Here is a 71,285-nt window from a genome sequence, read left to right as displayed (position 1 = left end):
CCGAGACGGGACCCTCGGCTCAGAAAGGAAGGAGGGAAAGGAAGAGATCAGTAGTGATATCCATTCGATAGTTAGGGGGACAGATAGGAGGTTCTGTGGGAGAGATTGAGAATCCCGGATGGTCTGTTGCCTCCCTGGTGCCGGGGTCTGTGATATCTCGGATCGAATTCTCGATATTCTCAGGAGGGAGGGTGAGCAGCCAGATGTCGTGGTCCACGTAGGGACCAATGACGTGGATAGGAAAGAGAAGGAGGTCCTGCAAAAAGAGTTTAGAGAATTAGTTGCAAAGTTGAAGGACAGGACCTCCAAGGTTGCAATCTCAGGATTGCTACCCGTGCCACGAGCTAGTGAGGCTAGAAATAGGAGGATCATGCAGCTAAACACGTGGCTAAGGAAATGGTGCAGGAGGGAGGGCTTCATGTTTCTGGACAATTGGGCTTTGTTCCAGGGAAGGTGGGACCTGTTCCAACGGGATGGTTTGCACCTGAACTGGAGGGGGTCTAACATACTTGCGGGTAGGTTTGCTAGTGCTGCTCCAGGGGGTTTAAACTAGATTTGCAGGGGGAGGGGAACCAGAGTGTTAGAGCAGATAGTGAGATGGAGGAGGAAAAAGGTCATGCGAGGACTGCAGGTATAGACAGAAATCAAAGGTTTGTACGTGATAGAAATGTTCTCAGGTGCATCTATTTCAATGCAAGGAGTATTGCAGGTAAGGCAGATGAGTTTAGGGCGTGGATTGGCATATGGGATTACGACATTATTGCTATTAGTGAGACTTGGTTGCAGGAGGGACAGGACTGGCAGCTTAATGTTCCGGGCTTCCGTTGTTTCAGATGTGATAGAGGGGGAGGGATGAAAGGGGGAGGAGTGGCATTACTGGTCAGGGAAAATATCACAGCTGTGCGTGGACAGGACAGCCCGGACGGCTCGTCTACAGAGGCCATATGGGTGGAGCTGAGGAATAGGAAAGGTGTGGCCACACTAATAGGGTTGTATTATAGACCGCCCAATAGTCAGAGAGAATTGGAGGAGCAAATCTGAAGAGAGATAGCAGACCGATGTAAGAAACAGAAAGTTGTAATAGTTGGGGATTTTAACTTCCCACATATTGACTGGGACTCCCACACTGTGAAAGGGCTGGATGGCTTGGAATTTGTCAAATGTGTTCAGGAAAGTTTTCTAAATCAATATATAGAGGTACCAATGAGAGAGAATGCAATAGTTGGTCTCCTATTAGGGAACCAGACAGGTCAGGTGACAGAAGTATGTGTAGGTGAGCATTTTGGGTCCAGTGACCATAATGTCATTAGTTTCAAGATAATTATGGATAAGGACAGGTCTGGTCCTCGGGTTGAGGTTCTGAATTGGAGAAAGGCCAATTTTGTGGAAATGAGAAAGGATCTAGGAAGAGTGTAGCGGTTAACGCGACGCTATTACAGCGTCAGCGATCGGGGTTCGATTCCCGTCGCTGTCTGTAAGGAGTTTGTACGTTCTCCCGTGTCTGTGTGGGTTTCCTCCGGGAGCTCCGGTTTCCTCCCACATTCCGAAGACGTACGGGTAGGTTAATTTGGGTTTAAAAAATGGGCAGCGCGGACTCGTTGGGCCGGAAGGGCCTGTTACCACGCTGTAAATAAAATATAATTTAAAATTTAAAAAAGTAAGTTGTTTTCTGGCAAGGATGTGCTCAGTAAGTGGAAGGCCTTCAAAGGCGAAATTTTGAGAGTGCAGAGTTTGCATGTTCCTGCCAGGATTAAAGGCAAAGTTAACAAGCATAAGGAACCTTGGTTTCCAAGGGATATTGGCGATCTGCTTAAGAAAAAGAGAGAGGTGTATAGCAGGTATAGGCAACTAGGAACAAATGAGGTACTTGAAGAGTATAGAAAAAGTAAGAAAATACTAAAAAAGGAAATCAGGAAGGCAAAAAGAAGACATGAGGTGGCTCTGGCAGATAATGTGAAGGTAAACCTGAAGGGTTTCTACAAGTACATGAAGAGTAAAAGGATAGTAAGGGACAAAATTGGTCCCCTAGAAGATCAGAGCGGTCGTCTATGTGTGGAGCCTCAGGAGATGGGGGAGATCTTAAACAGTTTTTTTGCATCAGTATTTACTCAGGAAACTGGCATCGTGGATATGGAAGGAAGGGGAACGAGCAGTAGTGTCATGGAACATATAGAGATTAAAGAGGAGGAGGTACTTGCTGCTTCACAGCGAATAAAGGTAGATAAATTCCCCGGGCATGACAAGATATTTCCTCGGACTTTGAGAGAGACTAGTGTAGAAATTGCAGGGGCCCTGGCAGATATATTTAAAATGTCCTTAGCCACGGGTGCGGTGCCAGAGGACTGGAGGGTCGCTCATGTTGTTCTGTTGTTTAAAAAAGGATCTAAAAGTAAACCAGCTAATTACAAGCCGGTGAGCCTGACATCAGTAGTGGGTAAATTATTGGAAGGTGTTCTGAGAGATCGGTTATACAAGTATTTGGACAGCCAAGGGCTGATTAAGGATAGTCAGCATGGCTTTGTGCGTGGTAGATCGTGTTTAACGAATCTTGTAGAGTTTTTCGAGGAGGTTACCAAGAAAGTAGATGAAGGAAAGGCTGTGGATGTTGTCTACATGGACTTTAGTAAGGCCTTTGACAAGGTCCCACATGGGAGGTTAGTTCAGAAGGTTCAGACACTAGGTATCCATGGAGAGGTTGTAAACTGGATTCGAAATTGGCTGTGTGGGAGAAGACAGAGAGTGGTTGTGGATGATTGTTTCTCAGACTGGAGGCCTGTGACTAGTGGTGTGCCTCAGGGATCTGTGCTGGGTCCATTGTTGTTTGTTGTCTATATCAATGATCTAGATGATAATGTGGTAAATTGGATCAGCAAGTTTGCTGATGACACTAAGATTGGAGGCGCAGTGGACAGCGAGGAAGGCTTTCAAAGCTTGCAGAGGGATCTGGACCAACTGGAAGAATGGGCCAGAAAATGACAGATGGAATTTAATGCAGACAAGTGTGAGGTGTTACCTTTTGGAAGGACATATCAAGGTAGGACATACACAGTAAACGGTCGGGCACTGAGGAGTGCGGAGGAACAAAGGGATCTGGGAGTTCAGATACATAATTCCCTGAAAGTGGCGTCACAGGTAGACAGGGTTGTAAAGAAGGCTTTTGGCATCCTGGCATTCAGTATAGGAGTTGGGATGTTATGGTGAGGTTGTATAAAGCATTGGTGAGGCCAGATTTGGAGTATTGTGTGCAGTTCTGGTCACCTAACTATAGGAAGGATATCAGTAAGATTGAAAGAGTGCAGAGGAGATTTACTAGAATGTTGCCGGGTCTTCAGGAGTTGAGTTACAGGGAGAGATTGAACAGGTTAGGACTTTATTCCTTGGAGTGTAGAAGAATGAGGAGAGATTTGACAGAGGTTTACAAAATGATGAGGGGTATAGGCAGAGATAATGCAAGTAGACTCTTTCCACCTAGATTAAGAGAGATAAGTACGAGAGGACATGGCTTTAGGGTGAAAGGGGAAAGGTTTGGGGGAACATTAGGGGGAACTTCTTCACTCAGAGAGTGGTGGGAGTATGGAACGGGCTGTCACCTGACGTGGTAAATGCGGGCTCACTCTTGAGTTTTAAGAATAAATTGGATAGACACATGGACGGGAGAGGTCTGGAGGGTTATGGACTGGGTGCAGGTAAATGGGACTAGTGGAATACCGTTTCGGCACAGACTAGAAGGGCTGAATGGCCTGTTTTCTGTGCTGTAGTGTTCTGTGGTTCTAAAAGGTAATGTCCTGGCACAGAACATAGAACATTACAGCACAGTAACAGCCCTTTCAGCTCACAATGTTGTGCCAAAATAATTAAACTAGTAATTAAATGCCTAATGAATCCCTCTGCCTGGACGTGGTCCATATCCCTCCACCACCACCCCTGGCAGTGCATTCCAGGCACCTACCACTCTGTGTAAAAAAAAGTGCCCCACACATTTCCTTTGAACTTATCCCCTCTCACTTTAAATGCACGCCCTCTAGTATTAGACATGTTGACCCTGGGGAAAAGATACCGGCTGTCTACTCTATCTGTGCCTCTCCTAATCTTTTAAACCTCTATCAGGTCTCCCCTCGGCCGCCACTGCTCCAGAGAGAACAACCCAAGTTTGTCCAACCTCTCCTTATAGCACACGCCCTCCAATACGGGGAGCATCCTGGTAAACCTCTTCTGCACCCTCTCCAAAGCCTCCAATCCTTCCTATAATGGGGAGACCAGAACTGAATGCAATACTCCAGATGCAGCCTAACCAGAGTTTTATAAAGCTGCAACATAACTTCCTGACTCTTGAACTCAAATGGCTTGACTAATGAAGGCAAGCACAACCTGTGTAGCCACTTTCAGGGAGCTATGAACTTGGACCCCCAGATCCCTCTGCTCATCAACACTGTTAAGGGTCTTGCCATTAACAATGTACTGTCTCTTTACATTTGATCTCCCAAAGTGCAACACTTCACACTTGGCCGGGTTAAACTCCATCTGCCATTTCTCTGCCCATATCTGCAGCTGATCTATATCCCGCTGTATGCTTTGGCAGTCTTCTATACTATCCACAACACCACCAATCTTTGTATCATCTGCGAACTTCCTACCCAGCCAGGCAGAGATTGGTTAATGGGCAGAGGATGGAGAGGAGGAATAAATGGGTGATCTTTGGGTTGGGAGACAGACCAGTGGGTTACCACAAGGTGCTGCTCAGGTCACAGCTTTTCACAACTTGTGTCAATGGATAAATACACACAAAATGTTGGAGGAACTCAGCAGGTCAGGACTGACGAAGGGTCTCGACCTGAAACGTCAACAGTTTATTTCCCTCCATAGATGCTGCCTGACCTGCTGAGTTCCTCCAGCATTGTGTGTGTGCTGCTCCAGATTCCAGCATGTGCAGAATCCCTTGTGCCAATGATTTGGATGAGGGGATTCGGTAATATATCTAAATTTGCCAATGTTACAAAGCTGGGTGGCAGTTTTGCCTGAGGACCTTGCGGACGTGCTCCAGGTTAAATGAATGGGCAAGGACATGGCAGATGTAACGAGTGAGGTCATCCACATTGAATGGTTAGAGATTGAAAGGGGTTGGTGTTAAGGGGAGATGGCTGAACTTCACACAGGTACAGCAAGCAGTTAATTTGCCTTTATTGCTAAATAAAGTACAAGAGGCACCTTGCTTCAATTATATTGAATCCTATGGGTGCATCAGGAACATTGTGTATTGTCCGGTCAAGGAGGGATACAGTTGTGATAGGGAGGTGCCACGAAGGTTCACCAAATGGATAGCTGGGATTTAGGGATTCTTACGGGTTTTGACCGGGCAGCTATAGAGACAGCATTTCCTCTGGCTGGGGTGTCCAAAACTGGGGACCACAGTCCCAAAATCAGGGGCCGAGCATTCAGGAGAGAGATGAGGAGAAATTGCCTCACCCAGAGGGTGTGAATCATTGGGATTCTCCACCCCTGTGTGGAGACTGTGGAGGCTCACGGAGAACACCTAAGTGATCAATAGATTCTTAGATGTTCAGGCTTTGGGGTTAGTGCAGGAAAGTGGCATGAGGTAAGAGATCAGCTGTGATCTCATGGAACGAAGGAGCAGGAACCAGTGGCTTCCTTACAGCATGGAAACTGGCCCTTTGGCCCAACTTGTCCATGCTGACCAAGGTGTCTGCTTGAGCTAGTCCCATTGCATCGTGTTTGACCCATGTCCCTCTAACCATTTCTTATCCAGCTACCTGTCTGGAGTCATAGAGTCACACAGCAGGGAAACAGGTCCTTTGGCCCAACTCATCCATGCCGACCATGTTCCCCAGCGAGCTGGTCCCATCTGCCTGCGTGTGGCCCACAGCCCTCTAAACCTCTCCTATCCATGGATTTATCCAAATGGCTTTTAAACGTTGCTGATGTGCCCGCCTCAACCACTGTTTCTGGCAGCTCATTCCAAATATGCACCACCCTTTGTGTGAAGAAGCTGCCCCTGACGTCCCTTTTAAATCTCTCGCCTCTGATCTTAAACCTATGCCCTCTTGTTTTTAGCACCCCCTCCCTGGGAAAAAGACTCTGTGCTTTCGCCCTGTCGATGCCCCTCCTGATCTCATCCACCTCTGTTAAGCCACCCCTCAACCTCCTACGTTCCAGCCTCTCTACGCAGCCTCTTCTTGTAACCAAGTCCTGGCAAGTCCAAGTCTAATTGTACCCACCTCTACCAATTCCCCGGCAGCCGGTTCCACATACCCACCACCTGTGTATGAAAAAATTGCCCCTAAGATCCTCTTTAAATGTTTCCCCTCTCACCTTAAAGCAATGCCCTCCTCCTCTTCCTTTCACTCTGCCTGTTCCCCTGTTTGGGTCTGAACTCCATGCCGCGCCTCTTTTCCAGGCCTGTCCATTGTGATTGGTGACCTCCTACGGAAGATCCCGCTGGCTGTGCTGTTTGGAATCTTCTTGTACATGGGTGTCACCTCACTGAATGGGATCGAACTGTACGAACGCATCCAGCTGCTGCTCATGCCTTCCAAGCACCACCCGGACCACGTGTACGTGCGGAAGGTGAGTCGGGCGCTGCGGGCGGAAGTGGTGTAGAGTGCGAGGTCGGGGAGGCCGCGGGGTTTGTGTCAGCCGGGTCAGGTGGGCTGGCTGGTGTGTAACGGGCTGTTTCTCTGTCCTAGGTGAAGACTCTGCGGATGCACTTGTTCACCATCATCCAGATCTTCTGCCTGGCCATTCTCTGGGCCGTCATGTCCACTGTGGCCTCGCTCGCATTTCCTTTCGTGCTCATCCTGACCGTTCCCCTGAAGGTTTTTGCACTCACCAGGATTTTCACGGATCGAGAGATGAAATGTGTAAGAGCTCCCCCGGAGAGATCGGGCATCACTAGCCAGGGCTTCAGTGACTCTGTGTGTTTGGGACACCTCTGCCCCGTGAGCTGAGAGTGGTCAGGAGTGCACCAGAGAGGCGAGTGTAGGGGAGACAGTGGAGGGGGGATTCGGAGCTGATCTAGGACAGTCAGTGGGAATAGGTGGAGCCAGGGCATTGGGTCAGAATCTCACCTCCGGTCATTTAGGACTCCCCACTCCTCCGAGGTTACAGAGGGTCAGCGGGAGGGATCTGTCCTCATTGAGAGCTGGGTGCTGAGCAACCAGTCTGGTAAATTAGGGGCGTGGAATAGACGGGGGGTGGTGGGGGGGGGAGGGCCAGGGGAGTAGTGTAGAGTATCAGCATGTGTGGATACCAGTGCTGTAAACCAGCATCCTGTCACTGCAGAGCTGCGTGTCAGACCTTGGAGATGAAAGGGAGGTTTGATAGATTCAGTTGTCTACAAGGACAGAGCGATGCAGCAGAAGGGAGACAGTGGCAGGAGTTGTACCTGGGGAGGGAGAGCGCTGACCAACAGCAGAATGAGACCCTGGAGGGGTGGCTGGGTGATCAGCATTTCACTCATGGGGCTGAGGGAGCTGATGGTATCTGTGGAATCATGGAAACCAGCACAGGTGCTGGTGACACTGGGCCCTTTGGGTGAATCCCACCACCTCTCCTTCCACCAACCTTTGGGCTTTGGTCATTCAGCTGCTCACCCGGGTGGGTGGATGGACCCCCGTCCTGTCCCTTCCAGACCACAGTTCCAGACCCCACTGATGTTCAGTGGAATAACTCTTACCCAACTCTCCTTTAAGTCTTCTATCAATTAACTTGGATCACTGACCCCAGACCTCGCCCCTCTGCTAAGGGGAATTGGTCCTATCTGCTCACCCTGCCTGTGTTTTCTACACCTCCCCTCAGCTGCCTTTGTTGGTGATCTCCCAGTCAGCGTGAGGGGAGATGGAAGATGGTCTGAAGGAGGGTCCAGGGCAGGGGGAACATTAACATTGGCTCAGTAAGTGAGAGGAGGGAGACAACAGAAGCAGCTGATGAGGTGATCTCAGTCACCAACATCTCCATGAGCTTCCCACATTTAAATGCCCTCAGACAGGGTGGTTCGGGGTGGACAGTAAGTGCTGGCCTCACACTGATATCCGGTTCTCAGTAAACGAATGACCCCAGAACTTTTGTTGGGACTGAGAGTGGTTCAAGAGACAGTTTACAGGAAAGAATAGGAGCCTGGAGTTATCTTCACACCAAGGCTGACGTTGCCTCGGTGAGGCACCAGCAGGTAGGAGCAGCACCAGGCTGTGCTTTCTGTGCTCCAGCCGTCCTGCCATTGAATGGCTGCCTCACGTGTCTGTCCCATCCACTCAGGTCCGTGTCCTGTGGACACCAGGTGGGAGCCGTAGGGGGGAGCAGCCTGATCGTGTCAGTGATGTGTGTGAGAACCTGTGCCGAGCCCTCTCCTAGCTCACCATCTTCTCCCCCTGCAGCTGGATGCAGACGATGCCCAACCCACCTTTGATGAGAAGGAGGGGCTGGATGAATATGACGAGCTCTCGATGCCGGTGTGAGGCTGTGGAAGCAGCTGTAATCCCATTGTGATGCCGGGCAAGGATGGAGGAGCCAGTCAACACCTGTCACCGTTAACCTGTCCAGCAACACCTGTCACCGCCAACATCCGTCACCGTCAACCTGTCCAGCAACACCTGTCACCGCCAACATCTGTCACCGCCAGCGCCTGTGTCAACATGTCACCGCCAACATCTGTCACTATGAAACAATCAGTACCGACGTATATTGGTATCGACATCTGTCAGTATCAGTGTGTGTCACCAAGGTCCATCTTGTCATGACAACATGTGGTGATCAATTCCTTGTCACCAAAGTCCATCTCGGCCAAATCACTCTCCACCTCTGTCAGGGTTACTGGTCACCTTGAGAGCCAGGCAGGTTGGGACCAAGCTCCGGCCACACAACCAGCGGAGACCAGAATTCACAGACCAGTCGTACGTTTAGGAATTCCTTTAGGTTTCAACGTCAGAAAAGAGAAAGACGATGGACAAAGCCATGCCAGTGATCCAGAACTTTGTGAAGGTCATTGAGATACCAGAGACTGTAATGTTGTTCCGTAGTGAGAGGCCGAGGAAGATGAGCTGGTGGTCTGGTCTCATCTCAGAGATACACCTCGGCTGCACGATGGGTTCAACCAGTTAATCCCAGAGACAGGTCCTGGTGCTGTTCAATCACCTCCACCCCTCAACCGCTCCTCCAAACCCCGTCCTCCCTCCCACAGCTCTCCCCACCCTCTCCCACACCTCCTCCCCACCTCCCACATGAAAACATTGAGCTGCTGTCAGATGCCAAGATTCGATCCTTTCCTCTGTAACCCCCCCCCCCCAGTGCCCTCTGACCTTTGGCCTTTTCCGTAGCCTGTTGGATTTGATTGAATTCCCAAGCCCTTCGCGATCGACTGCTGGTCTTGACGTGAACATTATATTATTCTGCCCTCACATCTCCAGCCTTGAGGCTGTTCTGTCAGCTTCCTGTTCCTGGGACAGGCGGTGGGTTACCCAGGCACGAAGCTGCCAGTTCACCCTGATCTCCAGGACCCATAGCTGCCACTTGTCTGGAGGTTTTCCAGCCCAAGTGGAGATGGTCTCCTCCCTTGTGGAAAGAGTTGGATAGAAACGGTTTGATTTGCAGTTGTAGCTGGGTGCTGTTTGGCTTAATTCCAGCTGAGTTCTAGGTGTGTGGAATCTGCCCAGGAGCTGACAGCCACACCAGCTGCACTGGGCACTGAGATGAGACCTTGGTTAGCATTACTTGCTTCGAATTGTGCCAAAGATCTGTTTTATTTGTGAGGTGAGTGGGTCAGGTGTGGGCTGACTGGTCAACTACAGGGCATTGGGAATGGGGAAGCTGTGGGGAGGGGAGTCTCTGCCCCAGGGATGTGTTACCTCAGCAGAACCAAGCCCAGTCATATGGCACAGAAACAGGCCCTTTGGCCCAACTGGTCCAGGCTAACCAAGGATCCCATCTAAGCTAGTCCCATTTTTGACCCACATCCCTTTAAACCTTTCCTATCCATGTACCTATCCAAGTGTCCTTTAAACATTGTTATTGTACCCGCTGTACCTCTGCTCCACAGAGAAAGCAAAAGGTACAATCTCAATAACTGGTGACACTTCGTACCTTGCATCAGTCTGCCACAGTGCTCACTGCATGACCAGCAGGTCCCAGTGCCAATGGTTCAGTGGGGTTTCCAGTGGTAGGTCCCAGTGACAGGATCCAGTGTCAAGCCAGTGGCAGGTCCCAGTGCCAGTTGGTCTAATGCTGGTCAGTCCAGTGGGTCCGACCCAGTGCTGGTCAGTCCAGTGGGTCGTACTCAGTGCTGGTCAGTCCAGTGGTGGTTCCAGTGCTAGTCAGTCCCAGTGGGTCATACTCAGTGCTGGTCAGTCCAGTGGTGGTTCCAGTGCTGGTCAGTCCCAGTGGGTCGGACTCAGTGCTGGTCAGTCTAGCAGCAGGTGGCGGTGCCAGTATGGCCAGAAAAGCACTGGTCCCAAGTGCCCCAGTGAGGGGGGAACTGAGCATCAGTCCATGTCCTCGGTCAGCACCAGCTGCTGTGTCCACCTCTGCCACTGTGGGCCCCACACCCTCTGCCCCTCCACACTGGCCCATGGCTTCAACAGGTTAAACTTATATTTATACAGACCAATGTCAATTACTTTAGATTTCTAGTTAAAATCCAAGTGATCTTATTGTTATCTTGTATATTTGTACTGTAGGTGTTCACCTTGAATGACCTGTATAAAAATCATTTTGTAGTAGAAGCAAGGAGTACTTCATTAATGAAAAGAACACCGGGGTACAGTCCCTGTGGGGACGGGTCTGTCACTGTATAACACCGGGGTACGGTACCAGTGGGGATGGGTCTGTCACTGTATAACACCGGGGTACGGTACCGGTGGGGACGGGTCTGTCGCTGTATAACACCGGGGTACGGTACCAGTGGGGACGGGTCTGTCTCTGTATAACACCGGGGTACGGTACCGGTGGGGATGGGTCTGTCACTGTATAACATTAGGGTAGAGTACTGGTGGGAACGGGTCTATCGCTGTATAACACCAGGGTACGGTACCAGTGGGAACGGGTCTGTCACTGTATAACACCGGGGTACAGTACCTGTGGGGACGGGTCTGTCACTATATAACACCAGGGTACTGTACTGGTGGGGATGGGTCTGTCACTGTATAACATTGGGGTACAGTACTGGTGGGGTTGGGTCTGTCGCTGTATAACACTGGGCTACAGTGCTGGTGGGGATAGGTCTGTTGCTGTATAACACCGGGGTTCAGTACTGGTGGGGACGGGTCTGCACTGTATAACACCAGGATTCAGTACTGGTGGGGACGGGTCTGTCACTGTATAACACCAGGGTACAGTACTGGTGGGGACGGGTCTGTCACTGTATAATACCGGGGTACGGTACCGGTGGGGACGGGTCTGTCACTGTATAACACCGGGGTACGGTACCGGTGGGGACAGGTCTGTCGCTGTATAACACCGGGGTATGGTACCGGTGGGGACAGGTCTGTCGCTGTATAACACCGGGGTACGGGACTGGTGGGGACGTGTCTGTTACTGTATAACACCGGGGTACAGTACTGGTGGGGACAGGTCTGTCGCTGTATAACACTGGGGTTCAGTACTGGTGGAGACGGGTCTGTCACTGTATAACACCGGGGTACAATACCAGGGGGTGCGGGTCTGTCACTGTATAACACCGGGGTACGGTACCGGTGGGGACGGGTCTGTCGCTGTATAACACCGGGATAGAAGGCATAGCCTAAGAATAAAGGGACATCCCTTCAAACCTGAGATAAGGAATTTCTTCAGCCAGAAGGTGGTGAACCTGTGGAATTCGTTGCCACAGAGGGCTGTGGAGGCCAAGTCTTTGGGAATATTTAAGGCAGAGATTGATAGGTTCTTGATTGGTTGGGGGGTGTTGTTAGGGTTACGGGGAGAAGGCAGGAGAATGGGGTTGAAATAAAAATTTCAGCCATGATTGAATGGTGGAGCAGACTCGATGGGCCGAATGGCCTAATTCTGCTCCTATATCTTGTGGGTGTAGTACTGGTGGGGACTGTTGCTGATTAACATTAGTGATGGTTTCGATATTTCCCGCCGATCATGGCTGAGGAGACATGGTGAGCACAGTGCCCATTTATCTTTGGGAGCTGGGTCTATGAGAGTTAAAATCATTAAAATCTGCAGATCCTGTCAAGCAGAAGTAACAACAGAAAATGCTAGAGTCACTCAGCAGGTTAGGCAGCATCTGTGGAGAGAGGAACTTTTCTAGGTTGTTTCATCCTGAAGACCCTTTGTCAGAACAGATGAAAGCTCTTCAACCTGCTACGTTAACTCTGCTTCTGTCTCCACAGATGGTGAATGAGTTTGACCTGCAGTTGTAGCTCGTTGCTTCTTGGGTATTGGTACCACAGATGCCGGATTGCAATGACCCTCCAAACCAGAGAGCTTAACCTAGACCTGAAGCACCGAACATCGAGGAATATGTGGTGTAGAAAGGAAGGAACTTTCCTCTTTTAGATGAGTTTAGAAAGAGGGCCAGCGGGATGTGATGGAAATCAGGAACTTTCTTTTTGGAAAGCTGGGGGTAATAGGAATTCTTTCCATGGATACCTGGCTGATCTTTATAAATGGAGGGCAACCACAGGTTGCCAGAATAGGGAGACATGAGACTGCAGATGCTGGAATCTGGGGCAACACACAATCTGCTGGAGGAACTCAGTGGGTCAAGCAGTATCTGTGGGAGGAAAGGAATTGTTGACATTTCGGGTCGAGACCCTGCATCAGGACTGATAGCTGATGCCACCAGGACTGATGTAGGGGCTTGACCCGAAACATCAACCATTGTTTATATTCAGTAACCTGGTCTATCCAGTCCTCTGCTCAGATTTGGGACTGATTCCAGTGGCCTGAAGGTGCAGAGGTGACACCCACTGTTGGGAAGGGAAGGAGTTTCCTCTCCCTACGTCCATGGTTGGGACTGAATCCGAGGGTTTCTCAGGCTGTGTCGCTGATCACTCTCCTCAGCACTGGAATTGGTTTATTATTGTCACATGTACTGAGGTACAGTGAAAAACTTGTCTTGCATACCGATCGTACAGGTCAATTCATTACACAGTGAATTGAGGTAGTACAGGGTAAAAGAATACAGAATAAAGCATAAAGTGTTACAGTGAAAGTGCATTGCAGGTAGACAATAAGGTGCAAGGTCATAACATAGATTGTGAGGTTAAGAGTCCATCTTATCGTACTAGGGACCCATTCAGTAGTCTTATAACAGCGGGATAGAAGCTGTCCTTGAGCCTGGTGGTTTGTGCTTTCAGGTTTTTGTATCTTCTGCCTGATGGGAGGGGGGAGAAGAGAGAATGTCTGGGGGGGGGGGGTGGGATGGGGTCTTTGATTATGTTGGCTGCTTTACTGAGGCAGCAAGAAGCGTAGACAGAGTCCATGGAGGGGAGGCTGGTTTTCATGATGCGCTGGGCTGTGTCCACAACTCTGCAGTTTCTTGTGGTCATAGGCAGAGCAGTTGCCGTGATGCATCCAGATAGGATGTTTTCTATGGTGCATTGATAAAAATTAGTGAGGGTCAACGGGGACGTGCCAAATTTCTTTAGCCTCCTGAGGACTCACTTTAATCATGACTGTACATGCAGCAAGGTTAGGGATCAGCTCAGGGTCTCATTGGAACAAGGCTGTCATTAGAAATAACATTTCTCCAGGGTTACTCTCTCCCAGAATCTGCTTCCAGTGCCAGCCACTGGCTTAGTTTGAGGTTTAATTCTCAGTCTAGCTCTACGTCATGTGTCTGGTCTCCATCCTCCAGCAGACAGCTGTGTCCTGAATTCACCGCCCACAACTCATCACTGTCCTTCTGTAGCACACCTCCTGAAGTCTACCTCTGACCCAGCTTCTCTTTTAGATTTCTACACTTCTGTGAAGTGCCTTGGGACATTTTTCTATGTTAAGGGCGCCATATAAATACAAGTTTGTAAATAAGACATCATGATCACCTCATGTGCCTGCTGCCAGCTAGTGGTGAAATGTTTTTGCTGCAGTGATGTTGCTTTAATTATTGCTGTTTTTGGCCCTGAAGTTTTCTCTTGGGAGCCTCCCTTCAGTTACTGTTTGGCATTTACCTGCCCTGCCGTCTGTTAGAGGTGTGTCTGCCCCCACCGCTGCTTATCATTAGCCAGGCGTAACCAGCACACAGATCCCAAGATAGGAAAAACTGGAGCAGTAATGAGGGAGGGTCACACTGTGGGAGGGGCAGTACTGAGAGAGGGTCACTGTGGGAGGGGCAGTACTGAGGGAGGGTCGTACTGAGGGAGGGTCACACTGTGGGAGGGTCACTGTGGGAGGGGCAGTACTGAGGGAGGGTCGCACTGTGGGAAGGGCAGTACTGAGAGAGGGTCACTGTGGGAGGGGCAGTACTGAGGGAGGGTCGTACTGAGGGAGGGTCACACTGTGGGAGGGTCACTGTGGGAGGGGCAGTACTGAGGGAGGGTCGCACTGTGGGAAGGGCAGTACTGAGGGAGGGTCACACTGTGGGAGGGGCACTCTGTGGAAGGGGTGGTTCTGAGGGAGCACCGCACTGTAGGAGGGGCAGTCTCTACAAAGAGACAAACTGATACCCAGCCTGGTCTCTTTGAACTATAAAGATCCCATGGGGCACTATTTGGAGACGAGCTGGTCAGTTGTTCCTTAATCAGCATCAATAAAACAGATAACTCACTATCACATTGCTACTTGTGGAAGTTGCAGTGTCCAAAATTGTTCCCTACATTACAGCATTGACTTCACTTCGAATGTGTAGTTCAGAGTCAGACGTCCCGAGTCACTGTTGAGATGAAAATCTGTCTTAATGCTGCAGGAAACTACAGATGCAGTGATGGTGACACTTGCCCAACCCAGAATTTTCACGGGACCGGCAGTGTGTCCATGATACCTTGTCAGGGCAGATTGTCACTGCTTCAAGATTTGTAATCGATATTCTTTTGAAAAATCAGATACTGTGTAATTAATAAATCATCTGTGAAATCAATATTCCCATGAGATGATTGTTGTGCTTATGAGTTAATGTGACATGATTGTAGAATAAAATGATTGCCATTTGCGTCTCTGTTCACTGCTGTAGTAATACACGTGTCAACTGTTAGCAATCTGTATGGAGGGAGAACAAGCTCCTCTTACTAGGGGCAGTATCGTCGCTGAAGCTCCCTCCATCAACGCCCTTGGGGGTCACGGTCGATCAGAAACTCATGTGGACCAGCTGCATAAATACTGTGGCTACAAATGCAATTCAGAGGCTGGGTATCCTGTGTGACTCCCCTACTGACACCCCAATGCCTTTCCATCAATTACAAAGCGTGAGTCAGGGTTGGGACGAAATATCCTCCTTTTACCTGGAGGGAGGAAACGCCAATGACATTTAAGAAGCTCAATGACACCTTGGAGAAAACTGCCCACTTGAAAGGCATTGAGGCTGCAGAGTATACAACCTGCCTGATACAAGTGTTCATTGGCACCCTCCAACCCTGTGACCAGCTAGTCATGCACATTATTTAAGATTAACCCAGATTGTACCCGTAAACATAGAACAGTACAGGCCCTTTGGCCCATGATGTGCCAACCTATATAAACCTACTCCACCATCAACCTAACCCCTCCCTCCTACACAGCCCATAACCCTCCATTTTTCTTACATCCATGTGTCCACCTAAGAATCTTTTAAATGTCCCTATTGTATCAGCTTCTACTAATCCTCTGGTATTGGCCATTGCCACCCTGGGGAAAAGGTGCTGGCTGTCCACTCTATCTTTGCCCATCGTGATCTTATACACGTCTATCAAGTCACCTCTCATCCTGCGTTGCTCCAAAGAGAAAAGCCCTAGCTCACTCAACCTTTCCTCAAAAGACATGTTCTCTAATCCAGGCAGCATCCTGGTACATCTCCTCTGCACCCTCTCTAAAGCTTCCACATCCTTCCTATAATGAGGCGACCAGAACTGAACACAATACTCTTAATGTGGTCTAACCAGAGTTCTATAGAGCTGCAACTTGCAGGCTGCCCCAGAACACTACACAAAAGATGCATTTCACTGTGTGTTTTGACGTACATATGACTAATAAAGATATATTACCTTGTGACTCTTGAACTCAATCCCCCAACTAATGAAGGCCAGCACACCATACGCCTTCTTAACCACCCTATCAACCTGAATGGCAACTGTGAAGGATCTATGGACTTGGACCCCAAGATCCCTCTGTTCCTCCACACTGCTAAGAATCCTGCCATTAACCTTGTACACTGCCTTCAAGTTTGAAGTTCAAAAGTGTATCACTTCACACTTGTCCGGATTGAACTCCATTGAATGGATTGAACCTACAACAACCTTCTACACTATCCACAAGAGCTCCAACCTTCGTGTCCATAAGACATGCAAATTAGGCCATTCAGCCCATTGAGTCTGCTCTGCCATTCGATCATGGCTGATTTATTTTTCCCTCTCAACCCCTTTCTCCGGCCTTCTCCCCAAACCTTTGATGCCCTTACTAATCAAGCACCCGTCAACCTCTGCTTTAAATATACCCAATGACTTGACCTTCACAGTCGTCTGTGGCAATGAATTCCACAGATTCACCACCCTCTGGCTAAAGAAATTCCTCCTCATCTCTGTTCTAAAGGGACGTCCTTCTATTCTGAGGCTGTGCCCCCTGGTCCTAGACTCTCCCACTGCTGGAAACATCCTCTCCACATCCACTCTATCCAGGGCTTTCAATATTCGGGAGGTTTCAATGAGAGCTACCCTGCCCCCCCCCCCCCCATCCTTCTAAGCTTGCACAAGTACGGTCCCTGAGACATCAAATGCTCCTCATGTTAACCCTTTCATACCTGGGATCATTCTTGTAAACCTCCTCTGGACCCTCTCCAACACCAGCACATCCTTCCTTAGGTATGGGGCCCAAAACTGTTCACAATACTCCAAATGTGGTCTGACCAACGCCTTATAAAGCCTCAGAATTACATCCTTGCTTTTATATTCTAGTCCTCAAAATGAATGCTAACATTGCATTTCCCTTCCTTACTACCGACTCAACCTGCAAGTTAACCTTCAGGGAATCCTGCACTGGGGCTCCCGAGTCCCTTTGCACCTCTGATTTCTGAATTCTCTCCCCATTTAGAAAATAGTCTACGTCTTTATTCCTTCTGCCAAAGTGCGTGACCGTACACTTCCCTGCGCTGTGTTCCATCTGCCACTTCTTTGCCCATTCTCCCAACCTGTCCAAGTCCTCCTGCAGACTCCCTGCTTCCTCAGCACTACCTGCCCCTCCACCTATCTTTGTATCATCCGCAAACTTGGCCACAAAGCCATCAATTGTGTCATCCAGATCATTAACATATAACGTGAAAAGTAGCAGACCCAACACAGACCCCTGCGGAACACCTCTAGTGACCGGCAGCCAACCAGAAAAGGCCCCTTTTATTCCCACTCTTTGCCTTCTGCCAGTCAGCCAATCTTCTACCCATGCTGGTACCTTTCCTGAAATACCGTGGGCTCCTATCCTGTTTAGCAGCCTCATGTGTGGCACCTTGTTGAAGGCCTTCTGAAAATCCAAGTAAACAACGTCCACTGACTCTCCTTTGTCCATCCTGCCTGTTACTTCCTCACAGAACTCCAACAGATTTGTCAGGCAAGATTTCCCCTAAAGGAAACCATGCTGACTTTGGTCTATGTTATCAGGTACTTCCAAGAACCTCGAAATTTCATCCTTAATAATGGACTCTGACATTTTACCAACCACTGAGGTCAGGCTAACTGGCCTATAATTTCCTGGCCTTTGCCTCCCTCCCTTATTAAACATTGCAGTAACATTTACGATTTTCCAGTCCTCCGGAACCGTTCCTGACTCTAGTGATTCTTGAACGATCACCACTAATGCCGCTACAATCTCTTCAGCTGCCTCTTTCAGAACCCTGGGGTGCAGTCCATCCGGTCCAGGTGACTTATCCACCTTCAGACCTTTCAGCTTCCCAAGCACCTTCTCCTTAGTAATAGCAACTACACTCACTTCTGTCCCCTGACTCTCTCGAATTTCTGGCAAGTTACTGGTGTCTTCCACAGTGAAGCAAAATACTTATTCAGTCCATCCGCCAATTCTTTGTTCCCCATTACTACCTCTCCAGCATCATTTTCCAGTGGTCTGATGTCCACTCTTGCCTCTCTTTTACTCTTCATATATCTGAGAAAAGTTTTGGTCTCCTCTGTTATATTATTGGCCAGCTCACCTTCATATTTCATCTTTTCTCCCCTTATTGCTTTTTAGTTGCCTTCTGTTAGTTTTTAAAAGCTTCTCAATCCTCCAGCTTCCTACTAATTTTTGCAATATTCTCTGCCCTCTCTTTTGCTTTCTTTGACTTCCCTCGTCAGCCACAGTTGCCTCATCCTCCCTTTAGAAAGCTGCTGCTTCTTTGGGATGAACTGATCCTGCATCTTCCGAATTACTCCCAGAAACTCCTGCCATTGCTGCTCTACCGTCATCCCTGCAGGGGTCCCCTTCCAATCAACTCTGGCCAGCTCCTCTCTCATGCCCCTGTAGTTACCTTTACTCAACTGTAACACTGATACATCTGACTTTTGCTTCTTCCTCTCAAACTGCAGGGTGAATTCACTCCTCCTAAGGGTTCCTTTACCTTAAGCTCCCTAATCAAATCTGGTTCATGCACAACATCAAATCCAGAATTGCCTTTTCCCCAGCGGGCTTGACCACAAGCTGCTCTAAAAAAAAGCATCTCGTCGGCATTCTACAAATTCCTTCTCGTGTGATCCAGTACCAACCTGATTTTCCCAGTCTACCTGCATATTGAAATCCCCCATGACCACCGTAACATTGGCCTTTTTACGTGCCTTTTCTATCTCCTGTTGTAATTTGTACCCCACATCCTGGCTACTATTCAGGGGCCTCCCAACAGGGTCTTTTTACCCTTGCAGCTTCTTAATTCTACCCACAAGGATTCCACATCTTCTGATCCTACGTCACTTCTTGCTAAGGATTTGATTTCATTTTTTACCAGCAGAGCCACCCCACCCCCTCTGCCCACCTGCCCGTCTTTTCAATGGGATGTGTATCCTTGGATGTTTAGCTCCCAGCTCTGATCTTCTTTCAACCATGACTCTGTGATGCCCACAACGTCATACCTGCCAATGTCTAACTGCGCTATGAGCTCATCTACCTTATTTCATATACTTTGTACATTCAAATATAACACCTTCAGTCCTGCATTCACTACCCCTCTTCTCAAATTTGTCTCCACGTTGCCTGAAGTTGAATTCTTATCCCTTTCTAAACTTTCTGATTTATTCTTTATTCTTCAGTAACCTCTCCTGCACCCTCCTTCCCTTTTACTGTATCCATACTTTTCCAATCTGTTGAACCCACCCCCACTATTTGGTTTAAAGCCCTATCCACACCCTTAGTTATGCAATTCACCAGGACCCTGGTCCCAGCGTGGTTCAGGTAGAGCCCCTCCCATCGCAACAGCTCCCTCCTTCCCCAATACTGGTGCCAATGTCCCACGAATTCAAACCCACGGCTCCCACTCCAATCTTTGAGCCACACATTTAACCCCCTGATCTCATTGACTCTGTGCCAATTTGCACGTGGCTCAGGCAGCAATCCAGAGATTGTTACCTTTTTGGTTCTGCTTTTTAATTCAGTCCCCGGCTGCTCAAATTCCCTCAGTAGAACCTCTTTCCTTGTTCTACCCACGTCGTTGGTACCCACATGGACCACGACAACTGGATCCTTCCCCTCCCACTCCAAATTCCTCTGCAGCTCAGATGAGATATCCCAAAACCAGACACCAGGCAGGCAACACAGCCTTCGGGTCTCTCAGTCCTTGCGATGGAGAATTGTGTCCATTCCCCTGACTATACTATCCCCAATTACAACTACATTTCTCTTCCCTCTCCCCTCTTGAATGGCCCCCTGAACCTTGGTGCCACAGTTCAGTTGCTCATCCTACAGCCCCCACTCTCATCCACACAGGGAGCAAGAATCTCAGACCCGTTGGACAAGCTCAAGGGCTGAGGCTCCTCCAGCACTACCTCTTGGATCCCCCTACCTGCCTCACTCACAGTCACACCCTCTTGTCCCTGACCACAAACCGAATTTGAAGTAGTTAATCTAATAGGTGTGGCTGCCTCCTGAAACACAATGTCCAGGTAACTCTCCCCCTCCCTGATGTGTCACAGTGTTTGAAACTCAGAGTCTGAGTCATCAGCTTTGAGCCTGAGTTCTTCGATCAACCAACACTTGCTCTCGTTGTGGTCACCAGGAACCATAATGGGGGTCCACCAGCTCCCATATCATGCAGCTACAACACATCACCTGATCCTGCATCCATACTTAATTTGTTGTAAATCTAATCTGCAAACTTGTATCTGCATGTCATTTACAAACTTACCAACCCACCCTTCCACATCCTCATCCAAGTCATTTATAAAAATCACAAAGAGCAGGGGTCCCAGAACAGGTCCCTGCAGAACACCACTGGTCACTGACCTCCAGTACTCTCCATCTACAACCACCCTCTGCCTTCTGTGGGCAAGCTAATTCTGAATCCATGCAGCCAAGTTCCATGGATCCCATGCCTCATGACTTTCTGGATGAGCCTACCATGGGGAACTTTGTCAAACACCTTACTAAAGTCCATGTACACCACATCCACCGCTCTACCTTCAGCTATTTGTTTGGTCACCTCCTTGAAAAACTCAGTCAGGTTCATGAGGCATGAACTGCTCCTCACAAAGCCATGCTGATTATCCCTAGCAAGACTATGCTTCTCCAAATGCCCATAAATCCTATTTCTAAAAATCCACTCCAATAGTTTGCCCACCACTGACATAAGACTCACTGGTCTGTAATTCCCAGGATTATCCCTATTAACTTTCTTGAACAATTAACATTTGCCATCCTCTGATCCTCTGGTACCACTCCTGTGGCCAGGCAGGATGAAAATATCATTGTCAAAACTCCAGTAATCTCTTCCCTTGCTTCCCGTAGTAACCTCGGGTATATCCCGTCCAGCCCTGGAGACTGATTTATACTAATGTTTTTCAGAAGCTCCAACACTACCTTTCTTAACCTCAACATGCTCCAGCACATTAGCCTGTTCTACGCTGACTTCACATTCGTCAAAGTCTGTCTCCCTGGTGACTACTGAGGCAAAGTATTCATTAAGGACCTCCCCTACTTCCTCTGCCTCCAGGTACATTTCCCCCTTCATCCCTGAGCCGTCCTACCCTCAGCCTAGTCATCCTCCTGTTCTTCGCGTATGTGTAGAACACCTTGGGGTTTTCCTTAATCCTACTTGTCAAGGCCTTCTCATGTTCCCTTCTAGCTTTCCCAAGTCCATTCTTAAGCTCCTTCCTGGCTACCTTATAATTCTCAAGAGCCCTGACTGATTTTTTGCTTCCTAAACCTCGTATGCTTCCTTCTTCCTCTTGACTAAATGTTTTACCTCTCATGTCAACCATGGTTCCTTCACCCTACCATCCTTTCCCTGTCTCAGTGGGACAAACCTATCCTGAACCCCATGCAAGTGTTCCCTAAACAGCCTCCACATTTTTTCTGTGCATTTCCCTGAGAACACCTGTTCCCAATTTACACTCCCAAGTTCCTGCCTAATACCATTGTAATTAGCCCTCCCCCAATTAAAAACTTTCCCATATCATATGCTCCTATCCTTGTCCATGGCTCTGCTAAATGTCAGGGAGTTGTGATCACTATCTCTGAAATGCTCTCCCACCAAGAGATCTGAAACCTGATCAGGCTCATTGCCCAGTACCAGGTCCAGTATGGCCTCTCCTCTCATCAGCCTGTCCACATACTGTGTCAGGAATCCTTCCTGTACACACCAAACAAATTCTGCCCCATCTAAATCTTTTGCACTGAGGTGTCAATCAATATTAGGAAAGCTGAAGTCTCCCATGACAACAACCCTGTTATTTTCACACATTTCCAAAATCTGCCCACTTATCTGCTCCTCAGTGTCCCAGTGGCTACTGGGGGGGGGGGGGTCTGTAGAATACTCCCAATAGAGTGATCGCTCCCTTCCTGTTTCTGACTTCCACCCACACTGACTCAGTAGACGATCCCTCCATGGCATCCTCCCTGTCTGCAGCTGTGATACTGTCCCTGATCAGCAATGCCACTCCCCCCTCTTTCTTTTACCTCCCTCCCTATCCCTTTTGAAACATCTAAACCTAGAACATCAAGCGGCCAATCCTGTCCTTGCGACAGCCAAGTTCTGTAATGGCCACAACGTTGTAATTCCGTGTACTGATCCGTGCTCTGAGTTCATCACCTTTATTCTTAACACTTCTTGCATTAAACACATTTCAACCTATCCAGCAAAGATGCCTTCCCAGCCACCACCTGCCCTTACTTTGGTAAATCAGACCACCAGGCTGTGCTCCTTCTCCTGCATACAAACAAATCTGGTACGGAGAGTCGTGCAGTGCTGGTCTAAAGAAACAGATGAGCTCCTATGTGACTGCTTTGAGTCAGTGGACTGGACCATGTTCAAAGACTCAGCTGCCAGCCGTGATGAGCATGTCACCTCCATCACAGACTTTATCAGCAAGTGTGTGGAGGACTATGTACCAAAGAGGACAATACGGGTGTTCCCAAACCAGAAACAATGGATGAACCGGGAGATCCACTCCTTACTGAAGGTGAGGACTGCTGCATTCCAATCAGGAGATGCTGACCTTTACAAGAAATCGAGATACGACCTCTGTAAAGCTATCAGAAATACCAAGAGACAAGACCAGTTCAAAACAGGATCTCAGACCAGCCATCAGTTATGGCAGGGCTTACATGCTATAACAGGCTACAAAATGAAGTTGGGCTGCATCGTCAACAACAGCGCATCCCTTCCTGATGAGTTTAGCGCATTCTATGCACATTTTGAACAGAAGGGGATTGGTTTGTCATCACCCACCCCGACAACCTCCAATGCGACTGAACCTGTGGTCACCGTCGAGGACGTAAGATCAGTTTTCCGGAGAGTGAACTCGAGGAAAGCATCTGGCCCGGATGGTGTCCCTGGCCGTGTCCTCAGATATTGTGCTGATCAGCTGGCGGGGGCATTTGCAGACATATTTAATCTCTCCCTGCTTCAATCTGAGGTTCCCACTTGTTTTAAGAAGACCACTATCATCCCAGTACCTAAGAAAAACAGCGTAACATGCCTTAATGACTACCAACCAGTGGCTCTGACATCCACCATCACAAAGTGCTTTGAGAGGCTGGTCACGGCACACATCAACTCCAGCCTCCCGGAAAACCTCAACCCACTGCAATTCACCTACCGCCGAAACAGGTCTACAGTGGACGTCATCTCCCTGGCCCTACACTCAGCTCTGGAGCATCTGGACAGTAAAGACACCTACGTTAGACTATTGTTTATTGACTACAGCTCTGCCTTCAATACTATAATTCCAAGCAAACTCATCACAAACTCCGAGCCCTGGGACTCAACACCTCCCTCTGTAACTGGATCCTTGACTTCCTGACCAACAGAACGCAATCAGTGAGGATAGGCAGCAACACCTCCGGCACGATTATTCTCAACACTGGTGCCCAACAAGGCTGCGTCCTCAGTCCCCACTCTACTCCCGATACACTCATTCTGCTCTAACTCCATCTACAAGTTTGCAGATGATACCACCGTAGTGGGCCGTATCTCAAATAACGATGAGTCGGAGTACAGGAAGGAGATAGAGAGCTTAGTGACATGGTGTCATGCCAACAACCTTTCCCTCAACGTCAGCAAAACAAAAGAGCTGGTCATTGATTTCAGGAAAGGGGGCGGTGTACATACACCTTTTTACATCAACGGTGCTGAGGTTGAGAGGGTTGAGAGCTTCGAGTTCCTAGGAGTGAACATCACCAATACCCTGTCCTGGTCCAACCACATAGACGCCATGACCAATAAAGCTCACCAGCGCCTTTACTTCCTCAGGAGGCTAAAGAATTTGGCATGTCCCCACTGACACTCACCAACTCTTATCGATGCACCATAGAAAGCATCGTATCTGGATGATCATGGCTTAGTATGGCAACTGCTCTGCCCGGGACCGCAAGAAGCTGCAGAGAGTTGTGGACACAGCTCAGCACATCATGGAAACCAGGCTCCCCTTCATGGACTTCTCGCTGCCTCGATAAAACAGCCAGCATAATCAAAGACCCCTCCCACCTGGGACATTCTCTCTTCTCCCCTCTCCCATCAGGCAAAAGATACAAAAGCCTGAAAGCACGTACCACCATGCTCAAGGACAGCTTCTATCCTGCTGTTATAAGACTATTGAATGGTTCCCTAGTATGATAAGATGGACTCTTAACCTCACAATCTAACTTGTTATGATCTTGCACGTTATTGTCTACCTGCACTGCACTTTCTCTGTAGCTGTGACACTTTACTCTGCATTCTGTATTGTTTTACTTTGTGCTACCTCAATGCACTGTGTAATGAATTGATCTGTATGAATGGTATAGAACGTAGAACACTACAGCACAGTACAGGCCCTTCAGCCCACAATGTTGTGCCAACATTTTATCCTGCTCTAAGATCCATCTAACCCTTCCCTCCCACATAGCCCCCTATTTTTCTATCATTCATGTGTCTATCTAAGAGTCCCTTAAATGTCCCTAATGTATCTGCCCCCACAACCTCTGCCGGCAGTGCGTTCCATGCACCCACCACTCTCTGTGTAAAAAACTTACCCCTGACATCCCCCTTATACCTTCCTCCAATCACCTTAAAATTATGTCCCCTCGTGTTAGCCATTGTCGCCCTGGGAAAAAGTCTCTGACTGTCCACTCGATCTATGCCTCTTATCATCTTGTACACCTCTGTCAAGTCACCTCTCATCCTCCTTCACTCCAAAGAGAAAAGCCAGAGCTCACTCAACCTATCCTCAGAAGGACATGCTCTCCAATCCAGGCAGCATCCTGGTAAATCTCCTCTGCACCCTCTCTAAAGCTTCTACATCCTTCCTACAATGAGGTGACCAGAACTGAACACAATACTCCAAGTGTGGTCTGACCAGAGTTCTATAGAGCTGCAACATCACCTCGCGGCTCTTGAACTCAATACCCCGACTGATGAAGGCCAACACTCCATACGCCTTCTTAACAACCCTATCGACCTGCATGGCAACCTTGAGGAATCTATGGATGTGGACCCCAAGATCCCTCTGTTCCTCCACACTGCTAAGAGTCCTGCCATTAACCATGTACTCTGCCTTCAAATTTGATCTCCCGAGTGTATCACTTCACACTTATCTGGGTTGAACTCCATCTGCCACTTCTCAGCCCAGGTCTGCATTCTATCAATATCCTGTTGCAAGACAAGTTTTTCACTGTACCTCGGTAAAAGTGACAATAATAAACCAATTCCAATTCCAAATAGAACGCATGCACTCCCAGCAGAGTCACTCCAATAGAACCTTGCATTCCCAGCAGAGTCACTCCAATAGGACCTTGCATTCCCAGCAGAGTCACACCAATGGAAGGGCTTGCACTAACTTTGCTGTTAATTTTCAGCTCTGACCTAAAAATGGCTCTCCAGTCCAAAGGACTGTTCCAAAAGAACAGGCCAAAGGGGAAAGGAGGTGGGATGGTGTTAATCAACAATGGTTTCAGAGACGTGCTGAGTTGTGATACAAAGTGATGTGGAATTGGTTTGGGTTGAAATCCTGAACGGCAGGGAAAGGAAGACATGGGTGGGAGTAGTTTATAGACCACTTAAAATGTAACCTCTCAGCAGGGCAGAGCATCAATGGGGAAATATCAAGGGCATGTTTGAAGGGAACTGCAATTATCATGGGAGATTTTAATCAACACACTGATTGGACAAACCAAACTGGCAAGGGCATGGTAGAAAAATTTGTGAAATGCGTCAGGAACTGATTTTCAGAGCAGTACATTGCAGAATGTACTGAGAACGGGCTATTTTAGATTTGGTCTTATGTAATGAGGAAGGATTTAATAAGGGATCTTGTGGTTAAAGATAAAGATGGACTCTTGACCTCACAATCTACCTCATTATGACCTTGAACCTTATTGTCTGCCTGCACTGCACTTTCTCTGTAACTGTAACACTTTATCCTGCATTCTGTTATTGCTTTTCCCTTGTACTACCTCGATGTACTGATGTGGGGAATTGATCTGTCTGGAAGGCATGCAAAACAAAGTTTTTCACTGTACCTCAGTGCATGTGACAATAATGAACTAATTTACCAATTAAAGATCCCCTGGGGGTAGTGATCATAATCTGATAGAACTCCAAAGGCAGTTTGAGGATGAACACCACAGGTCCAAAACAAGAGTTTTCATTTTAAATGAGAACAATTATAATGGTATGAAGGAGGAGTTGTCCAAGCTGACTGGTAGACAAACCTAGAGACAGGTCAGTAGAGAAACATTGCACTATATTCAAACATCTGCAGATATAAGAGACTGCAGATACTGGAATCTGGAGCAACAAACAATCTGCTGGAGGAACTCAGCTGGTCGAGCAATGTCCGTGCGAGGAGGGGGGAAGGAATTGTCATTTTGGGTAGAAACACTGTGTCAGGACCCTGCTCAGCAAGAGCTTATCCCATCAAAAAGAGCAATTCTATGAGAAAGAGGCACAATCCATGGTTAATAAAAGCTAATGTTAAATTGAAAAGTAGGGCACACAAAGTGACAAGGGCTGGTGGTAGACCAGAGGGATCGGGCTGTTCTGGTGCATGAATCACAAGAAGCTAGCAGCCAGGTCCAACAAGTAGCTAAGAAGGAAAACGACATTTTGATCTTCATTGCAAAGGGGATGGAGTTTAAAAATAGGGAGGTTTTGTTACAATTGTACATGGTGTTGGTGAGGTCTCATCTGGAATACTGCATACGGTTTTGGTCCCCTTACCTAAAAGAATGACATAGTAATGTTGGAGGAAGTCCAAAGTAGATTCACCAGGCTAATTCCTGGGGTGAGAGGTTGTCCTACCAAGAGAAATTAAATAGTTAGAATTTGTATTCCTTGGAATTTCAGAAGAGGGGTGACCTTATTCAAGGTGATATGGCACACTTTCCTTCATCGGAAAGCTGTACGGGACATTGGTGAGACCACAGCTGGAATGTTCTGTGCAGTTCTGGTTGACTTACTATAGGATGTGATGAAGCTGGAGAGGCTGCAGAAAAGATTCACCAGGACGTTGGTGAGACTGGAGGGCTGGAGTTATAAGGAGAGACTGGATAGGCTGGGACTGTTCTCCCTGGAGTGAAGGAGGCTGACGGGTGACCTTATAGAGGTTTATAAAATCATGAGGGGCATAGGTAGGATGGATTTTCAGTCTTTTTCCAAGGGTGGGGGAGTATAAAAGAGAGAGGAGGTTTAAGGTGAGATGGGAAAGATTCAAAGGGGACCTGAGGAGGCACGTTTTTCACACAGAGGGTGGTGAGTATATGGGACGAGCTGCCAAAGGAAGTGGCAGAGGCAGAGGCAGGTACAATTAAACATTTAAAAGACATTTGGACAGGTACATGGAAAGGAAAGGTTTGGAGGGATACAGACCAAGTGCAAGCAAACGGGACTAGCTCAGGAAGACACCTTTGTCGGCATGGACAAGCTAGACAAAGGGCCTGTTTCTGTGATTAACCCTTTGACTTAAACATGTAAGGTCCTAAGGGGCTCTGGCGGGGTAGATGTTGAGATGTTTTCACTAGTGGGAGAGTCTTGATCAAGACTACAAGATAAGGGGATGGTCATTTAAAACTGAGGTACATAGAAATTTCTACTGGGAGAAGATGTTGCATCTCTGGATTTCTCTGCCCCAGTGGGTGATGGAACTGGATCATCTGAAGTATTTAAAGTGGAGGTGGATGAATATTTGATAGATCGAGGAATAAAGGGGTACAGAGAAATGGCACAGAAGAGGAGTTGAGGCCAGTGTAGATCAGCCATGACAATATTGAATGGTGGGACAGGCTTGAGGGGCCTGATTACCTTCTCCTTGTGTTCTTGTGTCACGTCTTCTGTCCAGGCTCCCTGGAACAGAAAGTGAAACTTTGGCCTGTACCCAGGTGAGGACAGTACTGAGGGGAGAGGAGGAGCAAGACTTCTATTCAGAAATGGTTGTGTCTGTCTTTCACAGTTCCCCTCAGGATTGAGGAGAACGGTGGGGGATGGCCACCCTTGGCTGCAGGTCCCACGGGGTGTGGGAGTCAGAAACCCTCAAGTGCAGGTTGCACTGGATGCGGGGATTGGACACCCTCAAGTGCAGGATTCAGGGCACCCTCAGGTGTGGGTCCCACAGAGTGTGAGGGCTGGGCACCTTGGGTGCGTCCCACTGGATGAGGGGATCGGATACCCTCGGGTGCAGGTCCACGGGGTGTGGGGAAGGTCAGGCACCCTCGGGTGCATCCCACTGGACGAGGGGATCAGACACCCTCGGGTGTGGGTCCACGGGGTGTGGGGAAGGTCGTGCACCCTTGGGTGCAGGTTCACATGATGTGATGGAGGTTGGGCACCCTTGGGTGCGGGTCTACGGGGTGTGGGGAAGGTCGGGCACCCTCGGGTGCGGGTCCACGGGTGGGTCACGTCACGTCACGTCATGTCGGGTCACCTGGGTGCGGAGCCGGCGCTGGACGCGGTACTGACCAGCACGTAGCCGACAGGCCGAATGGCCTGGGTGCTGAGCGGGCGGGCGGCCGGGGCCCGGACACCCTCCCGCGGGAGCAGCGCCGGCCCCGGGCGGGAGCGAGCGCGACGGCGCCTCTTCAGCCGCGCTCGCCGTGTGAGGCCGGGGCGCGGCCGCCAGGTGAGGGCCGGGGGCGGGCGGAGGGAGCGGCGAGGCCCGGGGCTCCGGCCGCCAGGTGAGGGCCGGGGGGCCGGGCGGAGGGAGCGGCGAGGCCCGGGGCTCCGGCCGCCAGGTGAGGGCCGGGGGGCCGGGCGGAGGGAGCGGCGAGGCCCGGGGTTCCGGCCGCCCCCGCACTCGGGCTGGCGGGGAGCGGCGGTCGTGGCCTCGGCCTTTCCTCGGGAAGAGATCGGCCGCTCGCTGCTGCCTCTGGGCCTCGGCCTTGCCTGAGCCTCGGTCCCTGAGGGGGGATCGGGACAAACTCGCAGCAGCTTCGGCCCTCGGCTGGACATCGGGATCGGTCAGTGGGTCCGGTCCTGGCAACGGGGTCAGCGGGTCGGGTCCGGTCACTGGGTCCAGTCCAGTTTGGTCTGGTCATTGGGTCCGGTCCGGTGTAGCCCAGTCACTGGGTCCTGTCCGGTTTGGTCCAGTCACTGGGTCTGGTCTGGTCCGGTCACTGCATTCGGTCTGGTTTAGTTTGGTCAGTTTGGCTCATTTAATTTGGTCCAGTCAGTGGACTGACTCGGTCCTGGTTCAGTCTGGTCCTTGGGTCTGGTATGGTCAGTTTGGTTTTACAGCCAATCCTGAGGGGGTTGACCCCATTATGGGCTCAGCAGGTAAACTCCTGCCTTGTCTCTCTGAGACCACACACAGGATCCTGGCTCTGGAATGAAGGATGTTAGTTAAACTGCAGTGTCCCAATACAATCCAAGGCAGACTCATTGTGAAACTGTCTAGATTATACAGACCTCGTGTTCGATTATTTTTATTTATTCATTCGAGGCATGTGGACTTCGCAGGCTGAGCTGGCATTTAATTGCCCATCCCTAAATACTCTTGAGAAGGTGGTGGTGAGCTGCCTTCTTGAACCTCCGCAGTCCTTGAGGTGTGGGTACACCCATAATGTTGTTAAGGAGGGAGTTCCAGGATTTTGACCCAGCAATGATAAAGGAACGGCGATATATTTCCAAGACAGGATGGTGTGTGGCTTGGAGGGCAACTTCCGGGGGTGGTGTTCCCCGGGCTTTTGCTGCCCTTGTCCTAGCTGGTAGAGGTCGTGTGTTTGGAAGGTGCCGTCTAAGGAGTCTTGGTGGGTTGCTGCATTGCATCCGGTAGATGGTACAAACTGCTGCTACTGTGTGCAGGTGGAGTGAGTGAATGATACTGGTATCGGTTTATTATTGTCACTTGTACTGAGGTACAGTGAAAAACTTGTCCTGCATACTGTTCATACAGATCAATTCATTTGGCAGTGCATTGAGGTAGTACAGGATTAAAACAATAACAGAATACAGAGTAAAGTGCCATAGCTACAGGGAAGTGCAGTGCAGGTAGACAATAAGGTGCAAGGTCATAACAAGGTAGATTGTGAGGTCAAGAGAAAATGGTTGTGGAGTGCGTGCCTGTCAGAAGGGCTGTATGTCCTGAATGATGTTAAGCTTCTGGAGTCTCACTGAAGCTGCACTCATCCAACCAAGTGAAGAGTATTCCATTACACTCCTGATTGGAACCTTGTTGATGGTGGACAGGCCTTGGAGAGTTAGGAGGTGAATTACTGAGAATAATGGACAGGAGGGTCCAGGAGGGGGCTTTTTTACAAGGTAATAAACAGGGACCCTCAAGTTACACTGCTGGTGGTGCACTGAGTACCTAGTATGTACCAGCACTGAGCTAACGTGTTTTGCCTTTGCAGTCATTTTCTCGGTGTTGTGAGGAGTGCAGAACTGGGGGAGCGATGACCACTGTGAATGGTGCTTCAGAGGTTTCCACCTCCGTTCAGACCATCACCATCAAGGAAGAGGCCGGTATGGTTCGCTGTTTCAGTTTCCCAATCGGGGCTTAGATTTATTTTCCAAGTGACAACCAGGATGGGAATTGGATGGAGAAGTGGGGTCTGAGAATTGGTACACCTAGTACTGTTTGCTTCAGAAGCTCCTCCTGTCTATGTAATCTCCTGACAACGTGCTTCACATGCCTGTTTCCTGGGATCTGGAATTCTCTCCCTAAACCTCTCTTCATCTTTCTCCTCCTTAAAGAGATTTCTTACATCATGACTCTTTGTAACCCATCCAAACACCGAATTGGTGTCAGATGGTGTTCGGTAACCCTCCTAACAAGTGCCTAAGTAGATTTCATTCCATTAAATGTGCTGCTGTTGAACAACACAGGGACTCGGTAAATGTATGCAAGCAGGCTGCATGGATAAAGCTTGTACTCCTTTGTGTTTTCACGGTTAAGGGGTAATATAGTTTAGGTGTGGAGTTGAGGGGAAAGTCAGACGAGAAACAAAAATATCAACAAAACTTACTGGAAATACAGGTCCTCCGCAGGTTACGAACGCCCAAATTATGTACAACCCATACATACAAATGAGCCTTTGAGAGACCGGCAGGATGGATTTGCCGGCTGCTGCAGGGCTGCAGGCATCTTCTGCCGCCTGGGAACTCGGTTCACAGCCATATTTCCAACCTGCAAACTGTCCGGGTACCGAACCATTCACAGGAATGGAGCCCTGCCGTAACCTGGAGATGACCTGTACTCTACAGGTGAGATGGTGTCCACGGAAAGAAAGATACAGAATATTTCGGGTCAGCCTTCCGTGGTGTGTTTTACAGGATGGGGAGGGGATAGGGGAGGTTAGATGGTGAAAGGTCTGTAAGAGCAAGGTGAAAGAGGGTGGCAAGGGAATGAGTGAATAACAAAAGGTGCGAAAACCAAACTGCTGGAGGAACTCAGTGGGCAAGGCAGCATCTGTGGAAGCAGAGGGATGGTTGACGTTTCAGGTCAAGACCCTGCATTAGGACTGAGAACGTAGAGGGGAGATAGCTGGTATAAAGAGGTGGGAGAACGGATGAGGCAGGGGCTGGTAGATGACGGGTGGAACCAGATGAGGAGGGGGAGGATGAGCAGTTGGAGCCAGGTGGTCATTGGTTTATTATTGTCACATGTACCGAGATACAGTGAAAAACTGGTTTGTGTGCCATCCATACAGATCAGTCCACAAATAAATACATCGAGGCAATAAAAAGGAAAACAGAATGCAGAATAAAGTGTTACAGAGAAAACGCAGTGCAGGCAGACAGTAAGGTGCAAGGGGGAAGGTGGAGGTGAGGCTGGAAGGTGATGTGGAACCAGGTAAGGGAGGGATCATGGCAGATGGAACCAGTTGGAGGAGGGGAAAGAAACTAGGTAATTGGGGTGGGGAGTGGGAGTGCAGTTCAGAGAAGCTGGGTGGATCATAAGCAGAGAGAAAGGAACAGAGGTATGGGTTACCTCAAATTGGAAAATTCAATGTTCGTACCATCGGCTTATAGACCACCAAAAACAAAAGGTGGTCTGGAGGAGCTGCGATCAGGGAAGTGTGATTTCTAAAGGAAGATACTGTACCTGCTGAAAATTTGAAATAAAAGTCAAAGATGCTGCTGGAAATGTTACAAACAAGTCCAAGTAGCAGAAAGCAAGCTAATCTAAGTAGCACCTCTTCTTCTCCCAGACAGAGCAAAATAGAGTTCCCCTGGTCCTCATCCTCCTTCCACCAGCCTCTGCATTCAGTGGCAACACACACACAATGCTGGAGCAACTCAGCAGGTCAGGCGGCAGCTATGGAGGGAAATGAACAGTCGATATTTCGGGCTGAGACCCTTCATCAGGACTGGAAAGGAAGAGGGCAGAAGCCAAAATAAAAGGGTGGGGGGAGGGGGAGGGGGAGGAGCACGAGCTGGTGGGTGAGAGGTGAATCTAGATAAGGGGGGAAGGTAGGTAGGTGGGGGGGGGTGAGAATGAGGTGAGAAGCTGGGAGCTGATAGATGGAAGAGGCAAAGGGCTGATGAAGATGGAATCTGATAGGACAGTGGACCATGGAATAAAGGGAAGGGGGTGGGGAACCAGAGGGAGGAAGGGGTGGGTGATGGGCAGGTCGTGAGGGTGGGGGAGGCGAAAGAGAAGGGGTAGAGGGGCCGAGGGAGAAGGGGGATGGGGGGGAATGGGGGGAGTGGTTACCAGAAGTTAGAGAGATCGATGTTGATACCGTCGGGTTGGAGACTACCAGGTCAGAATATGAGGCGCTGTTCCTTTAATCTGTGTGTGGCCTCAACGTGGCAGTAGAGGAGGCCGTAGACAGACATGTCAGTGTGGGAATGGAAAGTGGAATTAAAGTGGCTGGCCACCGGGAGATCCTGACTGTTACGGCGGACGGAGCGAAGGTGCTCGACGAAGCGATCCCCCACTCTGCGCCAGGCGGGACTCACTGATGTAGGGGAGGCCACACTGGATGCAATAAATGACACCAATGGATTGTCTGCATTCAGTGGATCATCTTTTGCAATTTCCACCAGCTCCAGCAAGATTCCACCACCAAACACCTACTTCCCTCCTCGCCCCTTTTGAAGGGATCTCTCCGGCCACAACACCTTGGCCAACTCCTCTATCCCTACCTACTACTCCCCATCATATGGCATCTTCCCTTACAACCACATGAGGTGCAACACCTGTTCATTCCCCTTCTTTCCTTCCCACCGTCCAGGGATCTAAGCAGTCTTTCCAGGTGAAGCAGTAATTCACTTGCTCTTCCAATCTAGTGTACTGCATTTGATGTTCACACTGTGGCCTCCTCTACACTGGAGTTACCAACTACAGTTTGGGTAATTGCTCTGCTAAGCACCTGTGACTCTGAGCTTTCTGTTGCCTGTCACTTTAATTCACCATCCCACTCCCCCTTTGATCTCTCTGTGACTCTAACAGAAGCTCAGTTTTTGTCTGGGCATGTTGCAGCCTGCAGGACTCGATGTTGAATTCTCCAACTTCAGATAACGTACCCATTCTCTCAGTTTGTGTCAGGACCTGCCATTTCTGCTTGCCGTTCCTCCTTTATTTGTACATTCTGGAATGCTGGGCATGTCCTGGTGAGCCAGACCACACATCACCCAGACTTCACTACATTAGCAACACATTACACAGACAAGGAGCTATACTGTCCATTCAATGATGACAGTATTTCACCCTAATGCGGACATTCAGAGGTCAGTAGCAGTAGGATGGAGAATTAAAGTGTTAGGCAACGAGGAGCTGGGAGTTACACTTGTGGACTGAACAGAGATGTTGCCAGTGGTCCTATAGCTGGGAGTGTGTGTCTGGTGGAGCAGGCTGCTTATCAGTTCTGTAACTGTTTCAGATTTATGGAGTAAAGATGACCTGCTGTGGTTGTTGGATCGAATAAAGAGCCTCATCCCTGAGGGAGACTGCATGAAGTACAAGACCACTGAGTCTCACTTCAACTGGGAGAAAGTCGCATTCGGACCCTTCACAGGGGAAATGTGCCGTACGAAGTGGCTGAAACTGTCCTGTGAGGTTAGTTACGTGGAGAATATATCGACACTTGGGAAACAAGCCTGGCCAGGTGTTGAGGGTTTCAGTGGGAGAGCATTTTGGGAACAGTGTTGTCCAATATCCTTGCAGTGAGAGAGACTGGTGTAGAAATTGCAGGGGCCCTGGCAGATATATTTAAAATGTCCTTAGCCACGGGTGCGGTGCCAGAGGACTGGAGGGTAGCTCATGTTGTTCCGTTGTTTAATAAAGGCTCTAAAAGTAAACCGGCTAACTACAGGCCGGTGAACCTGACATCAGTAGTAGGTAAATTATTGGAAAGTGTTCTGAGAGATTGGATATACAAGTATTTGGACAGCCAAGGGCTGATTAAGGATAGTCAGCATGGCTTTGTGCGTGGTAGATCGTGTTTAACGAATCTTGTAGAGTTTTTCGAGGAGGTTACCAAGAAAGTGGATGAAGGAAAGGCTGTGGATGTTGTCTACATGGACTTTAGTAAGGCCTTTGACAAGGTCCCACATGGGAGGTTAGTTCATAAGGTTCAGTCACTAGGTATCCATGGAGAGGTTGTAAACTGGATTCGAAATTGGCTGTGTGGGAGAAGACAGAGAGTGGTTGTGGATGATTGTTTTTCAGACTGGAGGCCTGTGACTAGTGGTGTGCCTCAGGGATCTGTGCTGGGGCCATTGTTGTTTGTGGTCTATATCAATGATCTAGATGATAATGTGGTAAATTGGATCAGCAAGTTTGCTGATGACACTAAGATTGGAGGCGCAGTGGACAGCGAGGAAGGCTTTCAAAGCTTGCAGAGGGATCTGGACCAACTGGAAGAATGGGCCAGAAAATGACAGATGGAATTTAATGCAGACAATTGTGAGGTGTTACATTTTGGAAGGACATATCAAGGTAGGACATACACAGTAAACAGTCGGGCACTGAGGAGTGCGGAGGAACAAAGGGATCTGGGAGTTCAGATACATAATTCCCTGAAAGTGGCGTCACAGGTAGACAGGGTTGTAAAGGAGGCTTTTGGTATCCTGGCATTCATAAATCAAAGTATTGAGTATAGGAGTTGGGATGTTATGGTGAGGTTGTATAAGTCACTGGTGAGGTCAAATTTGGAGTATTGTGTGCAGTTCTGGTTACCTAACTATAGGAAGGATATTTGTAAGATTGAAAGAGTGCAGAGGAGATTTACTAGAATGTTGCCGGGTCTTCAGGAGTTGAGTTACAGGGAAAGATCGAACAGGTTAGGACTTTATTCCTTGGAGCGTAGAAGAATGAGGGGAGATTTGATAGAGGTTTACAAAATGATGAGGGGTATAGACAGAGTTAATGCAAGTAGGCTCTTTCCACCTAGATTAGGAGAGATAAGTACGAGAAGACATTGCTTTAGGGTGAAAGGGGAAAGGTTTAGGGGGAACATTAGGGGGAACTTCTTCACTCAGAGAGTGGTGGGAGTGTGGAACAGGCTGCCATCTGATGTAGTAAATGCGGCACACTCTTAAGCTTTAAGAATAAATTGGATAGATATATGGACGGGAGAGGTCTGGAGGGTTATGGACTGGGTGCAGGGAAGTGGGACTAGCGGAATAACGTTTCGGCACAGACTAGAAGGGTCGAATGGCCTATTTTCTGTGCTGTATTGTTCTATGGTTCTATGAAGTTTGCTGGTGCTGCTTGGGAGGGTTTAAAATAGTGTGGCAAGGAGGTGGGAACCAGAGCAACGGTTTAGCTGGGGGGGGGGGGGGGGTCTTGAGGAGAAGGTAGGGGTTAGGCCAAGTAAGATAGGAAAGGCCGGCAGGGCTGGGGAAATGAACACAGTGGGGCTGATGGGCTGAAGTGCAAGAGGTACTATGGGTAAGGCAGGTGAACAGAGCATGGAACTACGATGTTGTGGCCATTACAGAGACTTAGAACATAGAAAAACTACAGCACAATTCAGGCCCTTCAGCCCACAAAGCTGTGCCGAACATGTCCCTACCCTAGAAATTACTAGGCTTACCCATAGCCCTCTATTTGGTTGAGAGAGACAGACAGGACTGGCAGCTCAACGTTCCTGGGTTTCAATGTTTCAGACGAGATAGAGAGGGGTGTAAAAGATGTAAATGTGGTGGAGTTGCATTACTGATCAAGGCGAATGTCACAGCTGCACTCAGAAAGGACATACTGCAGACGGTATGGGTAGACCTCAAAAATAAGAAAGGTGCAATCACTATGACGGTGTTATACTATAGGCCTCCCAATAGCCAGCAGGAAGTAGCCAACAGATATGTAGACAGATTACGAAAAGATGTAAAAGCAACAGGGTTGTCATAGTGGGTGGTTTTAATTTGCCCAATATTGACTGGGACTTCCTTAGTGCAAGAGGCTGAGGTGGGCCAGAATTTTAGGTGCATCCAAAAGGGTTTCTTGAAGCAGTATGTGGATAGTCCAACAAAAGAACGGGCAATACTGGACCTTGTATCAGGAAATAAGCCTGGCCAGGTGGTTGGGCTTTCAGTGGAAATGCATTTTGGGAACAGTGATCACAACTCATTAAGTTTTAATATAGTTATGAATAAGGATAAGTCTAGAACTTGGGGGCGTGTGGGGAGAAAAGGAGTGCAAACTTGGGGGAAGCCAAATTACAGCATTATCAGGCAGGAGCAAAGGAGGGTGGATGGGGAGCAGCTGTTATTGGGCAAGTCCACATCTGACATGTGGGAGTCATTTAAAAACCAGAATTCAGGATCAGCATGTTCCAGTGAGGAGGAACGATAATGGTAGCAAAGTCTGGGAACCTTGGATGACAAGACATTTTAAATTTAGTCAAAAACATAGAGGAAGCTTATGTAAGGTTTAGGACATTGGAATCAGATAGGCCCCTTCGGGAGTATAAAGAAAGCCAGAAAGAACTTAGAGGGAATTAGGAGAGACAAAAGGGTCAGGAAATGTCCTTGGCAAGTAGGACTAAGGAAAATCCAAAGGCATTTTATACAGACATTAAAAACAAGAGGGTATCTGGGGAGAGGACCACTCAAAGACAAAGGAGAGAATTTATGCCTGGAGCCAGAGGATGTGGGTGAGGTACTAAACAAGTACTTTCCATCGGTATTCACTAAGGAGAAGGACATAGAGATCTGGGTGGAGAATGCTAATAATCTAAAGCATGTTGAGATCAGGAAGGAGGAGATGTTGGGTCTATTGAAGAACATTAAGATGGATGTCTGCAGGGCCTGATGAGATCTATCCCAAGTTATTGAGGGAGGCTGGAGAGGAGACTGATGGGGCTTTGACAGAGACCTTTGTGTCCTCTGTAGTTACAGGTGAGGTCCCAGAGGACTGGAGAGTAGCCAATGTTGTTCCTCTGTTTAAGAAGGTCAATAGGGATAATCCAGGAAATCTTGGGCTGGTGAGCCTTACATCAGTGGTAGGGAAGCTGTTGGAAAGGATTCTTAGGGATAGGATTTACTTACATTTGGAAAAGCATGAACTTATTAAGGATGGTCAGCAAGACTTTGTGTGGGGAAGGTTGTGCCTTACAAACTTGATTGAATTTTTGAGGAGGTGACAAAGGTGATTGATGAGGGTAGGGCAGTGGATACATGGACTCTAGTGAGCCATTTGACAAGGTGCCCCATGATAGGCTGATCCAGAGGATTAAGATGCATGAGATTCACAGTGGCTTTGTAGATTGGATTCAAAATTGACTTGGTCTTGGAAGACAGGGGATAGAGGTGGAGGGGCGTTATCCTGACTGGAGGTCTGTGACTAGTGGTGTTCTGCAGGGATCAGTGCTGGGACCTCTGTTGTTTATGATGTATATAAATGACTTGGAGAAAAATGTAGATGGGCTGATTAGTAAGTTTGCAGATGATGCAAAAATTGGTGGGGTGGTGTACAGCAAAGATGGTTGTCAAAGGATACAACAGGATATAGATCAGACATGGACAGAGAAATGGCAGATGGACTTCAATCCAGGTAAGTGTGAGGTGTTGCACTTTGGGAGGTCAAATGTAAGAGGAAAGTGTACAGTAAATGGCAGGACCCTTAGGGCATTGATTTACAGAGTGATCTTGGGGTGCAAGTCCATAGTTCCCTGAAAGTGGCAACACAAGTAGCTAGGATGATAAAGAAGGTGTACGGCACATTTGCTTCATTAGTCAGGGCACTGAATATAAAAGACGAGAAGTCAAGTTGCAGCTGTATGAAACTTTGATTAGGCTACACGTGGAGCACTGTGAGCAGTTCTGGTCACCACATTACAGGAAGGATGTGGGGGCTTTGCAGATTGTGCAGAAAAGGTTCACTAGGAAGTTGTGGGCATGCTGTGTTGGCGCCGGAAGTGTGGCGACACTTGTGGGCTCCCACCAGAACACTGTGCAAAACGATGCATTTCACTGTGTAAAGATATCTTATTTTACCTGGATTAGAGAGTATTAACCATAAGGAGAGGTTGGACAAACTTGGATTGTTTTCTTTGGAGCTGAGGGGAAACCTGATAGAAGTTTATAAAATTATGAGAGGCAGAGGTAGGCCAGACAGTCAGACCATTTTTCCCAGGGTTTGAAGTGTCAAATACTACAGGGCAGAGGTTTAAGGTGAGAGAGTGAAAGTTTAAAAGAGATGTGTGAGGCAAGTTTTTACCCAGAGAGTGGTGGGTGCCTGGAATGAGCTGCCGGGGTGGTGGAAGCAGACACAGAGTGGCGTTTCAGAGACATTTAGACAGGCAGATGAACAGTCAATGAATTGAGGGATATGGATCATATGCAGGCAGATGGGATTAGTTTAATTTGGCTTCGTGGTCAGCACAGATGTTGTGGGCTGAAGGGCCTGTTCCTGTGCTGTACTGTTCTGTGTTCTATGTTCCCTCATGGGTCACATTACTCACCCCTGCTTGTCCGCTCCCCCTCACGCTCTCGCTGTGTAACCTGCCTCACCCACCCTCTTCCCATGTCTCTGCACCTTCACAAACCCTCTCCCTGTGTTCCCCGCCCCTCAGTGAGGAGTAGCCCTCATTGTCTCTGTCCAGCTCACAGAGTTTCTGATCATTTCGCATGATCAGCCTCAGGATGATCAGATTCCCTCCGATTCCCTCTCCTTGGCTAATGTGACCCCAACCACAGCAGCTTTTCTTATTAACCTGGTATGTGGGCATCACAGGCAAGACCACCATTTAATGTCCATCTGTGATTGCCCTTGAAAGCCTGGCGAGCTGCCTTCCTGAACCACTGCAGGTTGTCAGGTGTGGGTGCCCCCTCAGAGTGTCATAGGGTCACAGAGTTTATACGGCACAGAAACAGGCCCTTCAGACCAACTGGTCCACACTGACCTGAGCTAGTCCCATTTGCCCACATGTGGCCGATATCCCTCTAAACCTTTCCTATCCATGTACCTGTCCAAATGCATTTTAAATGTTGTAATTGTACCCGCCTCTACGGCTTCCTCTGACATCTCATTCCATGTATCCACCAAATTCTGTGTAGAAAAGTTTCCCCTTTTAAATCTTTCCTCCTCACCTTAAACATATACCCTCTGATTTTACTCCCCTACTCTGGGGGAAAAAGGTCTGTGACATCCACCTTATCGACTCCCTCGTGATTTTATAAACTCCTGTAAGGTCGCCCCGCAACCTCCTACCCTCCAGGGAAAAAAGTTCCAGCCTATCCAGTGCCTCATTATAACTCAAGCCCTCCAGTCCTGGTAACATCTGGTTACAACCATCTGAGTTGGACAGGGAGTTGCAGGATTCAGATACAACATCGGTAAAAGAACGGTGTACTTCCAAGTCAGATACGGTGTAATTTGGAGAGAAGTTGCAAGTATTGGTCCCTCCTTCCCTTGTCCTTGTTAGTAGTAGAGGTCGTGGGTTTGGGAGGGGCTACTGAAGAAATGACCGTTTAGGGTGGTGGGTGGGAGCCATTCAGTAGGCTGCTTTGAGCTTACTGATGTTGAGCTTGAGTGTTGAGCTGCATCTATCCAGGGCGTACCCATATATCCGCCTCTTCCTTATATCTCAAACCACTTCCAGTTACAACAGTGTCAGTCTCAGATTTGCAGGTAATGTTTGATCCAGTGCAGTAGTGGTGCTGCCTCACAGCTCCCGCAACCCTGGTTCAATCCTGATCTTGGGTGCTGTCTGTGTGGAATCTGCATGTTTTCCCTGTAACCATGTGGGTTTCCCCAGGTGCTCCAGTTTCTTCCCACATCCCAAAGACGTGTGGGTTGGTAAGGAGGAGTTGATGGCAATCTGAAGAGAATAAAATGGGATTAGTATAACTGATGGTTGATGGTAGGCATGGACTTGGTGGGCTGAAGGGTCTGTCTCCATGCTGTACGACTCTATGACTGATCTGATGTATCATCACTTGCTGTTTGTTCAAGAGTTGCTAATTTCCACCACCCTGCCTTTATGGAAATGTTTCCGGATCTCTTTATTAAGCTTTATCCCCTTGTCCTGGACTGTCCCATACGTTTCCCTCCACCTTCACCAAATATTGTAAGTCACATCATCCCTTCATCTACGTGCCAGGGAACAACCCTAGTTGTAAGTGTGAGGTATTGCATTTTGAGAATAACAGGAAGGTTTTAATTCATCCTTCAGCACAACTCTGACTCTCATTTCTCTAGATCAGAAAATATCGCACACTGAGCGAACTGCTGACCGATGCGGAGGAGCTGGTGAGAAATCCATACAAGGGCAAGAAACTGAAGGTTTGTATGAACCCAGGAGTGTTGGCACAGAGAGTCTGACCCTGCCAGGTACATTCCGGGACGTGAATAATGAAGCTTTTGCCATGATGTTGTGGTAGACTTAGTAACTAATAATTCTCACACCATCTGTTAAACTCTCATCTTGGTAGTTTGAGAACTTGAATATGGTTACAGTAAAAATCTGGTCCCAGCAAAAGTGATGGTGAAGCAGTCAAAATGTTATAAACCCAGAAACCACTGTCCTTGCCTGGTCTGAGCTAATCTGTGCTCACAATTTAGAAGATGAGAGGTGATCTTGATGAAACTTATAAAACCATGAAAGGATCTGACAGGGTTGATGGAGGGATGTTGTTTCCACTGGCTAGGGAATCAGGGATCACTTTCTCAAAATAAGGGGTCCACCACTCAGGGCTCAGATGTCATTGATGGTTAGTGAATCTTTGGAATTCTTTAGCCAAGAACCCAGTGGGAAGTCAGTTGCTAAGGATATTCAAGACAGAGATTGAAACCTTTTTGAATATTAAGATAAGATATCTTTATTAGTTACATGTACATCGAAACACACAGTGAAATGCATCTTTTGCGTAGAATGTTCTGGGGGCAGCCTGCAAGTGTCGCCACACTTCCGGCGCCAACATAGCACGTCCACAACTTCCTAACCCGTACGTTGTTGGAATGTGGGAGGAAACTGGAGTACCTGGAGGAAACCCATGCAGACACAGGGAGAACATACAAACTCCTTACAGACAGCGGTGGAAATTGAACCTGGGTCGCTGGTGCTGTAATAGCATTACGCTAACCGCTACACTACTGTGCCTACCTCTAGGGAATCAAGGGATGTGTGGTTAGTGCAGGAGAGTGGCTCTGCGGAGAAGATCAGTCATGATCATATTGGATAGTGGAGCAGGCAGAGGGGCTGAATGGTCTACTCCATTTTTTGCATTTTTACGAAGCATCCCGTAGCTCAGGATAAGGGTGGAGATGCTGGTTGTTTAGCTCTCTCCAGTTCTCAGCCATTATCCTTGGTTGAAAGGAGGCATGTGTCCACAGTGCATTAAAATGCTAATCATTTTATTTCAGACTCATCCTGATTTTCCCAAGAAGCCACTGACTCCATACTTCCGATTCTTCATGGAGAAAAGAGCCAAGTATGCCAGGATTCACCCAAAAATGAGTAACCTGGACCTGACCAAAATCCTCTCCAAGAAATACAAGGAGCTGCCAGAGAAGAAAAAGGTGCGAGGAGTCAACGCACGATCGGTGTTACAGAACCATGGCATGTATCAGTCCCACACTATCCCCACTGCCCCGCACTCTCCCCACAGCCCTGTATCAATCCCACACTAACCCCACTGCCCTGCCCCTCCCCACACTAACCCCACTGCCCTGCCCCTCCCCGCAGCCCTGTATCAGTCGCACACTAACCCCACTGCCCCGCACTCTCCCCACTGCCCTGCCCCTCCCCACACTAACCCCACTGCCCTGCCCCTCCCCATACTAACCCCACTGCCCTGCCCCTCCCCGCAGCCCTGTATCAGTCGCACACTAACCCCACTGCTCCGCACTCTCCCCACTGCCCTGCCCCTCCCCACACTAACCCCACTGCCCTCCCCCTCCCCACAGCCCTGTATCAGTCGCACACTAACCCCACTGCCCCGCACTCTCCCCACTGCCCTGCCCCTCCCCACACTAACCCCACTGCCCTGCATCAGTCCCACACTAACCCCACTGCCCTGCCCCTCCCCGCAGCCCTGTATCAGTCGCACACTAACCCCACTGCTCCGCACTCTCCCCACTGCCCTGTATCAGTCGCACACTAACCCCACTGCCCTTCCCCTCCCCACAGCCCTGTATCAGTCGCACACTAACCCCACTGCCCTGCCCCTCCCCGCAGCCCTGTATCAGTCGCACACTAACCCCACTGCTCCGCACTCTCCCCACTGCCCTGCCCCTCCCCACACTAACCCCACTGCCCTGTGCTCTCCCCACAGCCCTGCATCAGTCAGAGGGACTGCTCACTTTGTGAATCTCTGATTCCCTCTTGAGTCTCCACCCACCACTCCCCATTGCAGGCACCCATCCACGCAGCTGGAGGAAGTGCTACACCTGCCCGTTCACCTTTACTTTCCCACATCCAGGGCCCCAAACAACCATTCCAGGGGAAGCAGTGATTCACCTGTGCTTCAGCCAGTGTGACGTACTGCATTCAGTGCTCACAACGTGGTCTCCTCTACGTTAGAGAAACCAAACACAGATTGGCTGATCGCTTTGTGGAGCATCATCGCTCAGCCTACTGCGGTGGTCCTGAGCTTCCCGTTGTCCCCACTTTAATTCTCAATCCCACTCCCCTTCTGATCTGTCTGTCGACTCCTCCACTGCCCCAGTGAGGCCCAACAACATCTTATCTTCCATCTGGGCACCTTGTAACCCTCTGGAATGAACGGTGAATCCTCCAACTTCAGGTAAGCTGCTCTCTCTGTGTTCCCCACTATCCTGCTGATGTCCCTCTCTCATCGTATTTCACTAAGCTGCGTCACTGTTGGTCAGCACTCATGCTCCTTATCTCCTGATCTTCCTTAACCAATCTCTATATGGTCTTTTGTCTTCCACTTCACTCCTGTGACCCCTCCACTCTCCCCCCAGTTCAGAGGAAGGGTCTCTGACTCCCAGTGAGTTCTAACACTGCTTCCCTTCTTGTGCCTTCTCACAGCTCAAGTATATTGAGGATTTCGAGCAGGAGAAGGGGCATTTCGGGCAGGCAATGGCCAAATTCAGGTACCTTCGTCGTGTTATCCTCTACCAATTAGCCTGTGTGTTGGACCCAACCCCCAGTGAGGGTCAGTGTGTGTGTGTGTGGGACCGTCCCCCAGTGAGGGTCAGTGTGTGTGTGTGGGACCCGTCCCCCAGTGAGGGTCAGTGTCTGTGTGAGACCCGACCCCAGTGAGGGTCAGTGTCTGTGTGAGACCCGACCCCAGTGAGGGTCAGTGTCTGTGTGGGACCCGTCCCCCAGTGAGGGTCAGTGTGTGTGTGTGGGACCCGTCCCCCGGTGAGGGTCAGTGTGTGTGTGTGGGACCCGTCCCCCGGTGAGGGTCAGTGTGTGTGTGTGGGACCCATCCCCCGGTGAGGGTCAGTGTGTGTGTGTGGGACCCATCCCCTGGTGAGGGTCAGTGTGTGTGCGGGACCCATCCCCCAGTGAGGGTCAGTGTGTGTGGGACCCGTCTCCCGGTGAGGATCTGTCAACATAGAACAGTACAGCATAGGAATGAACCCTTCAGCCCACAATATCTCTGCTGACCATGATGCCAATTTAAGCTAATCCCATGTGCCTGTACACGGTCTGTATCCCTCTATTCCCTGCCTGTTCATGTGCATTTCTGAACGCCTTTTAAACATTGCTATTTTATCCGCTCCCACCACCTCCCCTGGCAGCATGTTCCAGGAACCTACTACTCTCTGCGTTTTTAAAAAAAAACTTGCCTCACAAATCTCCTTTATATTTTCACCCTCTCACCTTAAACCTATACCGTCTAGAATTTGACCTTTGCACTCTGGGGAGAAGACTCTGGCCACCCTATCTATGCCTCTCATAACTTATAAACCTCTAACAGGTCACCCCTCAACTTCTGACGCTCCAGAGATAAAAACACAAGTTTGTCCAACCTCTCAAATGGCTCATACTTTGTAATCCAGGCAGCATTCTGGTGAACCTCTCCTGCACCCTCTCCGAAGCCTCCACATCCTTCCTGTAACGGGGTGACCAGAACTGCACGCAATACTCCAAATGTGGCCTCACCAAAGTTTTATGCAGCTGCAACATGACTTCCTGACTCTTATACTCAACACCTCAACCAATGAAGGCAAGCATGCCGTAATGCCTTCTTTACCACCCTATCTACTTGTGTTGTCACTTTCGGGGAGCTATGGACTTGCACCCAAGATCCCTCTGTACATCAAAGCTCCTTAGAGTTCTGCCATTGAATCTACAACATTGGCTGCTGTCATTCCCCGGAACCTCTCATTTGGCTAAAAAGGCACCAGCAATCTCCTCTCTTGCTTCCCTCAATAACCTGGGACCCTGGGGACTTATTCACCTTAATGTTCTTCAAAGGACCCAACATCTCCTCCTTGAGAACAACATGCCCTGGAATAGCAGCATACCCCTCCCTGATCTCACTATCCTCCACATCCTTCTCCTTGGTGAATACCGATGCAAAGTACTCATTTAGTACCTTGTCCATTTCCTCTGGCTCCAGGCATAAATTCCCCCCTTCGTTGTTCGTTGGTCCTACCCTCTCCCTCTTGTTTTTAATGTATAAAATGCCTTGGAATTCTCTTTAATCCTACTCTCCAAGAACATTTTGTGCTTCTTTTAACCCTCCCTGTTTGAGTTCTTTCCTTCTTCCTCTATGTTCCTCAAGTACCCCGTCTGATTTCAGCTTCCTAACCCTTACATAGTTAGACACAGCGAGAATCTGTATCTCTGGGGTTTGTCCCCAGTGCCTTTTGGGGGAATATTTTGAAGTTGTCTCCCAATCATTTGGGTGCTGGCTGTGAATTTAATGAACTGATCTTTCTTTCCAGGGACGAACACCCAGATCTTCTTGCTGAACACAAAAAGTCAGATATTCCAGAAAAGCCAAAAACGCCCCAGCAGCTATGGTATAATCATGAGAAGAAGGCTTTCCTCAAAGTCCACCCTGAGGTAAAGGCAGTGAATGGCCCGGGATTATGGCCTGAATACAACTCTCCTTGGAAAGTAGCTTCTGTAGATGTTTCTCTTCCTGTTGCATAGGATTGGAGTCCCCTGTAGGCATTGCTGACCCAACTGGAGCTGCTGTACAATCTGGCACCTTTTGTGGTAATTTTTCCTGCTGCAAGTATGCCTTGTGTGATTTGAAGTCACGACTTCTGGGATTCCATCCAGGATCAGAGAAATTGGTTACCACGACTAACTCTTTTGCTCCCATTCCCATCCACTCCCAAACCCCTCCCCTTGCCACTTCTCATTTCTCAATCCCATTTCCATCACCTCTCATTCCTGGCAAACTGCCCCCTCCCCCCCCCCCTTAACTCTCCCCTTCCCCCTCCACTGCTCTCTCCCTGACTCACCCACTCTAACCTGCTCCCTGGTCAGGCAGCATGTGCAACGAAACAGAGTTAATGTTGCAGATTAGTGACGTTTTGATGGGCCGAATGGCTGACTTCTGCTCCTTTGTCTTATGGTTTCGTCCGAACTGAGGTAACGGTGGGGGGAAGTGTGGTGGGTGGGTAGTGAAGGAAAGGGTTGTCAGTGATGGGATGGTATGCTGGAGAGATTGAGAGAAGGGCCCGGAGGTGCAGGGCCAATTAGTATGTTTCTGGTCACCATACTGGCAGGAAGGATGTAACTGCGCTGGGGAAGGTGCAAGGAAGATACCTTCCAAATCTGGAGAACGTTAGCCATGAACGAGAGTGGCTAAATTTGGATCTTTCTCTTGGAATAGAGGGTTGAAAGGAGATTTAAGCAAGTTGTTTACTGTTATACATGGTAACCAGGCAGGACCTGCGTCCCTGGTGTTGAAGTCAATGACTGGAGGACAGAAAGGGAAAGAGTTGGAGAAATGTTTCCCCCAGAGTGAGGTGCTGGTCTGAAACTGCCTGAGCGGCTGGTGTAGGCAGGAAACGTCAGCAGATGTACATAGCGTCGAGATAAACACATGAAGAGATGTAGTCTACAGCTCTGAGCAGGTCAGGAAGTGGGATTGGCCTTGTCTCTCTGTAAGCCAACATGGGACGGGATGGTCTTCTTTGCAGTTAATTCCTATCATTTAATGAGTCAGTGCCTGAGATTGGGATCCATGCGCTCTGCGGTAGACTCCTAGACCATGTGGTGTGAGGATTTGCTTCTATCTACAGGTGAGTCCAAAGGAGCTGAAGGATGCCCTTCGCAGGCAGTGGTCTCAGCTGGCTGATAAAAAGCGTCTCAAGTGGATCAGCAAAGCCCTGGAGCTGCAGAAAGAATACGAGGCAAGCAGCAGGGTGGTGGATGGAAATAGATGGCGTCCACACTGAAAGCAAACAAAGTGCAACCTGCTTCAGGATGGTCGATTCGGGCCGAGACCCTGCCAGAGTCCTGTTGACCATCCCTCTGCCACAGATGCTGCCTGACCCGCTGAGTTCCTCCAGCAGTTCATTTTTTTTCTCTAGATTCCAGTATCTGCAGTCTTCAGTCAACAGTGCACCCTATTGGTACCTAGAGCACTGCACTGTGTGAGGGGTGGTACTGTGGGAGGGGCAGTACTGAGGGAGGGTCACACTGAGGAAGGGGCAGTACTGAGGGAGGGGCAGTACTTTGGGAGGGTCACACTGAGGGAGGGGCGGTATTGTAGGTTTGCTGCACTGTTAGGCACCCACAAGGGAGATGCACTGTTGTGGCCGTCTTTCAGTTTATTCATTAAATTGGGGCCCCACTTCACTTTCAGCTGGATATAAAGGTTGCAGAACGCCACTTGAATAAGAGCAGTGGAGATCTGCCAATGTCCTGACAAATATTTACCCCTGGCGAGGACACGTCAGATCAAAAACAGAAAGTGCTGGAGTTGATCAGCAGGTCAGGCAGAGACAGTTAATCATTTGGGCCAATGACCTTTCAGCATGACTGGTGGAAGTTTCAGATTTAACGTTTGAACTCAAAACAGATCATCTGAGCACTATCTATGTGGGATCTTGTTGTGCACAATTTCAATGCCGCATTGCCTCATTACCACATTGGCTTGATGCACTTTGGGTGTTGTACAGTTGTGAAAGGAGCAAATCTTTTCAGATGTTGTTTGTGAGATCTTTCGGTATTACCTTGCAGGCAGCAATGAAGGTTTATGTCGAGGCTCACCCCGATCTGATCTTCGAGGAACCCACCAAGTCCGTCCTCACCAAAGCTGAGCAACAGCTGAAGGATAAATTCGATGGGCGGCCGATGAAGCCACCACCGTGAGTCTGCAGTGGGTGGAGGAGACAGTGAGCAGGTCGCTGCCCGTCCTTCCCCGGGACACCAGCCTTTCTCAAGGGCGTGAAACTCCACTGTGTCACTGACCAAGCCCTCAGGTTCTGCAAAATGACTTTTCAGGCAGCACTGCCAAGTCACGACATTAAATAGAGAAGCAGGCACTGAGTGCAGAGTAAAGGCCCCCTACGCCAGCCAGTGACCATCTCCAACACCTAAACTTAAAAATCAACACAACTAGCATCACCAAGCTCCCCGTCAACAATGCCCTGTGGAGCACCATTCACAGGGAACTTAAATTGTGTAAACTGTGATCCTGGCCAAAGTTGTCTAAGTTTGAATTGTAAATCTTGCGGGTTAATTGGTTACTGTAAGTCACCTCCTAGTGTGGGTTCACAAGATCACAAGATCACAAGATAAGGGAGCAGAAGCAGGCCATTCGGCCCATCGAGTCTGCTCCAAGGAAAAGGGAAAAAGAAATGGGGTGGGAAAAAAGAAGAGAAAAAAAAAACTATTCTAATCCCATTTGCCAGCCTTATCCCCATATCCCTTGATACCCTGACTATTTAGATATCTGTCTATCTCCTCCTTGAATACCCCCACTGATCTGGCCTCCACTGCTGTGCGTGGCAAGGAGTTCCACAATTTCACCACCCTCTGGGTAAAGAAACTTCTCCTCATCTCTGTCTTGAAACTGTACCCTCTAATTCTAAGATTGTGCCCTCTGGTCCTGGACACGCCCACCAAGGGAAACAGCCTAGCCACATCTACTCTATCCTTACCTGTCAACATTTTAAATGTCGCTACGAGGTCCCCTCTCATCCTTCTGTACTCCAGCGAGTACAGTCCAAGAGCCGACAAACGCTCATCATACTTAAGCCCTTTCATTCCTGGAATCATTCTCGTAAATCTCCTCTGAACCCTCTCCAACGTCAGCACATCCTTCCTAAGATGCGGGGCCCAAAACTGCGCACAGTATTCCAAATGAGGCCTCACTAGCGCCCCGTAGAGCCTCATCAACACTTCCTTACTTTTATACACTATACCTCTCGAGATGAATGCCAACATAGCATTCGCTTTCTTAACCACCGATCCAACCTGGTGGTTAACTTTTAAGGTATCTTGTATGAGTACCCCCAAGTCCCTTTGTACTACCGCACTATCAATCTTCTCTCCTTCTAGATAATAATCTACCCGCTTATTTCTACTTCCAAAGTGTACAACTGCACATTTCTCAACATTGAATCTCATCTGCCATTTCCTTGCCCATTCTCCTAAACTGTCTAGGTCCCTCTGCATTCTTTCTATTTCCTCTATGCTCCCTACTCCTCCACTTATCTTGGTGTCATCCGCAAACTTAGCCACACAACCATTTATTCCATCATCCAAATCATTGATGTACAAGGTAAAAAGGAGAGGCCCCAACACCGACCCCTGCGGCACACCACTAGTAACCGGTAACCAACCAGAACGAGATCCTTTTATTTCCACCCTTTGCTTCCTGCCAACCAGCCAATTCTCCACCCATTTTGCTACCTTGCCCATAATTCCATGACCTCTCATCTTATTAATCAGTCTCTTGTGAGGCACCTTATCGAAGGCCTTTTGAAAGTCTAAATACACAACGTCTACCGCCTCTCCCTTATCCACCCTACCTGTGATTTCTTCAAAAAACTCCAATAGGTTGGTCAGACAGGACCTCCCCTTCACAAAACCATGTTGACTAGGTCCTATCTTGCCTTGCGCCTCTAGGTATTCGGTAACCTCCTCCTTGAGGATAGACTCCAATAATTTTCCCACCACTGACGTCAGACTAATAGGTCTGTAATTGCCTTTGTGCTGCCTCCCACCTTTCTTATACAACGGAACTACATTTGCTACCCTCCAGTCCTCCGGAACCATGCCAGAATCTATCGATTCCTGAAAAATAATTGCCAATGCCTCCGCTATCTCCACAGCCACCTCCTTCAGAACCCGGGGATGCACCTCATCCGGTCCGGGAGACTTATCAGCCTTAAGCCCCTTTAGTTTTCCAAGCACCTTCTCCCTATTAATCTCAATTGAACTCAGCTCCAATTCGTGAGACTCCTGACTAACGGGCACATTGCTTATGTCCTCCACGGTGAAGACCGATGCAAAATATTCATTCAATTCCCTTGCCATCTCACTATCATCCATTATAATACCTCCTGCACCGTTATCAATTGGTCCTATGTCAACCCGTGTCTCTCTTTTATTCCTTATGTATTTAAAAAAACTCTTAGAATCCTTCCGAATGTTGTCCGCCAGCTTCCTTTCGTAACTCATCTTTGCTTTCCTAATGACCTTCTTAGTTTCTCTCTGCAGATTTTTAAAATCGTTCCAATCTTCTGTTTTCCCACTAATTTTTGCTACTTTGTACGCCGCCCCTTTTGCTTTTATTTTATCCTTCACCTCCCTCGTTATCCACATCTGTGCCTTTTTTCCATTCAAAACCTTCTTTTTTCTTGGAATATATCTGTCCTGCATTGTCCTTATTTCCTGTAGAAATTTCTTCCATTTTTCCTCTGCCGTCCCTCCAGCTAACTTACTCCTCCAATCAATTTGGGCCAACTCATCTCTCATACCTTTGTAATTTCCCTTATTCCACTGAAATATCGATACACCAGTTATCAGCTTCTCCTTCTCAAACTTGAAACTAAACTCAATCATATTGTGATCACTTGTTCCCAGTGGTTCCTTTACCTTTAGTTCCCTAATCACCTCGGGTTCACTACACAGCACCCAATCCAAAACAGCCGATCCCCTGGTGGGCTCCTCAATAAGTTGCTCCAGAAAAACATCCCTTAGACATTCCACAAACTCACTCTCCTGAGTACTACCGCCTTGCTGCATTTCCCAGTCCACCTTCATGTTAAAATCCCCCATAATTATCTTCACATTGTCACTCTGACACGCTTTTTCTATCTCAATCTGCAACTTATGGTCCACTTCCTGACTGCTGTTCGGGGGCCTATATATGACTGCTATTATTGTTCTTTTACCCTTGCTATTTCTCAGCTCCACCCATAAGGATTCCACCTCCTCTGACCCAATGTCCTTCCTTTCTATTGATTTTATATCGCTACTAACCATCATGGCCACACCTCCCCCTCTGCCTACCCTCCTATCCTTCCTATATACTGTATACCCCTTGACATTCAGTTCCCAATCACATCCATCATGAAGCCACGACTCAGTGATTGCAACGATGTCATATTTATTAACCTGTAGTTGTGCCACTAGGTCATCTACTTTATTCCTGATGCTACGTGCATTTAAATATAGTATGTTTAGACTGGTATCTGCTATTGATTTTATTGTACCTCTATTGATCAGCAGATTATCCTGACTTTCTACCTGTCCATCCTTCTTACTATCTTCGCTACCTACTATCTTAGACATGTTCGTGTAGACCTCATCCCCTATCCTAACATTCGGTATCCGAACATCCTCATCCCCGATCCTAACATTCTGTATCCTAACATCCTGATTTGTTGTACTTCTATTATTCAGTAAATTATCCTGACTTATCACCTGCCTGTCATTCTTGCCATCCTCAATGGATTCGTTTCTATACACTTTCTCCCTCACCTTAGCATCTTGTAACCTAGCATCCTGGTTACCATCCCCCTGCCAGATCAGTTTAAACCCTCCCCTACAACTAAATTAAACATTCCCGCCAGGATATTGGACCCTTTGGAGTTTAGATGCAACCCATCCTTAGCAAATAGGTCTTGCCTCCCCCAAAAAATGTCCCAGGTATCCAAGAATCTGAAGCCCTGCCCCTTGCACCAGTCACTCAGCCACGCATTTAACTGCCAGAGCTTTCTATTCTTCCTGTCATTGATACGCGACACGGGTAGTAGTCCTGAGATTACTACCCTTGAGGTCCTACTTTTCAACCTTCTCCCTAATGCCTTGTATTCCTCCTTCAGGACCTCTTCTCTTTTCCTACCTACATCATTGGTACCTACATGTACCAAGATTTCTGGCTGCTCACCCTCCCCCCTCAGAATATTCTCGACACGGTCTGTGATATCCCGTACCCTGGCACCAGGGAGGCAACACACCATCCGAGACTCATTATCGCTATCGCAGAATCTCCTATCCGTACCCCTTACTGTCGAATCCCCAATAACCACTGCATGTCTCTTCCTCTGCTGGACCACAGTATCAGACACGGTGCCAAGGTCCTGGCTGCTGAGGTCTTCCTCTATGAAGTCATCCTCTCCAACCGAATCTAAAATGAGATATCGGTTTTTGAGGGGGACTGCCACTGAGGTGCTGTCTACATAATCTTTATAACTCCTGTCTATCTCCTGCTCGCTCTCCCTAACCAACCGAAGGTCATCCAGCTGCTGCTCCAGACTCTCAATCCGTTCCTTGAGGAGCCGCATCTCGGTGCACTTTGCGCAGATGTAGTTATCAGGGAGTCTGGTCGTCTCCCAGGGGCCCCACATCTGACACTCCAAACACAACACTAATCCCAGATGCATACTGCTGAATATCACTGAGCTCAACACTAAACTAAACTAATAACTCACCCCTCTCTATAATCTCGCCTCTTTCCCGCTCTCGCCGAAGCCCGTTGAGCCAAAGCCGAACCCACTCTGCTCCCTCTCACTCAGCTGCCCGCTCCGACGCTGCTTTTCAAATCGCCCGCGCGCTTCCGGGTGACGTCACGCGCCTGCGCAGTCACTCGCCGCTGTCCCGAACGCTAGAAAGAGAAAAAAAAACCTGGCAGAAAGAATCAAAGGGCAGTTGCTGGGCTTGTGTGAGAGAGAATAAATTGCAGAGGATTCAGGAGTGGGGGAATGGGACTGATGGGATTGCTCCCCTGGGTGTTGGCATTGACCCGATGGGCTGAACATAACACAAGAAAATAGGACCAGGAGTATGCCATTCGGCCCCTCAAGCCTGCCCTGCCATTCAATATGATTGTGGCTGACCTACACTGTACATTACCAGATCCCCATAGAACTCAATTGCCCAATCTTTCAAAAATTTATCTACCTCCAGATTAAATACCTGTAATGATCTGGCCTCTACAACCCTCTTGGGTAGAGAGTTCCAGAGATTCACCACTCTCTATGAAAAGAGATTTCTATATATCTCCAGTTTGGCCAGCCCCTTATCGTATAACTATGTCTCCTCATTCAAGACTCTCCCAGAGTCCGAGACTCTGAATGGTTTCCTTCTGTGTCATTACCAGATAAGGTACTTTACACAGTGAAGGTTTTTCCCTAACCATCCTGGTCAGGTTTAAGTCAGTCTCCTAGAGATGCTGACTCTAGTATAAGTCATTGGTGAGACCAAATTTAGAATATTGTGTGCAGTTCTGGTCGCCGAACTACAGGAAGGATGTCAGTAAGATTGAAAGAGTGCAGAGGAGATTTACTAGAATGTTGCCGGGTTTTCAGGAGTTGAGTTACAGGGAAAGATTGAGCATGTTAGGACTTTATTCCTTGGAGCAGAGAAGAATGAGGGGAGATATGATAGAGGTTTACAAAATGATGAGGGGCATAGACAGAGTTAATGCAAGTAGGCTCTTTCCACCTAGATTAGGAGAGATAAGTACGAGAGGACATGGCTTTAGGGTGAAAGGGAAAAGGTTTAGGGGGTACATTAGAGGGAACTTCTTCACTCAAAGAGTGGTGGGAGTGTGGAACAGGTTGCCATCTGATGTGGTAAATGCGGGCTCGCTCTTAACTTTTAAGAGTAAATTGGATAGATACATGGACAAGAGAGGTCTGGAGGGCTGGGGGCAGGTAAATGGGACTAGCAGAATGTTTCGGCACAGACTAGAAGGACCGAATGGCCTGTTTTCTGTGCTGTAGTTTTCTATGGTTCTGTGCTGAATCAACTACTGTACCCTGCTGTATCTCCTGGACCATCTTGTCCTGGTCTGTCTTGTACTGTTATCCCAGCCTGTTACCCCAGGGCTGGTCTGACCTGGATCATCTAGTCCTGTTACCCCCAGGCTGAAGATCTAAAGTCGTTTCTTGTAATTTCAGGAATGGCTACTCGTTATACTGTGCAGAAATGATGGTTAACATGAAAGATGTCCCAAGCACTGAGCGCATGGTTCTGTGCAGCAAGCAATGGAAGATTATGTCACAGAAGGAGAAGGACATGTACCAGAAACGGTGTGAGCAGGTGAGGGAGCCTCTGGGCTTGAGACACGGCACCAGTTACTCCAGCATAAAGACTGGTAGGGCCCTGAGGAGTGTTGTAGAACAGAGGTACCTTGGAGTTCAGGTACATGGTTCCCTGAAAGTGGCTTCACAGGTACACAGGGTGGTGAAGTTGGCACGCTGGCCTTCATCAGTCAGGGTATCGAATATAGAAGATAGGAGGTCATGGTGCAGTTGTACAAGATGCTGGTGAGGCTAAGCTTGGAGTGTTGTGTTTAGTTTTGGTCACCCTGTTATAGGAAAGATGTCATTAAACTGGAAAGAGTGCAGAAAAGATATATGTTGCCAGGACTTGAGGGACTGTGCTATAGGGAGAGGTTGGACAGGCTAGGACTTTAGTCCTTGGAGCAGAGGAAACTGAGAGGGGCATAGATAGGGTGAATGTACTTAGTCTTTTTCCCAGGGTTGAGGAATCAAGAACTGGAGGGCAGAGGTTTAAGGTGAGAGGGAGAGATTTAATAGGAACTTGAGGGGCAACATTTTTACACAGAGGGGAATATGTATGTGGAACGAACTGCCAGAGAATGTGGTTGAGGTAGGTGCAATTACAATATATAAAAGATAATTGGACAGGTACATGGATAGGAAAAGTTTAGAAGGTTATGGACCAAATGCTGGCAAAGAGGACTAGCTTGGATGGACATCTTGGTCAGCATGGACCAGTTGGGCCGAAGGGCCTGTCTCCATGCAGTATGGCTCTGTGATTTTATGAGTGAGAAGTGCATTGGGTGTTTGAAAGAGAGAGTGTATAAACTTACAAGGCCGTGACAGACCTTGTGGCCTAACCAGTCTCTGCTACCGTTAATGATGTATTGAGCTATATCCTGGTGAATCTGTGCTGGATTCCCTGCAAGCCCAGTGTATCCTTCCCGATTGGCTTTGCTACTTTGTGTGGACATCAATTAGCCGAGTACAAACCGGCAGAGCTGTTGGCTTCACTGGATTAGCTGGATGCCCTTCCCATGTGAGCACTGTTCCTCTTGATGTGATTGATTTGGAAGGACAATAAATGATGCCATTCCGGCATCATCCAGATCCCAACAACAACTTCAGAACATTACTGCAGCCACGAGAAGCTGCATTTATATAGCGCCTTTAGTGTGCCAGACTGCCCCAAGAAGCTTCATCAAACTGGAATCAAAACTGAGGCAAGTTAGGAAATACTAGAGTAAATGACAAAACCCTTGGTCAAAGAATGAGGGTTTTATTGAGGGTCTTGGCAGGGCGAGAGGTTCATAGAGGCCATTCCAGAGTTTAGGAAGACAACTGAAGGTGAAGCTCCCAGTAATAGAGCCAATGATTCAGGGATGAATGAGAGTTGGAGGAGCACCAAGATCTGAAAGATCTCAAAGAGTTGTAGTGTAGGAGGGGGATACAGAGACAGGGATGGGTGTAGGGGCCTGGAGAGAGTTACAGAGACAGGTAGGGGTCTACAGCCTGGCAAGGGTTTACAGAGACAGGGAGGGGTGTAGGAGGGAGTTACAGAGGCATGGAGAGGTGTAGGGACTAGAGAGGGGTAACAAAGGTAGGGAGGGTTTATGACCTGGAGGGGATTGCAAAAATGAGGAAAGAGTTGAGAACAAAGATGAGAATTTTAAAATTAAATTCATTGCTTATCAGAACCTCAGTCAATAACTTCGACCACTGTGTGCTGATTAGCTCCCAGTGCCTCTTGTTTGAAGGTAAAAAGAGAAGCAACAAATCTAAGAAGAAACCAGACGTCCATGGGAATCCACACAAAGTGTGAAGCTGGAGCGGTGTACTCTTCCTCCAATACCAGCTTGCTAGAGCCTTGTATTCTCTCTGATCAGTTTCCAGCTCTTCAGTTACCTGCGGGTGCAATCGCAGGTTCAGATCCCAGCAGGTCAGGTTGTGAAACTTGAACTGAATAAATATCCAAATGTGTGGGCTGGCATCAGGGAAGATCACCAAGGCAACTGCCAGCATGGTCATTAATGGCCTTGAACCTGCTGCTACCTAGTCTGGCCTACGCATTACTGCCCTGGAGGCACTAATGTTCTTTCATGGCCCAATAGCAGGCAGCCTGTTACAATGGGCAGATCGGATGTTCTGAGCTCACTGCATGTGGACAGTTTGAGATTGTCGGGGTTAAAGCATATTGTGACTTTTATTTTCTGTTCCTCAGAAGAAGAAGCAGTACGAGTTGGAGATGCAGCGATTTCTTGAGGTGAGTAAACAGCGTATGGTGCTGCTAACCTCATCCCGAGCTGTGCTCTACTTTATCTGGGAGTGCATGATAGGACAGTGTAGAAGGAGCTCTGTGGAGACACAGGAGACTGCAGATGCTGGAATGTGTAGCAACAAACAAACCGCTGGACTCAGCGGGTCAGGCAGCATCTGTGCAGAGAAATGGGCAGTCGACATTTCAGATTGAGATCCTTCAACTGGACTGAAGGATTGGGGGGCGGCAGACAGTATAAAGAGGTAATGTGAGGTGTTGCATTTTGGGAAGTCAAATCCAGGTAGGAATTTCACAGTGAACAGTGGAGCCCTGGGGAGTGTTGTAGAACAGAGGGACCTTGGAGTACAAGTACATGGTTCCCTGAAAGTGGAGTCACAGGTAGACAGGGTGGTGAAGGCTTTTGGCACGTTGGTCTTCATCAGTCAGGGCACTGAGTATAAAAGTTAGAGGTCATGGTGCAGTTGTACAGGACGCGGGTGAGGCTGCACATGGAGTATTGTGTTCAGGTTTGGTCACCCTCCTACAGGAAGGATGTGATAAACTGGAACGAGTGCAGAAAAAATTTACGAGGATGCTGCCCGGACTTGAGGGACTGAGTTATAGGGAGAGGTGGGATGGGCTAGCTCTTTGTGCCTCAGAGCGTAGGAGACTGAGAGGTGATCTTATAGAGGTGTATAAAATCATAGATAGGGTGAATGCACTCAGTCTTTTTCCCAGAGTTGGGGTATCAAGAACTAGAGGCCATAGGTTCAAGGTGAGAGGGCAAAGATTTAAGAGGAGCTTGAGGGACAGTCTTTTTACACAAAGGGTGGTATGTGTGTGGAATCAAGGGAAGTGGTTGAGGCAGGTACGATAACAATTTTTGAAAGACATTTGGATAGGTACATGGATAGGAAAGGTTTAGAGGGATATGGGCCAAACGCAAGCAAATGGGACTAGCTTAGATGGGGCATCTTGATTGGCATGGACTGGTTGGGCCGAAGGGCCTGTTTCCGTGCTGTATAACTCTATGACTCTACAACTCAAAGCTTATGAGGAATAATCTATTGCTGTGTTGCTCAGAGCTTGCCAGAGGAAGAACGGGAGAGAGTGTTATTGAAGGAGAAGATTGGGGGAAGCAAAGTCATGAACAACGTCACAGGAAATGCACAAAACAATGGCCCTCAGCGGCTAAAACCTAGCGCTCCAAGCTCGCCAGCATCACCAACCAGCAAGGTGAGTCCTCACACAGCCACTATTCAGTTACATTTGACCTGATCTGGGCTAGCACCAAAGCAGTCGAATGCCTGGCGTCAGTGTCTGGGGTCGGTGGTTCAAGGAGGCAGCTCACTGTCGCTCCCACATCACAGCAAAGAGGAAACAGGGAAAGTGCCAGCCCTACCAGCAACTTGGGACCCAGCACCGACTACATCTGAAGGCAGGTTGCTGAGAAAGGACCTTGTGCTGCATGTGGGAGGATTCCCACTCTATGGAGGTCAGGTGATGACAGAATCCAACCGAGCCCAGCCCTTCCCTTCCCCCATGAGAGTCCGTGACTGTGAGACCTGTCCCCCAGTGAGAGCACCACAACAAAGGAGGGGAGAAGCAAAGGACTGCAGATGCTGGAATCTAGATGAAAAACTCGATGATGCTGGAAAGCCTCATCATGGGAGCAGATGCAGTGGAGGCAGAGAAACTGAGAAAAAGGGATCGCGCCCTTGCAGGAGACGGTGGGAGGAGCTGTAATCGAGGTAGCTGTGGGCGGCAGTGGGTTTGTGGAAGATGTCGATGGATGAGGAATCTCCTGAGATGGAGATGGAAAGATCGAGGAAGGAGAGAGAGGTGTCAGAGATGGTCCACGTGAATTGGAGAGCTGGGTGAAAATTTATGGTGAAATTTATGAAACTGTTGAGTTCTGCACGGGTACAAGAGATGGCACCAATGCAGTTGTCGATATAGCGGGGAAAGAGTTGAGGAATTGGGCCGGAGTAGGCTTGGAACAAAGACTGTTCAACGTAGCCAACAAGTAGGCAGGCACAGCTGGGGCCCATGCGAGTGCCCATGGCTACGCCCTTGGTCTGCAGAAAGTGAGAGGAATCGAAAGTGAAGTTGTTCAGGGTGAGGACAAGTTCAGCCAGGTGGAGGAGAGAGTTAGTGGGAGGGGACTGGTTCTGTCTCTGGTCAAGAAAGAAGTGGAGGGCGGTGAGGCTGTCATGATGGGGAATAGAGGTATACAGGGACAGGACATCCATGGTGAGGATGAGGTTGAGCACATGAATTTGAGTAATTTGAGATTGAATTATGCTCGTGCCCGTCTTTGTATTGTTCGCTCCTTGGATATTCTACACCAGAGAGAAAGGCCATTCACCCTCAGATGTGTTGCTGCAAGTGGTTAGATCCTGCTGTCCAAAACAAAATAATTGCAGTGATGGGTATCAGATCTGAAACATAACTGTTTCTCTCTCCACAGATGCTGCCCGACCTGCTCTGTCTTCCCAGCATTTCCAGTTTTTATTCCAAATTTCCAGCATGGGCAGTTTTTTGACTTTCAGCTCAATGGTTGTTGGTTTTATCTTTAAACCCTGCCAATGTTTCTGGCCATCTTTTCATTTTGTGAATCTCTTTTTCCCGCTGCAGAGTATCCCTGACTGGCCACAGCAGCCCATTTCCGCCATGTTCCTTTTTTTCCAGGAAAAGCGGAAGAAGAACCCCAATCTCACGGAGAGCGAGCTGACACGCCAGCTTGCCAGAATGTGGAATGAACTGTCAGAGAAGAAAAGGGTAGGGCTGGTTAGTCAGAGGCTGTTTGGGGAAGGAGGCTCCATGTCCGCACCTGCTTGCTGCTTCTCTCTGAATTTGCTCCGGTCTCCCGTTTCACCCCAAGACAGAAGGTGACTCCAAGGTCATTCCTCAGTGAGATTAGGAACGTTATCACTTCTGGTGCTGTATCAAATCATACGGCACTGAAATAGGCCCTTCGGCCCAACTGGTCCATGCTGACCAGGATTCCCATCTGAGCTAGTCCCATTTGTCCATGTTGGCCCACATCCCTCTAAACCTTTCCTATCCATGTACCTGTCCAAGTATCTTTTAAATGTTGTTAATATACCTGCCTCACCCACTTCCTCTGACAGCTCATTCCATATATTGACCACCCTCTGGGTGGAAAAAGTTGCCCCTCAGGTTCCTATTAAATCTCTCTGCCCTCACCTTAAACCTGTGTCCTCTAGTTCTCAATTCTCCAACCCTGGGAAAAAGACTGTGCATTCACCCTATCTATGCCCCTCATGATTTATACACCTCTACAAGATCCCCCCTCATTCTCCTACATTTCAATGCAAACCTCCTCAACCTCTCTCCATAACTCAGTCCGTCGAGTCCCATGTCCCATATCACTCAATGTAGACAGAAGGGCACATGATGCCAATTTAGAATGGTACGTGTTGGCATCACTGGCAAAGTCAGCAGTAATTATCCATCCTTGTGATCTCAAGTATTGTGTTGCTAGGCCATTCCACAGAACGTTTTACAGTCAACCACATTGCTGTGTAGTCTGGAGTCACATTAGACTGGGTAAGGGTGGCAGGTTTTTTCTCAAGGACAGTGATTTGGCTGGTAGAGCCGCTGCCTCACAGTGCTGGAAGCCCGGGTTCAATACTGACCTCTGGCGCTGTCTGTGTGGAACTTGCACGTTCTCCCTGTCACTGCATGTGTTTCCTCTGGGTGCTCCAGTTTCCGCCCACATCCCAAAGACCTGCAGGTTGATAGGTTAATTGGGTTCTGTAAATTGCCCCTAGTGCTTAGGTGAGTGGCAATGTGGGGAGAATTTAAAAGAAAATGATTAATGTAGGATCAGTCTACATGAGTGATTGATGGTCAGCACAGTCTCAGTGGGCTGAAGGGCCTGTTTCCATGCTGTATCTCTCCATGACACTAAGGACATTAGTCACTTGGGTGAGTTTTTACCACATTACTAAGACCAGATGTCTTTTTAAATTCCAGATTACTAACTGAGCTTAATTTGGGTATCTTGGAGACCAGGCAGTATATCATCAGGTACAGCTCCAGGGTCAGGGTGGGTTCAAGGCTTCTGTAACATCCTCCACTTGCAGATCCCTCTCTGGATTGTAAGTCCAGGCCTCTGGGTTACCAGTCAGGTAACGACCGCTGTGCTCCCACTGTATCCCACTGAGGCAAGTACAGGGACGTTGAACCTGTGGAAGACGTTGGTTGGGCCATTCTGAAGGCCTCACCTGAGGAAAGATTCGTAGAGGGGGTACCGAGTTTCTCAGGACAGGGACTCCAGCTCCAGGGTTAGACTGGACAAGTTGGGGTTGTTCCTGGAGCAGGGGATGACCGGAGATTTGATACAGGTGGACAGTGTCCTGGCTTCTAATATTTCAAGGACTAGAGGACACTCTTTGGATAAAAGATACAAGACGGATGTGTGGGACAGAGGTGACAGTCTACCTTGAAGTGTGGTGAACACGATCGGTGAGGGTTTTCCAGGGAGATTTGGAAAGGCATGATGGGAAATAATTTCTTGGACTAAAGGGAAAGAGCTGGGGGGTGGGGGGAAGGGCGGCTGGGTGGGGGTTGTTGTATTGACAAGACTTCTCTGTAAGAGCCGAATGATCTCGGTGAGTTCCTGTGCCACTTTGACTTGATTTGTCCCTTCGCCACTTGTTCACATCATCCACATTTTAACCCATTTGGCAGATCCTGTTGTGTCTCCCTCCCCCTGTGGTGAGAGCTTCAGTGTCTGGTCGACTGTTTCCCAGTGGAACTCACCCACAACACTTCCCCCTGGCCCAGTCCCCACCCCTGCCATCCCTACATTGTGCCCATCTCTTACTGGACATTTGAGACACGTGATTTCACCCTTGTGACACTTCCCCATAAATCCTGCCCCTCTCCTGACCCTACACCTCGCCCAGTCCTGCTTCTGCCCCGCCCCCGCTCTCTCTCTTCCCCCCGGAGTCTGTGAGCAGACAGGAGCTCTGCCGGTGACATTCTGATCTCTTCGATCCATGTTTTCCAGGAGAAGTACAAGAAGATGGAAAGGACCTTGAAGGCAGAGCACGAGCAGAAGATGCAGAACTTCCTGAAGGAGAGCAAGGATACCGGGGTCCCAAGGAAGGCAAGGCTACCTGAGTCCCCCAAAACAGCTGAGGAGTTGTGGGAGCAGGCAGTGGTTAGGGATTACCTGGTGAAGCACCAGGTGAGCAACCAGGTCCATCAAGCACCTGTTATTGATCTTCAGGTGCCTGGTTTCAGGATTGGGGCATCGTTGGTACAGGTCCAAAGGTGGTGGTGCACTGCCCATTGGGGACGGCAGTCTCTGCGAAGGTTCACCTGTGGGCTGTTGGGTAAATTGTATTTATTTAGCACCTTTACACCCCAGGATGGTCCATCGGTCGCTGTCAGAGGCTCCAATCGCCCATCATCGGGCTCGTATCCCGGGTTCAAGCCTTCTGGAATGTTTTCCACCTGCTGATCTCTCCTTTTTCTCACCACTCTGTTTCTTGGCTTTATCCACTCTGTGCAACTGTTTCCCATTTTTGTGTCTTGTCTAATTTGAGAAGTACTGGAATCTCAAACATTTGTAACAATGAGAGATGGGTGAGGGGTGCGGACAGGGGAAAGGAGGGGCAGGGAGGAACTCAGCAGAGGGCTGGAAAACACAGCAAGTGAGATGCACCGAGAGAGAGAGGAGAGGGGAGAAGGGTCAAGAGGAAGTCGAGATATAGAGTCATAGAACACAGAACCAGGCCCTTCAGCCCAACTGGTCCATGCCAACTAAGCCAGTCCCATTTGTCTGTGTTTGGCCCATATCCCTCTAAACCTTTCCTGTCCATGTACCTGTCCAAGTGTCTTTTAAACGTTGTTAATGTACCTGCCTCAGCCGTTTCCTCTGGCAGCCTGTTCCACATACCCACCACACTCTGCATGAAGAAGTTGCCCCTCAGGCCCCAATTAAAACTTTCCCCTCTCACCTTAAACCTATGCCTAGTTTTTGATTCTCTTTCCCTGGGAAAAAGACTGTGTGCATTCACCCTATCGATGCCCCTCGTGATCTTATACACCTCTATAAGGTCCCCCCTCAGTCAAACTACACTCCAAGGAATAAAGTCCCAGCCTGCCCAACCTCTCCCTGTAACTCAGGCCCTCGCGTCCTGGCAACATCCTCGTAAATCTTCTTTGCACTCTTTCTAACTTAGTGATATCTTTCCAATAACAGGGTGGCCAAAACAGTACACAATACTCCAGGTGTGGTCTCACCAACATCTTGTACAATATAACCATAGAACCATACAGCACAAAACAGGCCCTTCGGCCCACCATGTTGTACCGTCCATCAAACCACCCTCACACTATCTAACCCCTTCCTCCCGCATATCCCTCTATCTCACATTCCTTCATATGTCCCAGCTCCTATCCTCAATGCCCTGACAGCATGCCAAATGCCTTTTTCACCAGTCTGTCTACCTGTGACCTGTGGACATATGAAATAGAAACAGGAGTTTGCCACCCACTCCTTGCGTCTGCTCTACCATTGAACGAGATCGGGGCTGGTCTTTTAGTTCAGCATCCCCTCCCTGCACTAACCCCATTCTCCTTCATTTCCTTCTATTGATGTCTGTGTTGAACATAGTCAGTGACTGAAGCTCTGCAGCCCTCCTGTGGAGGGAGTTCCAAACGTTCACTGCACTCAGGGTAAAGACACATTTTCACATATCAGGTCACTGTTTAGAAATAAGAATCGTCCATGGAGGATGGAGATGAGGCAGAGTTTTTCTCTCAGTGGTGAGTCTTTGGAACTCTCTTCCTCAAAGGGGGATGGAATATTGATAAGGCAAAGGTGGATAAACTCTTGAGAAGCTAGTGGATGATGGGTTACCATGGATAGTCAGACAATCAGATCACCGTGATCTTACGACGAACTTACTACCAGATTTGAGGAGCCAAGTGGCCTGCTCTTACTCCAGATTCCTACATGCCCTTGTGTTCCTGGGTGCTCCCTCTACTTGGAGACTGATTCCAGACACCGTGGCCAGGAGGGATATCATCCCTGCAGCTACTGTCACCTCCCGCTCTTCTGAACCAGAGCATGGGTCATCTGAATCTCTCCACACAGAGCCAACCCCCCCACCCTTCCATCCCAGGATTCAGCCCAGTGAACCCTCGCTGCGTTCTTTCTGTCTCAAATAGATCCTTCCTTTGGGTAGGGGGACCAGATCACACAATATTCCAGACACAGAGGGAGGGTCATGTCCAGTGAGTGACCCAGCCTGATTCCCCCTCACTGATGGATTGGGCTGTTACTGAGTTTGTTTGGAGGCCTCTTGCTTTTGTTAATCCCTTTACGCACTGCTCTTCATGTCTACAGAATGACCGCAAGAAGGTGCAGTCAGCAATGGAGGCAGCCTGGATGGCCATGGAAGAGGAAGAGAAGATTCCCTGGATTAAGAAGGCAGCAGATGACCAGAGGAGATACAAGGTATGTGCCTCACCATTGGGCTCCCAGCTCTAAGAACATAAGACATGGGATCATCAGTTGGTCAGTCGGCCCCTCGGGCCTGCTCTGCTGTCGAATAAAACCGTGGTTGATCCAATCTTGGCCTCACACCACTTCCCCGCTCCCTCCAAGTGCAGGCAGATGAGAATAGCTCGCTGGGCAACACTGGATGAGTAGGGCCGAAGGGCCTGTTTCTGTGCTGTATGTCTCTGTGATTCCACATAGCCCTTGATTCCCTTGTAGTTCAACTGTGGGTCCTGATGAAGGGTCTTGACCTGAAATGTCGACTGTTTATTTCCCTCCATAGATGCTGCCTGACCTGCCAGTAGTGAAGTCGTTGTACACTTGCACTAATCTATTATTTGAGTTCTAAACACATTTTGCGCCCTTAGATTTAAATCATGGTCCCCATTGTTGGTGTGTCAGAGGTGACGATCTGCAGGTGGGACACTAACCCATGACCCAGCTCAGCGAGGGGACCTGACTGTGCCCTGTGACATTACCCCATGATCCACTGTCACCTCACCTCCCTGTTCCCCACGGCCAGCGTTTACAGTGTGGATGGACGATGTGCCTTCTGATGGGGGCTGCCATTGTGTTACAGAGGGAACTGTCCGAGAGTCAGTGTACGACAGACACAGCTCCGACCACCAAGAAGCTGAAATTTGATGGGGAGCCAAAAAAGCCACCAATGTAAGTGACCATCAATGGTGTCCCTCTGAGTACTGCCGCTGTCTGCAGACTGCCCCACGGTGTCCCTCCCATCACTGCCGCTGTCTGCAGACTGCCCCACGGTGTCCCTCCCATCACTGCCGCTGTCTGCAGACTGCCCCACGGTGTCCCTCCTATCACTGCCGCTGTCTGCAGACTGCCCCACGGTGTCCCTCTGACCACTGCCGCTGTCTGCAGACTGCCCCACGGTGTCCCTCCTATCACTGCCGCTGTCTGCAGACTGCCCCATGATGTCCCTCTGACCACTGCCACTGTCTGCAGACTGCCCCACGGTGTTGCTCTGATCACCACCAGTGCTCCCACACTGACTCTGGTGTTGTCCATTCACCACCAGTGTCTGCAGACCACCTTCCAGAGGTGACAGGGCAGACCCTGATGTGTGCTGTGCTGGTCTGTCCCCTGCAGGAGTGGGTACCAGATGTTCTCTCAGGAGCTGCTGACGAGTGGGGAGCTCAGCCACTTTGGGCTGAAGGAGAGGATGGTGGAAATCGGCCGGAGGTGGCAAAAACTCAGCCAAACCCAGAAAGAAGTGTACACGAAACAGGTGGATCAACAGCAGCAGGAATACAAGGCTGAGCTGGGGATCTGGCTCAAGGTGGGTACCTTCTGACCGTCCACAGGGCTTTCCCCACTGGTACTGTACCCCGGTGTTATACAGCGACAGACCCGTCCCCACCGGTACCGTACCCCGGTGTTATACAGCGACGGACCCGTCCCCACCGGTACCGTACCCCGGTGTTATACAGCGACGGACCCGTCCCCACCGGTACCGTACCCCGGTGTTATACAGCGACGGACCCGTCCCCACCGGTACCGTACCCAGGTGTTATACAGCGACGGACCCGTCCCCACCGGTACCGTACCCCGGTGTTATACAGCGACGGACCCGTCCCCACCGGTACCGTACCCCGGTGTTATACAGCGACGGACCCGTCCCCACCGGTACCGTACCCCGGTGTTATACAGCGACGGACCTGTCCCCACCGGTACCGTACCCAGGTGTTATACAGCGACGGACCCGTCCCCACCGGTACCGTACCCCGGTGTTATACAGCGACGGACCCGTCCCCACCGGTACCGTACCCCGGTGTTATACAGCGACGGACCCGTCCCCACCGGTACCGTACCCCGGTGTTATACAGCGACGGACCTGTCCCCACCGGTACCGTACCCAGGTGTTATACAGCGACGGACCCGTCCCCACCGGTACCGTACCCTGGTGTTATTGTTTTAAGCAGATTTATTTGATCATTTGCACCATTTGTTGTCCATGTAAATTTGAGCTTGACACTTTTCATCTCTTTCAGTCACTTTCTCCACAAGACAGAGCTGTGTACAAGGAGTACACCTCCACGGTGAGTATCTCAGAATGCAGAAGCAGCGCTCTCAGGAGACATGACAACAAGGCACTGATACCTGTGGCACACCACGTCACAGGCCTCCAGTCTGAAAAACACCCCTCCACCAGCCTCTGCCTCCTCCACCAAGCCAATTCCGTATCCAACTGGCTGCTCACCCTGGATTCCATCTCACCTTCCAGACCAGCCTACCACACGGGACCTTGTCAAAGGCCTTACTAAAGTCCATGTAGACAACGTCTACCGCCCTGCCCTCATCAGTCCTTGTAGTCACCTCTTCAAACCCGATCAAATTTGTGACACTTGATCTCCCACACACAAAGCCACACTGACCACCCCTAATCAGTCCCTGCCTTTCCAAATGCAGGTAGATCCTGTCCCTCAGAATCCCCTCCAGTAATGTTCCCACCACTGATGTCAGGCTCACCAGCCTGTAGTTCCCTGGCTCGTCCTTGCTGCCCTTCTTAAATAAAGGCACAGTATTAGCCACTGTCCGGTCTTCTGGTACCTCTCCTGTGACCAGGCCCCTTTGCTTCCCCATGATGTCCTTAGACACACTTGACCAGGTTCTGGGATTTATCCACCTTTTTTGTAACATAATGTTTCAGCACGTCTCTCTTCTCTCGGAGACACGGGGCTGCAGATGCTGGAATCAGTCCTGACACAGGGATCGACCTGAAACATTGACATCCTTACCCCAGTATATTGTTTGGTCACTAGCGTCTTCCCTGAACCCCCCAGCTTGCATGACCCTCTCCACATAAATCAGGCAAGGAGTTGACGAGTTTGGTTTACACGGAGCTGGGAGTTTGGGGGTCACTCCCTCCGCCCCCCCCCTCCCCCCCGGTGAAGAGTTTCTGTGCCGTCAGCTGCCACCGGGGTCTGACAGTCGGAGAGCAGCAGTGGCCCACGTCTCACTCCATTCTCCTTCATTGCAGAAGCGCAAGGGTCCAGGCAAGGCGGGGGGTCCCTCGGCCAAGGCAAGGGTCACGGAGCTGGTCAGCTCGGTGAGTTCTCGCATCCTGAGCCGTCCCGGTTATGTCACTGAGTCCCACCCCCCCACCCACCCCCCTCACCCAACGACACTCGATCCCTCCCTCCCTCCCTCCCCTTCCCCTCCCCCTCACCCAGTGACATTCAATCCCTCCCCCTCACCCGCGACACTCGACCCCTCCCTCCCTCCCTCCCTCCCTCACCCCCTCACCCAGCGACACTCGTTCCCTCCCTCACCCCTTCCCCCTCCCCCTCACTCAGTGACACTCAATCCCTCCCCCTCACCCGTGATACTCGACACCTCCCAGTGACACTCAACCTCTTCCTCCCTCACCCACCCACCCTCTTTACCAAGTGGCACTCGACCTCTCTCACCCTCATCCCTCCTACTCTCCCCAACCTTCCTTCCTTCCCTCCCTCCCCCACATTCACTCCTCCCTCCCTTCTATCTCACTCTCTGTCCCTCACCCTTTCTCTCTCCCCCTGCCCCTCACTGTCCCTCCCACCACCACCCCATACTGTCTCCTCCCCTCCCCCCAATCTCAGCTCTCCCCTCCCTGCCTCTGAACCACCACCGATTTCTCTCAGGAATCATCAGAGGGTGACGACGAAGGTGGGGACGAGGATCCTGAGAGGAGCGACTCTTCTGATTCCGATGAGGACGGAGTCGAGTCATCAGGGACATCCGACAGTGGGTCAGACAGCGATGAGGTAGTGAGTGAGGCCCTTGATAGATGTGACAGTGTGCCCCTCCCTCAGTGTGCCCCTCCCTCAGTGTGCCCCTCCCTCAGTACCACCCCTCCCTCAGTGTGCCCCTCCCTCAGTACCACCCCTCCCTCAGTGTGCCCCTCCCTCAGTACCACCCCTCCTTCAGTGTGCCCCTTTTATTTTACAATTAGGATGTCTTTATTACATATTTCACACGCTCTTCAAATTAATTTCCATCTCAGACCGCATAAAGAACACAATATTACCAAACATCCAGGTAAACACAACAACACTCACCACCTGCTCCCCCCCACCCCCCCCCCCCCCCACAACACACTGTCTCGGACATGGCCTGGAAACCACCGTCCAGACTGACTGACAGAGGCACAGAACTGCCACAGCATTGCACAAAGACAACAGTCTGAAAGGTGATGTCTTCACAGGAGCCATACCTCCAGGAGGTGCAACTGCTGCGTAGGACCAAGGCCCCTCCATCTCAGAGCCACAGCCACCATGATAAGGCACCACGCAGCCAGTAATCACAAAACACTGCTGGTCCGATAAACAGCGACACAACCAGCAGGGCACACCAGTAATTAGTCCCGTGAAGGAGAAGTGTGGAGAAAGGAGAGGTGGGAGTCTTCTCCAGACAAGCAGACAGTCCGTGTGATGAAACTCCAGCACCGTCCCTCCCACAGCACTCAGAACACAGACTCTAACACCTGGCAAAACAGAGTCCTTCCATGAAGAAAACTGGTCCAGCCCACCGCTGCAGATGAAACCCACACTCCCCCACCGCCCAACATTCTCCACAACTGCACCTCTGGATTTATACAAACACAACATCAGTTCGACGGGAGAGCGCACTCAGTCAGCCTCTCTCAGTACCGCCCCTCCCTCGGTGTGACACTCCCTCAGGTGGGGGTGAGGTGAGTTACTGGGGAGAGCCAAAGGGAGGGAGCTGGAGCAAACATGGGAGTGAGAGAGAGTGTGGGATTAGAGAGTGAACGTTAATCGGAGAGGGTGGGAAGGGGTCTTCGGAGGGAAGTCATAGATTGTCTTTAACCCTGTTCGTCTTTCTTTGTAGAATGATGAGGATGTGGAGGGGGAGGGGGACCAGTCTGAGGCCAGCTCTTCCTCCTCGTTTGCCTCCTCTTCCTCCTCGGATGACGAGGGCTCTGACTCAGATTCCGACTGATGCCTGTCTCGGAGGGTCGGTGAGAAGGTTGGGGAGCACTGACACTGACTCCAGTCACTGGGTGTCCGAGAGGCTCCGCGGACCCGTGGTCATGTCACCAGGACCTCAGCTCGCCACACGTCCCTGTCCCGCTGGCGACTCCCTGCTGTAAATACACATGTTTGTCCGTGTGACCAGCAGCTCCCCACTGGAACTAAAACATGGACATGGACATTTACAGGTCACTGTTTTTAATGTTTTACTGTACTGCCATCGTTTGATCAATGAATCCCTCCGCCCTCACTGTTGGGGTTTGAATCTCAGAGCCTTGAGTCACGGGGATCGGCAGATATAGCACTGACCCAGGTGCTCAGTCTCTACCCAAGGTCTCTCTGACACGTCCTTTCACTGTCCTGTCCTGTTGCAGTTGTTGCTGAGGGTAAGCTCGGAGCAGAGGGAGAGATGTGAGTCGATGAGTTCAGATCCCAAGTGGAATTGAACTTAGGGAATTGAGGCTGATTTGTTGTTTCATCTGCTCTGGGTGAAGTTACCTTGTCCCAGAGCAGCTTCAGTACTGGGACCACGAGGGCCTTACTGTAGGTGAAGGTTCAAAGTAACCTTTCCTTGTGTTATTGGATGAGGATTCTGCTTCTCTCTGCTGGCTGAATCATCCTCAACTCTGAGCAGGTTCACCTTACCTGAACTCATCCGTCAGGATATTTAACAGGCAGGCTCTGGGTTAGAGCTGTCCGGCTTCACTCCAATTCCACACAGTTGGTTTTGCTTGCAAGACTTGGGTTTATTTGCACTTGTTTGCTGGAGGTGGGTGTCACAGGCAAGCCCAGCAGTCATCACCCATCCCCAGCTGGTCATGAGTGGGAGTGAGCTGGATTCCACAACCCCCGCTGACCACAGCGCTGTTGGGAGGGTGTTCCAGGATTTAAGACCCACTTTTGATATGGGATTGGCAATAAGGCAGGGAGGGGAACCTGCAAGTGGTGGTGTTCCCTACACCCACTGCCCTTGTCCTCTGGATGACTCAGGTTGTGTGTTGAGAGGTGCTGCTGGTATCTCACTGGGTAACTGTGGTGCATTTTGTAAATGGTGGAGGGGTGAATGGGGAGCAGGGTGCTTTGTCCTGAAGCTTCTTGAGTTAAACCTGCACTCACCCAGGCAAGTGGAGACTGTTCCATCACACTCCTGACCGGTGCCTTGTAACTGGTGACAGGTCTTGGGGTGCCAGGAGATGAGTGACTGGGGCAAGCGCAGGGCAGTAATTGGAGACCAAGCAAGAGTAGGTGGAGCAACTTGTTCACTGTGCGATGTGGTGCCTGTTCTGGGGTCAGCTGGCACTGGCAGAACCAGGAAACACTCCGACAAACTTGGTCCAGTTTATCTTTCTCTCTTGTAATAAATGATGAGCGATCTAGCAGACGGTTCTGGCGGGCAGGAGAGACTTCAATTACTGAATATTAAATGACAGTAACGTGTTCAGTTACCAGTCTGTACCATTCACTTTTATGTAAAGGACCAAGTGAACATCCAGCTTCAGACACTCCATGCTGCAACAACAAGTGGTAACCTTGGCATTTCTTTGCTTGTATCTTGTGTTTGAAAGTTCGACTGAGTTGCTGTGTTTTCTGCAGCAATTTTATGTGCAGAAAGTTGCTTAACGTAATTCCAGAGCCGTCGGAAAAGCTGCTTGGTGAGCAGTTCCTGGGGGGCGAGCAGAGCTCACCTCAAATTTGCTGTGAAAATCCCACAATCCATGCCGTCGGGATGTTTCGGAAAACAGTTTTAAAATTGAGCTGTGATCTGGAGATATCATCGCTTCTACTGAAATGACAAGATCCTGCATAGATTCAGATGCTAACCAAGGCAGCTGACAACTTCACAATAAACCTTGGTTCAAAACAAACATCGTATGCCTCTCGTTAACCACAAAAATCAGCACAAGCCCGTGCTCACTCCTGGGGAGAAGCTGAAACGGCACTCAAGGTTCCTGGCCTGAATAACCCTGTACCACACAGTGCGGGGGTGAGTGGCTGGAGGATCACCTTTTGCAGACAGGCAGATTAGTCAAAGTGCTAATGAACAAGGCCATTCAGCCCTCAGATCCTACCCCACCATTCAACATCACAGCTGATCCTGGTGCCCAAGACCATTTCCTACATCTTCCTCCCATTCTTTGATTCCCATATGAACAGATATCTATCGATCTTGGTTTTGAAAGAACCCAGTGCCCAATATTCCCACAGCTTCTGGCTGGAGGCTTCCAAGGATTCATTGTCCTCTGTATGAAGAACTTTCTCTTCACCTCAGTGTGGGTGGAAGTCAGAAACAGGAAGGGAGCAATCACTCTATTGGGATCTACGGACCCCCCCCCCCCCAATAGCAACAGAAGCACTGAGGAGCAGATTGGGAGGCAGATTTTGGAGAGGTACAAAAATAACGGGGTTGTTGTCATGGGTGATTTCAACTTCCCTAATATTGATTGGCACCTCCTTAGTGTAAA

The 71,285-nt window shown here is 49.3% G+C and overlaps 2 protein-coding genes across 20 annotated transcripts in view; both read left to right on the top strand.

Annotated features, from left to right (window-relative positions):
* LOC127574678 (anion exchange protein 2-like) overlaps positions 1-10,727 on the top strand; it is a 202,320-nt gene extending 191,593 nt beyond the window's left edge. For all 9 annotated transcript variants that reach the window (XM_052023922.1, XM_052023920.1, XM_052023923.1 and 6 more), the window contains 3 exons: positions 6,413-6,582; positions 6,702-6,875; positions 8,388-10,727. In XM_052023922.1, coding sequence (XP_051879882.1) covers positions 6,413-6,582; positions 6,702-6,875; positions 8,388-8,468 — 425 coding nt within the window. In that variant the 3' untranslated portion in view covers positions 8,469-10,727. The remainder of the gene's footprint in view (positions 1-6,412; positions 6,583-6,701; positions 6,876-8,387) is intronic.
* Positions 10,728-28,639: 17,912 nt separating this feature from the next.
* On the top strand, positions 28,640-70,688 carry ubtfl (upstream binding transcription factor, like). Of its 11 annotated transcripts, none has more exons than XM_052023658.1 (22): positions 28,640-28,853; positions 28,909-28,965; positions 30,583-30,694; positions 34,060-34,235; positions 40,824-40,907; positions 41,988-42,143; positions 43,618-43,682; positions 45,489-45,609; positions 46,803-46,913; positions 47,746-47,873; positions 53,922-54,063; positions 56,251-56,289; positions 57,367-57,519; positions 58,921-59,064; positions 61,325-61,504; positions 63,674-63,784; positions 64,407-64,495; positions 64,940-65,129; positions 65,842-65,889; positions 66,831-66,899; positions 67,474-67,599; positions 68,681-70,688. In XM_052023658.1, the coding sequence occupies exons 1-22, from the start codon at positions 28,716-28,718 to the stop codon at positions 68,789-68,791; spliced, it is 2,550 nt and encodes an 849-aa protein (XP_051879618.1). In that variant the 5' UTR covers positions 28,640-28,715; the 3' UTR covers positions 68,792-70,688. The 11 variants fall into 11 exon arrangements, with proteins under 11 accessions (XP_051879618.1, XP_051879619.1, XP_051879621.1 ...); XM_052023659.1 differs by having other exon boundaries at positions 56,248-56,289; positions 58,975-59,064; XM_052023661.1 differs by having other exon boundaries at positions 56,248-56,289; positions 61,325-61,423.
* The last annotated feature ends 597 nt before the right edge of the window (positions 70,689-71,285 follow it).

Source organism: Pristis pectinata, chromosome 9 (assembly GCF_009764475.1).
Source record: "Pristis pectinata isolate sPriPec2 chromosome 9, sPriPec2.1.pri, whole genome shotgun sequence".
NCBI lineage: Eukaryota > Metazoa > Chordata > Chondrichthyes > Rhinopristiformes > Pristidae > Pristis > Pristis pectinata.
The sequence above is the reverse complement of the archived record's forward strand: the minus strand, read 5'-3'. Positions and strand labels throughout refer to the sequence as shown.

Bases quoted from the DNA above. Each gene is read 5' to 3' on its own strand.
- ubtfl (XM_052023655.1), top strand. From the start codon at position 28,716: ATGGCCTGGGTGCTGAGCGGGCGGGCGGCCGGGGCCCGGACACCCTCC. The intron at 45,610-46,802 runs GTAAAGGCAGTG...TTCTATCTACAG, and splicing joins TCCTCAAAGTCCACCCTGAG to GTGAGTCCAAAGGAGCTGAA. The intron at 54,064-56,247 runs GTGAGGGAGCCT...TCTGTTCCTCAG, and splicing joins ACCAGAAACGGTGTGAGCAG to AAGAAGAAGCAGTACGAGTT.